General features: G+C 46.5%; 4 protein-coding genes and 1 long non-coding RNA gene across 9 annotated transcripts; 3 read left to right on the forward strand and 2 right to left on the reverse strand.

Annotated features, from left to right (window-relative positions):
- Positions 1-385: 385 nt before the first annotated feature.
- Positions 386-8,959, forward strand: HSBP1L1 (heat shock factor binding protein 1 like 1; the record flags this gene model as incomplete). The annotated part of the gene is made up of 4 exons (XM_084778753.1): positions 386-1,366; positions 2,449-2,515; positions 4,163-4,257; positions 8,855-8,959. Exons 1-4 carry the CDS (start codon positions 1,316-1,318, stop codon positions 8,957-8,959), a joined length of 318 nt encoding a protein of 105 aa, XP_084634879.1. The 5' UTR covers positions 386-1,315.
- Positions 8,960-11,794: 2,835 nt separating this feature from the next.
- TXNL4A (thioredoxin like 4A) lies at positions 11,795-26,330 on the reverse strand. 5 transcript variants are annotated; one of them, XM_084779719.1, is made up of 4 exons: positions 26,239-26,330; positions 25,793-25,982; positions 15,394-15,497; positions 11,795-12,122 (listed from the first exon to the last, which is right to left on the reverse strand). In XM_084779719.1, the coding sequence occupies exons 2-4, from the start codon at positions 25,943-25,945 to the stop codon at positions 11,951-11,953; spliced, it is 429 nt and encodes a 142-aa protein (XP_084635845.1). In that variant the 5' UTR covers positions 25,946-25,982; positions 26,239-26,330; the 3' UTR covers positions 11,795-11,950. The 5 variants fall into 5 exon arrangements, with proteins under 5 accessions (XP_084635845.1, XP_084635846.1, XP_084635847.1 ...); XM_084779720.1 differs by having other exon boundaries at positions 26,193-26,319; XM_084779723.1 differs by lacking the exon at positions 11,795-12,122 and adding an exon at positions 22,726-22,794.
- Positions 19,899-21,162, reverse strand: LOC311596378 (N-alpha-acetyltransferase 11-like; the record flags this gene model as incomplete). Its single annotated transcript, XM_084779718.1, has 1 exon — positions 19,899-21,162. One exon carries the CDS (start codon positions 21,160-21,162, stop codon positions 20,500-20,502), a length of 663 nt encoding a protein of 220 aa, XP_084635844.1. The 3' UTR covers positions 19,899-20,499.
- Positions 26,331-35,739: 9,409 nt separating the features above from the next.
- On the forward strand, positions 35,740-44,715 carry RBFA (ribosome binding factor A). The gene is made up of 6 exons (XM_084779389.1): positions 35,740-36,009; positions 38,764-38,983; positions 39,392-39,504; positions 42,070-42,154; positions 43,583-43,656; positions 43,919-44,715. The coding sequence occupies exons 1-6, from the start codon at positions 35,846-35,848 to the stop codon at positions 44,307-44,309; spliced, it is 1,047 nt and encodes a 348-aa protein (XP_084635515.1). The 5' UTR covers positions 35,740-35,845; the 3' UTR covers positions 44,310-44,715.
- On the forward strand, positions 36,017-37,435 carry LOC311596176. The gene is made up of 2 exons (XR_014778749.1): positions 36,017-37,124; positions 37,229-37,435. It is a non-coding gene; the product is annotated as an uncharacterized lncRNA (long non-coding RNA).
- Positions 44,716-70,301: the final 25,586 nt, after the last annotated feature.

Raw genomic sequence — 70,301 nt, forward strand, 5'->3', positions numbered from 1 at the left:
TTGATGTTTTGTGTGTGCCAGTATTTCACTCCTTTTGTTGTCCAATAGTGTTCATATTGCACATGCCTCATCTGTTTGTCCATCAGGCTGTTTCCTCCTTGACTGCTGTGATGAGTACTGCAGGCTTCTGTGTGGGTGTACGCTGCTGTTTCATGCACACACCTAGGACTGGAATGTAGTCATGTTGTGAACCCTGTTTACCTGTATTTTCCAAAGGGGCTTCAGGATTCCACATTCCTCCTGGGACTCCCCTGGGTGTGAGGCAGGGGTTTATCAAGGGCGCTGATGATTAGAGGTGTTGGGTGCCATTACCTGTGAGGCCGTGCTCTGTTTCAATATTTTACTTTTATTTATTTTTATTTAGTGTGTAGGAACGGTTTCCTGTTTGCAACCACACCTTGGAACTGGAGTTGTTAAGCAGCCCTTCCAGGTTTGGGGAACCAAACCCTAGTCCTCTGCAAAAGTAGCAAGTGCCCTTAACCAATGAGCTACGTCTTCAGCCTCCCTGCCTCCATCTATTTAATTAAACACACCTGCAGAACACTTGGCATCCATACGCCATTTCGGAACTAGGCTCTAGAGGTTTTGAGGTGGTCTAAATAGACAGAGCCCTCAGCCTTCAGCCCGAGGAGTGCAGATGTGTAAACAAAACAGGTAACGGATTAAAAACAAGGTCCTGAAAATTCAGCCACAAGCTGACCTATGAGCTACAACTAAGATCCCAAGTGGAACGGGGTCCTGAGATCTTGTTTCCCACAGAGAAACCAGACTTGGAGGTCTGAGCATCACTGAAGACAATTTTGAAGCTGACATCCTTAGGTCGTCAGAAATGACAGGTTTACGGTAACAGATTCAGTTTGCCGCTGGCCGCTATGGAGTCCCCAGTAAGAGGAGTCGCGTCACATGAAACTTTGAACCTAGACAAAAGCTAGAAGGCTGCGAGATCCAAAGAGCAAGAGGAGAGAGTCACTTGCTGTTTGATGGGCACTGAGTATCAGTGTGAGACCACGAGCGCTGGAGATGGAGGGGCAGAGTGAATGTACTTAAAGCATTCGCACTGTGCATTCAGGAGAAGCTAAAGTGCTCGCTATCCTGTCCGTGTTTATTGTGCCACAGTAACTAGAATGAAGACAGGGTTCCTCCCAGGTCACCTCCTCTGATGGATGAAAACACCCAGCAAAGCCGGATTGGCCAGCTGGTCTGGTCCCCACCTGCTCCCGTGCTCGCTCTCCAGCTTTGCCCGCGGCCAGTCTAAAGCGCGATACCTGCTGGGTCCACTCAAGTCCCAGGTCCCCAGGTCTCTAGGCCGGTGTAGATGGACACCCAGGCGCCGGAAGTCCCCTGCGGAGACGTGCTTCAGAACGCGGTGAGTGACGCGTGCCCTAGGGCGGGTGGACCAAGGTCGCCGTCTTTAGGGCTCTGAAAGGGAGCGAGGCCGCTGCCACGGGCAAGCTAGGGAACCAACGCTGCGAGCCAGAGGGGTGATGGAGGGCGCTGGGCGGTTGGAGATGAAACTTGTTCCTACAGAGCTTGGATCCTTGTCCCATACCTGGCTCATTAGCTTTCCCCTCCTCCCCACCCTTCAGTCCCGCCCCATGTCCCAGATCCCGCCCACCCCTCCTTTTCCTTCCAAAGGCTCCTCCTCAAGTCCAGGCCCCGCCCCATTCCCTCCCTGTCTGGTGCCTTCCCCGGCGCTTGCCAAAGCAAGTGTCCGCGGCTGTTGGTTTGTCCAATTTAAAAGAATCTGTCAGAATCCACGTCATCTACACTCTTCAGAAAGGCCGCCTGCTACCAGGAACCTGCACAGAAGAGTTCAGGGTCCGGGTTCGAGGACCTGCGCTTCCATATGGATGGGCTTTGTAGGTTTGGGGACAAGGATCACACGAGGTAGATTCACACAGGATGTGTGGACTATAAAGTATCAAGCAAGCCAATAGTTTAGCAGTCACCGCGGTGGCATTTGTGCCGTGCCCTAACCGGCCAAAGCGAAAACAAAGGGCCCGCTGGCCTTTGCTTCACCGTGGACTGTAGCGAAGGGCTGACTGTTTCCTGCGTTGACGATAAGATTTATAGCTCTGCTTTCATGCTTCATGTCCCACCATGGTGCGGTGCTCGCTCATGCTGGCACAGCCCTGTAATCCCAGTGCTGGAAAGCTGAGGGAAGAGGATCTGGGGTACATAAGCAGACCCTGCCTCAGAAAATAAAACAAGTGCCCTGCACCGTGGGGGAATACTTATATTTCCTACACTTCGAGGCAGCAGGAGGTCAGTGCAAGTTGGAGGCCTGCTGGGTCCATACACTGAGTTGGAGGCCAGTCAAGGCTACATAGCAAGCATTGTCCCAATAAACAACAACATCAATGGGTATGCGTGTGTAGGTATTCCATGATATAATATCCTACACCAATAATAAATACCTTCTTCAGTTACCAAAGCTTCATTTTTCAGGCAGAAAATCTACTTCAGGAGCTTGAAGAACATTTCCGAGCTCTGACTACAACATTAAACCTCAGAAATATCCTTTTCTGTTGATGCTGAACATTCTAATGCCCCTGGATTGTCAGATAGCCGTGGGGATAGCTTCTCGTTTTCTGCTATTAATTAATGTGTGGTTGTTTACACGCACAAGGTTTCTGTTGTTTACGCCCGTGCTTATTTGCGACATCAGGACACCCGAGCTATCATTTGCTTGTGGCAGGTTCTGCTTCGGGTTTGGCTGGCAGGGCGGGGCATTTGAATGGCCAGTACAGAGCTCCAGGAGCAGTTGCACCACCCTGTCACAGGGGCTGCCCTGCAAGCCAAACCGAACCAGTCGGGTTTGCACCACAAACTCCATCCACAGCAGGAGCCTTAGAGAGCAGAACTGATGGTCTCTGCTAGGAAGGACACAGTTCCTCGTACCCTCATTTTGAGCGGAACAAGCCTTTCAGTGTTTTGTCTCAGAAAAATGAAATCAAATAATTAGGATATAATGTTCAGTCCCAAAGTCTACATGTCAGTGAACTTCTAAATATTTAGAGTGACCAGGTAGGACTGACTGGGCAAGTGCCTGAGTGACTTAGTTGTGTGATGTTTTTACTGGTGAGTTTATTAGAATACAGTTATTTTATAAAATGTAAAAATAGAATGTTTAGAGTTTGTGTAAATCTAGGTTACTGCTGTCTTAACACTTGCCCAATCTAAGTTTTTTTTTTTTAACATGATTACATTCACTTTTTAAAAAATCATATTCAGGGGCTGGAGACATGGCTCAGCAGTTAAAGGCATTCACTGCTTGTGCAGAGGGCCCAGGTTTGGTTCCCAGCATCCACACAGTGGCTCACAACCATCTGTAATTCCAGTTCCTCTGGATCCTGTACCCTCTTCTGGTACAGGATTTAAATCTTAAATAATAAGTCAAGTGACCAGGCTGTTGAGATGACTAAGAGGTGCTTGCTGTAAAGCCTTAGCTCAGTCCACAGGATCCATCCTGAAAGGAGAGAGCTGCCTCCGAAATTTGTCTCCTACTTTCAAGCCTGTGTCATTGTATGCACACACACTCTCTCTCTCTCTCTCTCTCTCTCTCTCTCTCTCTCTCTCTCTCTCTCTCTCTCTCTTTCTCTCTCTCCCTCTTTTAAAAAAATAATAAACCACAAGGAATTTTGTTTTAAAAAGAGCTAATTTCCAGGCTGGAGAGATGGCTCAGAGGTTAAGAACTCTGTTTGTTCTTCCAAAAGTCCTGATTTCAATTCCCAGTAACCACATGCATAGTTGCTCGCAACCATCTAAATGAGATCTGGTGCCCTCTTCCGGTGCGCAGGGGTACGTGCAGGCAAAACACAGTATACTTAATACAATTTTTTAAAAGAGCTAATTTCCATCATATTTAAATTCAGAGGTTAGCTAAAACTTACCAAACTCAAATTTATACAAACTTGGCAGAGCTGTTTTCAAAACTTTGTTCACAGCTGAAGGTTAAAGGCAATGTGCTAAGATGGCTGACCGAAGGGTAATTACACTGATTCGGGCAACCTGACTCCCTCCCTCACTGTGAGAGCTGCTCCACCACAAAATGTCCGGGGGCCCATGCAGAGCAGGCTCAGCTTGAAGCAGGGCTTGAGCCAGCGTTCGTCCCTGATGCAGGCTAATTGGAGCACATATGCCATTGTCTTTGACCTTGTACTGGAAGAAATGGGAAATCGCATTGAGGACCTACAGAGAAATGTGGACAACCTAATGGTTCAAGCTGGAATTGAGAATTCGAGCAAAGAACAAACGGTAAGGCAAAGAAAGGTGTCTCCACTCGCTTCATCTCTAGTGAATTACTGTCCCTGAAGGTTAAATGAGTCTTTAGTACTAACGAGAGAGGCTACCAAGTGCTCCTTAAAAACCAAAACATGCCCGCGGTTCCTTAAAAGGTACATATTTCAAATGAAAACTCATTTAAAAATCAGATTTTATTGAAGTATTTTTCACCCTTACTCCTCAAGTCAGTTTTTAGTCACAAACTATATTAGAATGAATGCAAGCCTGGGGCTTTAGCCAGTCATTCCTGGTGTCACGCTTTCGTGATCCTGTAGAGACATCACACTCTACAGAACCCTTACCATACCCCAGCCTGGAGGACGACACTCGGCATCTGCCATGCAAGCGTTCCCTTTCTAAGGGAGCAAATAAATGCTGTTTCCGGCTTAGACTGTGCATATTATATGCCCATGTGACATACACGGATATGCACTTCGTGAAACACTCAGGCTTGTTCTGACATGGTCTGGATATGTGCATGGTTCCAGTGGGCTGGGTTGCACTATGGCATTTTCCTTATTTCTTTAGTTCTAGCATGTGTGTACGTGCATGTATGTGAGCAGACATGTGCCATGGCAAGCGTGGCGATCAGAGGATCAGAAGCTGCTTCTCTTCTACCATGTAGCTGCTAGGAATCGAGCTCAGGTCACCAAGCTTGGTGGCAGGTGCCTTCATCCCGATCCATCTCCCTGGCCCCATTATGGCATTGTTGTACACATAGTATGTTCTGCTTTCTCTTCATTAGCCCCTCCCCCACCCCTACCCTCCCACTGCTGTCCTCACGGAGGGCCCTGAATAAATTGTTAAAATTTGAACCTGGGTCCTTTGGAAGAGCAGATGGTGCTTTTTAACCACTGAGCCTTCTCTCTAGCACGGGACATTGAACAATTTAAATACCTTTGTTTGCTTCTGTGTCACAACCAATTTATGGCAAATTACTCCTATTTATCCAGTGAAATCAGAGCTAAGTCACCTATCAACGCTGTAGGAATATCCAAATCAGTAGTTTCAAAACACTGGAGAAACATGAAGGGATAACATAGGGAGATCCTGTTCCCAAAACTCAAAATGAGAAAATAAAAGTAAAATCTCTTACTGTAGGCAAAACAGGAAGCTGTACCCATAAAAGTATTATCAGACACACCCCACTCGCCTGGGTGCCACCAGGCACTGTGGATGCCAACCCTCTACCCTCCTACCACCAAATTCCCATCTTTTGAGACCCGGGAAATAGGGTGATGGAAGGAGCAGGCAGGCCTGGTCTTCCTGGGACCCTGGCACGGCTGCTGCTCTGGCAGTCCCTCAGCAGGTGAGCTCCTCACACTCTGCCTTCTGTGTCTTGTCGATTAAAAAACTGGCTAGACGTAGGCTTAGATGTCAAACTGAGGGTTTAACTGTCAAAATTTTGCTTCCTTAATATGTACAGTTACTAAAGACAACAGGGCTGAGGCCAGTTATTTAAAGGTTATTTAAGCACTATTAAAATCTTTCAAATTAAAGACCTATGTAATTAGAATACTTTCCCCACCTTGTGCTCTTGGCTTGGGGGTGGGGGCTGCACACAGATCTTCAGAAAGTATGCAACCCATACACTTGTCTGCCCATTGGGGGAGACAGCCCACACCCTTACTGAAAACTCTTACATTTGATAGGGTAGGATTTTATCTGCGCTTCTGAATTGTACAATCTTTTCTGGCACGCAGTAAATGCAGGATGCTGCCTGGAGAGCACCGTCCCCTACACACCAGAGGGCAGTGAGTGGTTGTCACTGTGACAGACACGGGCTCCACGCTGCAGCTCCAGTGCCTGCGCAGTGCATGCTGCTTCCTCAGTCTGAATTCTGGAGCCACAATGATGCTTATCTGAAGAAAAGGAAAATCTATCATTTAAGTATGTCTCTATACTGGATTTTGCCTATATAGAAATGTTTAATAGTTGCTGGTAATTATGGGATTTTATGGAAAAGTGTACTTGAATTTATTTAACTGAACATTAATTGGTATATAAATCATGTAAATAAACTATTCTCTTTCAAAAATCTCTTTCAAACCTGAAGGTGTTAAATGAGTCATGTGCAATTGCCAAAATGAAAACTGTACTGTTTGAGTAATAATAGTCTATGCTGTATGAACTTTGATGTTCAGTTTTTTATTTTAATTTCTTTTTTGGACATGAAATCAAACCCAGGACCTAAAGTATAGACACATGGCTACCACTGAGATACCTACTAACCCATTAAAAACTAAAGTTCATTTTAATAAATAAAAAATGGCAACAAAGCCTGGCAGTGTTGGCACTCACCTTTAATTTCAGCACTCAGGAGGCAGAGGCAGGAGGATCTCTGCGAGTTGGAGGCCAGCCTGGTCTGGTCTACAGCGTGAGTTCCAGGATAGCCAGGGCTACACAGAGAGATATTATCTCAAAAACAAACAGACAGACAAACAAGCAACAAAAACAATACAGAAACAAAAGCAATGAAATAATAACATAATTCAGAAGGTAACTATTTATCAAAGATGAGACTTGTTAAAAAGGACAAACTATTTTTTTCGGTGCATATTTGTAACTTATGGAAGAAAAACATATACTATATTAGTACACATATATTCCAAATTAAATTTCTCTATTGGTTTAAAAAGTCAATCTTCTGATGTAGCCACTTTTAGTTATTTTTATTCTTGTTAATTTTTTTATTTTTCACACATTTTGTCATATTTTCCCTTTCCCTAACTACTCTCATAGCCTCCCCTTCTTACTTTCTCAAATTCATGTTTTCTTATAGCTGCTTTTATTATTTTTATTTTTAATGCTTTTTTTTTCTTTTTGGTTTCTCTCTCTCTCTCTCTCTCTCTCTCTCTCTCTCTCTCTCTCTCTCTCTCTCTCTCTCCTAGGACAGGGTTTCTCTGTGTAGCCTTGGCTGTCCTAGACTCGCTTTGTAGACCAGGCTGCCCCCGAACTCTCAGATACCAGGCTGCCTCTGTGTTCCCCAGTGCTGGGATTACAGGCATGCACCACCATGCCCAGCTTTCTTTTTGGTTCTTCAAGCTAGCATTTTTCTGTGTAGCCTTAGCTGTCCTGGGACTAGCTCTGTAGACCAGAATGTCTTCAAACTCAGAGCTCTGCCTGTCTCTGCCTACAGAGTTCTGGAATTAAAGATGTGCACCGCCACCACCTGGCCAATATGATGCTCTTCTAAGCATATGAGCCTGTTAAGATTTTACTTTTTAATTTTCCTGAGATTTTTTTTCTATGTGTAAGGATGTATTGCTTGCATGAATGCCTATGCATCACACGTGTGCCGTATGTTCAAGACGCCAGAAGAGGGTGTTGGATTCCACAGAACTGGAATTAAGGATGGTTATTAGTGGTCATATGAGTGCTGGGATCTAATCCAGGCTGTCAGCAAGAGCAATCAATGCTCTTAGGACACTGAGTCATCTTTTTGGTCCCTTTGTATCCTCTCTTAAATAACTATTCTAGCCCCTCCTGCTAGTCACTCTTGCCTTCAAGCAGACTGCGACAACTCCGGGGCAGTGTTCTGCAACCTGAAGGCCTCAGAGCTCAGTGAAATCAGCACATGGGAACTAGAGAAGCAAACTGCTCCTCGGCAACCAGACTGCTTCATGTCTCACCTTGGGCGCAGATGCTCTTCTCCCAGAGAGCTTTCCTGTGCCTTGAGGTGAGCCTTACCCTACCTAGGAGTCACTGAAGAGTAGACTAAGGTCCAGATAATTTGATAGGCTATTCAACCTTCCAAATAGTTACTCAAACAATGTAAATAGCTATTGTCTTCTAAAGGGTCTCTTGTTTATAAAAAGGTATTCCTACATAATGCAAATTTAAAATCACCCCAGCCCTACCACCAGTTGGCCACTGATGATACTTGTCCTATGGAGTTTAATATATTCAATTATGTTACCTATAATCTAATGGCCTTTTCTATTTACCTGTCATAACATTGTCCCAATGCGAAAATTACACAATTTGCCCCCAGCTGGCTGTATAATACTCTAGTAATGGCAATTACCATCTAGGCAGCTAAAGGTTTACTAATTCTTGAGCACTGAGATCATTTCTTGATTTCATGATATTATTAATAATGCCATTGTGGAAAAACTACCCACAAACCCTCTGCACATTTCAGCAAGTCAGAAGTTTGACTAAATCCATAGCATTCAGCCAAACACACCTAAGAAAGGAAGTACCATCCCATGCCTCCAGTGGTGGTGGGCATCTTTTGATTTTTAAAGATTGTGCCTTAAATCAGATCATCCAAGCTTGATGGCTGGTAGTTTGAAATCATGTGGTGCTATTTGACAGTGTGCCAAATTTCAAATCATCTGAGTCATAATTGTAATTTTAGCAGAGTCACAGGGGATATTTGAAGTGAGTCAAACAGATCTGAGTGAGACCTCATCAGAATCATAAAAACCAAGATGCAATCCCTGCCTGCAATCCCTGCCATAGGGGCTGCCCACTGTTACGGCTCCTGACAGGACCAGTCTGAGTAGAACGCATTCAGGCGTCAGGTCTTTGTCTTGAGCCTTCTGCATCTTGCTGTTTGCTGTAGTGGGCTCACCAGTTGGTACTTGGCACTCAGGACCAACCACTCAGCGCAATGCAGCAGTCCCTGAACTATGTGTTTTCTCTTCTCCGTGCCTGGTGTGGCTTCTGAATACCACTGCGACACTGGCAAACGATTGCATCCTCCTGCTGACCCATCCGGGTTCACTCCCAAGCTTACCCTTCTCTATCTGGAGTGACTCCTGGATATTGCCCCAAGGGCATCCTGGAAAGCTTCGAGAAGAATCTTCAGGTGCTGAGAGAAGCAGCAGCTGGTCTCAGCTGGATCAGAGCTGGGATGCATGATCAAGACAAGTAACTGCTCTGCAGGCCAGGAGCACAGAGAAGATGGCGGCTGAGTGAGAGCCAACTGAATGTAACCTCTGTTTCCGGGGTGGTCTGAATGTTTACATACATTGGGGGTTTACATACCCCCAACTGGTATGTTTATATGCTAACCCCAGTGCAGCTGTGACTGGAGAGGAGGCCTCTAAGGAAGTAATTAAAGGTAAATGAGTTCACGAGGGCAGCAAGCATCGTGATCCAGTAGGTCTGGTGTCCTCATAAGAGACAGAAGTTTGTTCCTTCCTCTGTGTGCACAGATATTTATATTATGATTCATAACAGTAGCAAAGTTAGTTATGAAGTAGCAACCAAAATAGCTTTATGGTTGGGGCCACCACAACTTGAGGAACTGTATTAAAGAGTTGCAGCATTAGGAAGGTTGAGAACCACCACTCCGATCCTTAGCCATGGTCAACTGTGGACTAAAAAAAGGAACTCCTCACCCTCCTTCCCGGCCTCCACCTTTCTGAACTGTAGCCACCCCAGCTGGCAAGCACTATAGGCTCTGAGTCTTGCAGAGATGCCACTCTGAAGGGATTAGCCTCAAAAAAAAAAAAAAAAGACCGAGGTTTCACTGCAGTCACCTGTTCTCTCATCTGCTTCCCGCCTGTTGAGCTTTCAGTGCCCCATGGGTAGTTGCTGGAATCCTTCAGTGGCTGACCAGTAGGAGCTGCAGTCCAGTCCTTGGTGGCTGGCATTCCCGCCTTCAATAAGGAAGTGCTGGCCAGGCACACAGGGCGCCTGAATGCTCTCAGACCAGCCTGCCACCCCTGCCTGAGCAGCAGCGAACTCAGGCACTGGTACAGTCCGTTTACCCTGAAATTCCTCCTTGCTCACAGCCTTCTCAGCGGCGCCTTGCTCTTCCTTCTCCATCTCCTCAGGATCCCTGCTGACATCAGGCATGACTGTCCACGGTGTTCATCACCGGACAAGCTCCTTTGCTGCATGAAATGGCAGCCGTGCAGAGAACGTGGTTACACAGAGAGATGGTAGGCAGACATGAACCACTTTTGGAAAGAGGCTGGAGGTCAGTCCTGGTAGCTCCTGGTAGTTTCCAGAAGGCTCCTTGGAGCTAGTTAATGAAGGTCCCAGGAATGAAGTGCCTTCCGTGGTCACAATAGCACAGGCCACACTGACACCAGCAGTAACTTAAAGGTGACATGACTCTACCAACCAGCAACAGCTTTCCCCAAGACCTTCAACACTGATGATGTTCACATATCGCTTTTCCTTTTGGAGATGTGCAGTTCCACATGGAAAGCAAGGTTGTACCACCTAAGTGTTCCCCTGTCACATGGAATTTGAGGACATTCTCCTCCACCTGCAGGAAACCAAGGCCCTGATTCCTTTGTTGGGAATCAAGAACTGCACATGGGACCATCACGGGCATGAATTCTGCTTGTTGCAGTGCTAGGAACTGTGCACAGTACCTCCATCATGGAGCTGCTGCACAGTACCTCCATCACGGTGCTGCTGCACAGTACCTCCATCACGGAGCTGCTGCACAGTACCTCCATCATGGTGCTGCTGCACAGTACCTCCATCACAGAGCTGCGTCACAACCCCAAACTTCAGTCTGTTTGGCAAGTGCATTAATTTGCAAATGTAGGCAAGACATTTGCTCCACTCCTGAGTCTTAATAATGGATCAGCTTACTAACAGAAGAAGCTGTCAACTTACCAGGTGCCTGGAGAGTGGCCACCACTACATACCATGGAAACATGAGACAGAGGTGCAGAGGCCTGCCTCAGTCCGTGAACAGCTTATCCAAGGTGGGCTTTTCCGTGTTGACCATCCACCTCTGAGTCTGTGTTCAGGGAGATGATGGGGAAGACCCAGATCCCTCCACGCCACCAGGTAAGATAAGAAACAAGAGGAAACTGAGGTAGACGGGTCCCCACCTCCCTAGGAAGCATGCTGCGGAAGTCTGAGCAAGAGTGGAAGGCTACTCGCTGAAGGGAAGCCTTGACATTTTGTGGTTGTGTCTGGGATGAGCTCAGCAGATGGCCTCAGCCGGAAATAGGAGGGTATCACACCTGACCCACTGTGCTGTTTTACACACTGAGGAAGAGTAGGACTGGGTCCCCTTGTGGGTTATTCACCCCAAAATTCAGATACAGATGTTTTCAACCCAGCATCTCAGGCCATGACCTTATTTCGAGGGGTTACCATATGTAATCCGTCAAGATGGGGTTGTACAGAAGTGAGGAGGGCCCCTCAGGCAGCGTGACTGGTGTTCTTATAACTAGGGGATATTTGAGACAGACATACACATGAGGAGACAACCTGTAATGAAAATGGAAAAGATAGGGTTAAGGGGCCTCAATGCAAGGATCACCAAAGACTGCCAGTAACCTCCAGAGCCAGGGGTGCAGGACAGACAGCCCACAGCCACAGATGGGACCCCAGAACCGTCACCTCAGGTTCACACCTCGAGAACGGTGCAGCCGAAAAGCCTCTGTTGCAGGCACCCGGTCTGTGGTAGTTTGCCCCAACAGCTCTAGCCACCACTTAAGGATGCAGAACTTGACAGCCTCGTGGGCCCAACACCTTGATTTCCCTTGAGGAGTGAAGACCTATACAATCAGTAAGGCAGAGCAGATTCCACTGTTCCTTCACCATGTTTATTTGCTTAGGCTAGTTAAGGCCCTGGAACCCTCAGCTCAAGGACCCTCCAGCCCTACAGCCATGTCCCACTGCAGGCTCTTTCAAATGCTGGGCAGATCTGAGTATTTCTACATGGAGAGGCTCCCAGGGCTCAGTATCTGTACTTTGTAGAGTAGTCCTTGGGAGACACCACCAGCCCCCGGCCTTTGCGGGCACCACGGTACACGGTCTCTATGATGTCCACCATCTCTTGCTTGTCCTCCATGGCCCAGTTGATCTTGTTGTTGTTGCCAGTGCCCAAGTCAATCATGATGTGTTTGTTTCTGAAAGAGAAAAGAGCAGTGGCGCTCAGAGAGAACTCCACAGGCCTGCTCGTCCCCCCGCTGCTCTGAGCACCTGGAATGCCGTTTAAAGGCACAGACTGTGCGTGGAAAGAGACCACAGTTCAAAACAAGATAAAAACAAACACTAAATGTCATTTTCTACAAGTGCAATGCAACAGTCACACACTCTTTCTGCCCTCCTCTGTATTTTCTGTGCATTCCTACTTTTTTTTTTTTTTTTTAATTTTTTGAGACAGGGTCTCTCAGCATGGCTCTGATTGTCCTGGAACTCACGCTATAGACCTGCCTGCCTCTACCTCCCGAGTGCTGGGCTGAGAGTATGCACCACTGTGCCCGGCAACTGCATATTCATATCTTAGACTATCCAGGCCAAAGACAGCTGTATCACTTGGAAAGACAAGCAGCTTTCCAGGGAGGTGCACTAATTTTCCTGAAAAAGCAACGTGTAACTCTATCATGCTTTGCTGACAGGGCTTTACCACAGGCTTTGTAACTGAGGTGAGACTGGTGACCCTCATGTCCTGCATGCTGTGACTGGGAAGCACAAACCCTTAGTCATGTGTCTTCCAGAGGACAGGCTTTTCCCTTAGGAACCTGTACTTGTACTTTTCTGAATACAGATATTAACCCTTGAATGCATGCATGAATTTTTCCAAATTTGCTAAGGCTCTATTTTTATTAGTTTAACTTTTCATTTCTACAGGATCACACATTTGGCTTCAACTATAGTCCAGGACCATGCTCTCCTGGTTCTGAGAACAGAGAAAAGGTGACTTTGACAAAATTCCCGCATCAAACATTTGCACTCTGGGCAGCATTCCATGGCCTCACTTAGCCCAGGAATGGGATGGGTACCCACTCTCCCCACCCACACCCACAGCAGTGATGCCGAGCACTGTGCCTTGCTCTGTGTACACTGGTGTTGAGTACACTGAAAATGGCTAGTGCTTTACACACCTGCCTGGTAGCGCTGTGTGGCTTAGACAGGTTTCAGTTGTGTCTCTACAAAGATTCTATAAAAACAGGAGCCTGGCTCCTCTTACTCTGTCCCAGTGTGCACTAGGGCATAAGTTGACTACTTTTGACCCTGGTTCTAGAACGTTGGCTCCCAGAAGAGAGAAATGTGTCTTCTTTCCTGAGTACATTATCTGTCTAGTGACCTCAAAGATGCCAACTGCGTCCTATCTACGCACCAACATTGTTTCCTGCAACCTCCTCCTTCCTTGCCCATCACTGCCTCTCTAAGTGACCCTCCTGTCCCACCTGAAGTGAGGACCTTGTTGCACGAAGAGGAAAAGGGACTTTGGTTGTACACAGGGAACACTGTGTCCCACAGCTGTACGAAAAGGAGAACTTGTCAGCAATGAACTTGTATATTTAGCAGAAGAGACTTTCAAAAAGGAAGCGCTGTCTGCTTTCTCACTGTCAGTAAAAGGAGCAGAGATGAATGCGCACAGGACTGTTAATGAGAAGATTAAATTCCCAGCTCTCCAGGTAATGAGATGCTGAAGGCCTGGACTGATCACAGGTCAGCGCACTCAGACACAGGAGACAGCAGAGGGTGTGTCTCCCAAGGGTGGCCCTCCCAACCTCTAGGAGGCATCCGAAGCAGGAACACCATTTCCTCTTGCTCATAGGAAGTCACCCAGCAGAGAATACCTCCTTTGTTCAACTTATGCCCTCAAATTGTAAAGGACAGAGAGGGCTGTGGAGAGCAGAGAATGTCCCCATTGTGGCTCCAAGAGGTAGGTTGACTTGTTCAGTTACAAACACCAATCGTGAAAGGGACTTGGTCAGATCCCTTCCCAGAGGGAGCACCCAGCTAGGGGGCGGTACCAGGCCGTACTACCTCTAGATTGCAGGGGTGGGGGCAGGGGTTGTGGGTGGGTGGGGTTGGAGATGGAGAAGAGGAGGACCTCTGTTTCTGGCTAATCGCTCTGAGCCAGGACTGCTGCAGGTGTCACTTAAGTCTCAGCTACACAGGTAACGGAGCTGATCCTGGAGCTGTGGGGGTCACTCTGCAGACCTCAGACCACGCTGACTTGGATGATCTGGACCATAAGGACTGCTGGTTCCTGGAGTGGGATCTCAAAGGTCCTTGGAAACCTTGGAGAGGGTCCTGCTTTGTTTATGGGAAGGACAGTCTCAAGGAGTAATAGGCAAAATCCTAAGTAAAAAACTCCCTGTGCCCCACGACTGCAGCCGAGACACTCACAGAACATCAGACATGAACCAAGCTCCTCAGCAGCTGGATTCAAACAGATTATCCTGGATTACCAACCCCCACACGGTCAGCCTAACCCTCCTCCCTCTAAGAGACAGAACAGGGAGTCAGAGGATTGTGTAAAAGGATTCACTGGGACAGACGGCTGCGGCCTTATTCAGGTAGAGGAGCCTTTGAGAGCAGAGTAGCTCCCACTCAGACACCCAGAAGGGACGCAGCAATTATGCAGCCCACAGGTCACCTGAGACCCTGGCAGGAAGCCAGCTAGCTGCGTGGACACTGTACCTGCAGGGCTGGGAGTTCATAAATGAGAGCTGATTTACCCTAAGTCTGTGTATAGGATAAAACACAAGACCCTGCTTATGAATTTGGATACAACTTGTGGAGTTCTATGACTACACAGCCACTTCTTTAGCAATCACAGGAAAACTTCTGCTGAGCCAATGCCAAGTGCAGGTGTCTTTCCAGATCTCCAGCGGGATGTTTGAGCTGATGAAGCAATCTTGACTTGTACAAAGTAAAGTACTTACTTTCAGGTTTTCTTCTTGGTTTTTAATCAAAGGACACTACAAATAAAGTCAATGATAATTTTTAACAAGTGAAGTTGTATTCTAAATGGTTTGTTCATCGGATGATTTTATAAAGGTCGGAAAGGATATTTTCCATTTAATTATACTTCACACCAGTTTCTGGACAGTGTTTCAGATGGGTAGTTTGTTACTCAGTGAATGTTAAAACTGGAATTGCTACTTTAAAATAACCATTTAAAAGACTCACATTGACTGTCTTGTGGTAAAACTGCACAGCTGCCGTCCTTCCTAACAAAAGAGTCTGTCCCATCAAGCTTCCAAACCAGTAATACCCCATTGACAGAACAACCCTAAGAGAGCATACCCCATTGACGGACAACCCTAAGAGAGCATATCCCATTTAGGGAACAACCCTAAGAGAGCGTACCTGAAGAAGAACATGACAGTGCACAAACCAGTAATATCCCATTTAGGGAACAACCCTAAGAGAGCGTACCTGAAGAAGAACATGACAGTGCAGGGGTCGTACAACTCATACATCTTGTTGAAGTCGGGGACTTCTGTAATATCCACAAGATAAATAACTGCGAAGTTCTTAACCTAGAAAGAGATTTTAAAAACTAAGATAAAAGATCAGACTGGCTTTCATCTTATACAAGTAAAGAAAAAAAGAAAAAGAAAAAAGACTGTGTAACTGAGCATTTTTAAAAACCAGTTGTTATTAAGTATTTGCTCCACAGAGGTGACAGAAGAAAACCACACAGTGTTGCCACAGTTCTGACAGCTCCAAGTCCCTTACAAACCAAACTTGTCTCAGTCGCCAAGTTAATGAAGTCCTGCAGAAAATGTCCGCAGCCCTCTCACTCCCCTACCAGTAAGCCAGACATTTTGTAAGCTCATACTCTGACAAACACTCACTGCATGCGCTGACTATGTGCGTCAAGCCCCGCCACCCGTTCTCCGTTGCTTTGCTTCAATGCGTGCAAACGCTGTTACTATCCCATGTGGCAAACTTTATCATTTAGAATTTTTTCTATAATTTTCAAGTCCAAATTCATCAGTTTAGGAAAAAAAATTTTTTAATGAGACTAAAATCACCTTACGTCCCAGTCAGTGGCAACTGCTACATGACAGCCACTGGGAGCACAGGGACTGGAGATGTGTATACCAACTGAAGACACCAGTGACAGCTCACCAGTACCAGGAGTGGCACCAACCGATGTACTTTCCTGTTTTCCGTTCTTCCTTGAAAAAGGATTAAATTTATTACCCGGGTAAGTGTGCAGATGCGGGGTGTGCACAGCATGCATGAGGTCAGAGGACAACTTTAGAGTCCCTCACTCTCCTTTCAGCTGAGGTGTGGTGAGGATTGAACTCGGGTCAGCAGGCTTATGTGGCAGTTGTTTTTACCTGCTACCGAGCCATCTTGCCGTACACGCACCCTGCTTATTCCTTGACATATTAAGTTCACAAGAACCTCAGCAGGTTGTCCTCAGAGAGGAAGTCACTAGCTGGCACAAGGTCACACAAGACTGTATCTCCAAGGACTCCATCTTCTTTCCTAATTTATTTCAATATCCCTGAGGTGTCAAGACTGTTGACTCATCAGTTTCCTTGACTGAAGAGTAGAGATTGCTCAACAGGTAAGAGCTCTTGCCATCAAGCCTGACAACCTCGGGACAAGGTTACATCACACACACACACACACACACACACACACACACACACACGGCCTGTTCATGTTGGGTTTGTATGAGATAGGATCTTATTATACAGGCCAGGATGACGTCACATTTGCTGTGGCCCAGGGCGACCTTGAAGTTGTGCTCCTTCCGCTTCAGCCTCTTAGCATGGGGACTACAGGTGTGTACCAATCTCACCTCGCCTCAATACCTCGCTGCTTTTTTTTCCTTTTGTGGCACCGAACCCAGGGCCTCATACCTACTAGGCAAGCATACTACCACTGAATTTTCTCTCTAGTCTTTTGTATTTTGAAAGAGGGATTCACTATTATGCCATGCCCTTTATTTCTTAAAGGGCTGGGCATATAACCTAGTGATAGTGTTTGCTACATGCGCAAAGCCCTAGTTTCAATCCCGTGTCCTCCCCCCACGCCACCTGAAAAACAAATAGAACAAACTCTCACCATATCGGCTGAGGCATGTAGGCCAACGACACACTTGCAGAGCACACGCAACACCCTGGAGTGGATTCCCATAGGACAACAACAACAAACCCAAGAAATTCAGTTTAGAAAACTTATAGTGAATTACATGGGATCTGGGATCTGCTTGCAATGATACAGTATGAAGGCAAGCTAGAGCGCCACACTGACAGTGTGACAGGCATTCGCTGAACTCTATTGTATTGTTTTGGAAATTAGCAAGGAAATTAAACCTACCACCATAAAGTGAGTTTATGCTTAACAAGGACTCTACTTGTCTTCAGCTTTAGTGGAAATCTTAAAAACATGGCTCATGGTGCACTGTGCATGTGTGTGCTCTGTTACATGTCTTGGCACGTAAGCAATATATGCCATGTACATGTCATGATGCATGACAGATGTGTGTACATTATGGTGCACAAGGGATGTTTTTGTTTATATTAATCAATATCAACATTGCACCCTTACACATCATGCACATCTTAGTTGGATCTCACTCACTAAACACATATTTCTGAAACTCTGCTTTCCCACCGAATCCATATTGAAACCTTTAGCCAGGTCACCAGGTAGTAGCTTTCATAGTAAACACATTCTAGTTTGATTTTATTTAAATATAAAATAGCTCACTACAGAAGTTGAGCCCAAGGAATCATCATCAGACTAGGGATGGAGGCTATGTTCCGTTTTCCTTACAACTTGCTCAGGATCTAACACACGCAGTTAAGTATCAACCACCAAACCATTTAAATACGGGGCATTTAGTTAGAGGCCAGGGAGATGGCACCTGACTAAACACCAACCTGTTTGAAGACACAAATTTTTCCTCTGGCTTCGAACGTAGTCTGGCCCATCATCATCAGATGAAGACTGCAGGTCACACACAGAATGCAAGGACTTGTATCAACGTATCAGGGCAGACTGGCTCACAGTGCTCTCAGTGGCTAAGAACCACCACCCGCAAGGAACTCCTTCCTCATGAATTCTAATTCTCTCAGCAGTCCTGGAGATCTTGTGTTTCACAAAGAATCTAAGGCTCAAAATGATTCTGTGGCACCAGACCCCATGGAAAACAGCAGAACTGAAAGAGAACCCAGACCTGTCCCAAATGCCTCTGGATGAGATTTCCTGAGCTGAGTCATGAAGAAACTCTTCCACCTGAAGAGGTAAAGAGAACTCTACCTATAAAGACAAAGCCACAGCCAGGTAGTGGTGGTGCAGGTAGTGGTGATGGTGCATGCCTTCAACCTCAGCATACAGGTGGCAGAGGCAGGTAGATCTCTTGAGTACAAGACCAGCCTGGTCTACACAGTGAGTGCCAGGACAGCCAGGGCTGTTACAAAGAGAAACCCTTTCTCAAAAACAAAACAAAAAAGACACTAGAGAGCAGCCAAATCCCATTATCTCCTGGATGTGAAAGCCAAATAGAATCTCTCCCTAGCCGGCCAATCTGCAAGGGTCGTATACACAGGGTCATATAACAGGCAAGGCTTGGGAGGTACCTAAGCGCTCAGCGAGGACAAAAGAGCCCTGAATAAACTAAGCACGCGGACAGCAGGGCTCTAAGGTAGTGCATGGCATGAACCGGAGGCTGGGCTGGGGAAGACCACATCCGTTTGCCCCCAGCTGGTGCTGATACTGGGGCTTCAGTGTCAGTGTAGAAGCTCTGTCCAGGAGACTGCATGAAAGAGCTGGTCACAGCACAACAGGAAATGCAGGCTCGGCAATCAACCACAGTGAGGGAGCCAACGCTTAGCCGGTGTGAGGCTGGCATTGGAATCTCTAACACCAAAACCCAACTAATAAAGAGGCAATTGTATTGCGGTCACTGAAAACTGAATTCAGACACCCTAAAAAGCTGTGACTGACTCCCGGGCAGTGACAGACAACAGTGCAGGACAGGGGAAAGCTGCATACAAAACTCTTGAGGGAGAGCATTAACAAGGCAATGAAGTCCTTGGGGCACAAGAGAGGAAGGGAGAAAAGTGTGATAGGGAACTGTCTCTTCAGCCTAACAGCCAACCCGGATCTGCTGTTTTCCCCATGGACCAGAGGGCACTGAGATGAGGTGAGATGAGGGGCTGAAGTAAAATCATTCACAAATCAAAGCTCTAGTTTCCTGGCAAGAGGTTTTGGGTTTTGGTTTTTTTCTTTTCTTTAAGACAAGGTCTTATTGTGTAGTCCCAGATCTTGGTAGGTAGATCAGATTTGCTTAGAAATCTGCCTAGGTCTAGCTCCAGGGTGCTGGGGTCAAAGGGCTATGTCACCACACCGCTTAATCTACCCAATTTTAATGGCCTGTCAACATCTTTAGTGAAGTAAGCAGAAATACTCTACATTTCATATGCTACAGCAAAGCTAAAATTAGAGCATATTATCAATAATGAAAAGACTAACTTGTGTTCTACAAAATTAACTGCCAATCCAATGACTGGTCAGAGCCGCTGTCAAGAGTGGGGATTAGATTATTTAGAGCCAACAAGACTCTCCAGTCCCCCAAATATGGAAACTGGTAAGAGGAACCATGTCCTCTCAAAACTGAAAACCTCACCTGTTTTATAAATAAGCAAACATATGGTCTAATCCAACAACCTCACACACTAGATGCTGGTCTACAGTAACTTTAAAAAGGCCTTCTTCCCTGCTCTCCACTGAATAAGGAAATGGCAGGTCACCCAGAAGTGGACATGTATACTAAGTGACATCGCAATTCCTTATATCTCCCTTCGCATCTTCAGATCAACCCAAAGGCCCCAAGAGTGGAGCCCGCCCCCTCTGCTGAGACCAAACGACACACCAGGTAAGGACTAACCAGTGAATTCTCACATCAACGTGTCTTCCTTTTTTAGTATTTTTATTTTTCCAGGTTAGAGACAGCCAATTTAGTTTCTGCTTGTGTAGAAGTCCAATACCCATCACGTTCTCCCACTGGGAAAGGGAGCATTCTTCTTCAGCAAGAGACAGGGAGGGAAAGGGCAGTTTCCAGAGAAAGCAAAAGGAAGTAGCTTCCACCAGCTAAGGACAGAGGGCATGAAGACTAACTTGCTAGTCCTGCCTACTCCAAGAAAAAAACTCCAGAAAAACAACGGCAACCGCTAAAAGCTGGGGTGTCTTCTCCAGGTGTACCCACTTCGTGCTTGGCATTCTAGGCAGAAACTTGCAAGATACACACATCGGTGCAGTACAAAACAGAGTATAATGGCAGCATGGAAGAAGCCAAGAAAGGTGCTGCCGTGGCAGTCAGCTTCCATGGCTCCTGCACAGCAGGTCCTGTGAGTGGATGTGCCTTCATGACCACACAGGGAAGTTATGTGGAGGGGTGCTGCCATTGGGGTCACTGTGAGAGGACCCCAGAGCAGGCACTGCAAAGCACAGCCAGAGTTTCCAAGAAAAAATGAGGCTAAAAGAGGACAAGGAGCCGTAATGTTCAAGCAGACTCTAGGAGGTAGACTCCAAATCCTGCAAGCTGTCGTGGACATCAGTGCTGTCTTTGTCATCACCGCTACTGTCATCTTCGTCCAGGTTCTCCTGCTGACAGGTCTCCTCAGAACCAGGAAGTGTGCTGCCCTGACTCTCCTTGGAACCCAGAACCACGTATCTGCCCTTCTTCAGCACCATCTGCCGTCTCAGCTCATCTGCCATCTGTGAGAGATCCCGCTTCATGGCGTACGCATCTTCTCCATCTGCATAGTACTTGGGCTCCACCTCACTAACCTGGAAGTTCAGGGTGTTGGAATACAGGTGCAAGGCTGCCCGGTTGCTCTTCCTGACATGCAGGGACACATACTTAGCACTGAAATTCTCAATCATGGCCCGAGAGGCCTGGTCCATCAGCTTCTGGGCCAGGCCAAGGCGCCGGTGGGAGCGCTTCACAGCCAGTGAGGTGATGTGCCCATGAGGGGCATCATCAGGATCCTCCTCCATCTTGGCCAGGACATACCCCACAATCTTCCCATCCTCATCCTCAGCAATGTAGGAGAGCTGGGGCCAAGAGAGGCCATGATAGAAATAGTACTTCATCTGGTAGTTCTCAGGAAGGCAAAGGAGGTTGCAGTGTTGCATGTTCATCAGGTCATCTGGCCGAGCACGGCGGATGTTCATATTGGCAGCAGATAGGCCTGTCAGACTCCAGAGAACCAGAGAGGATGCCACGGAGCACAGGCGACACCAACACTGTTTGCCTCGAGGAATTGACACAAAGGTGTATTTCAAAACTCAAGAAACACAGCACTGTCAATCACAATGTATCTCTGAAGAATCTGGATTAACAGTCCTGGTTATAGAGCCTCAATGTGACCACATAATCTTTACTTTATGCTCGTACTTTGAGAGGCTCTTATCCAACCAGATCTTGGGAGCAGGGTCTGGGCAAAGACTGAAATCCTTCTCATGGGACTGGGCTCTCTGCAGACTATGTGTGTGGCAGTTAGGTGAGAAAGCACTGGCACAGCATTAGGTGTCCCTGGCCCTGCTAACTCCCAAGCCTCTGGGGTGCTATCTGCAGATGCTGTGTGTACAAAGGATCTAAGGCAGGGGCTGCCTGGACTCCGGCTCATGCTTGCATGTGGGCTAAAATATAAGTCAGCAGCTCGGCTACCCCTGCTATTATCCACCTGCCTGGTGTATTTGTTTCCCACAAGTTATGAACTTTAAAAAGCATGGGCAACATTTGTATGTGCTTCCCAGCAAGCATGTTATCTGTCTGAGCCAGGGAACTCTCACATCCCGACACTTGCCAACTACACTTTTCCGACTTGTAGAAACCTTTACATTAGCCTGTCCAGTCCCACAACAGCTTTACTACTCCCTTGTCACCAAGAAGCACCAGCTGGAAGAGGTTGCCCAACCAGTTCGTTGAAGTGCCTGGTTGGAGCCTGCATACTGTTAGCACCAGGCCCACACCCACTGTCAGCTACAGGGCCATTCCTAACCCACAAGCTTGTGTCTGGGACTCCTCACCAAGCTGAGCGCTGACTTCCAAAGACCAAACTCAATCCCTGCTGTCATATACAAGACAGCCTCCCTATTACTCTTTAACTATTGTCTTGTGTAGTTTTCTAAAATCTTATCATGTGCGCATCTGTATGCATAATCTGTGTACATATAGTACATACATGACATGGCATATGTGTGGTGGCCAAAGAACAACTGTGGACTTGGTTCTTTCCTTGACCTTGACGTGGGTTCCCGTGTAATGCCGCCGTCAGCTAAGCCATCTCAGCAGCCACAATACAGGAGTTTCTTTCAGAACATACCATCACATGTCAATATATCTCTGAAGACATTAAATTCCATCTGTATGGGCTTTTTAATACATAAAAACTGTCACTATTCTTACATGCCACAGTATGAACAGAATACTGGTCCCTAAAGTTCCTTTGTGACTAAGTATATTACCCCCTAATGGGAAAAGATCACAGGTACATGAAATAGGCTCTCTTCAAAGCTGCATGAAACGATTTTACAGAGAATGTGCCCCGTAAGCCCCAGAGCCTTAAGTGTATCTGCTCCCTACCACTCTCTTTCTTAAATATTTAACTCAGAACACTCCAGCGTCAGGTGGAGCGTGCACTGCAAGAGGCAGCAGCACACTGGCTAATGCAACACAGTCCAGGAGAAACGGGGCACTCATGTCCAGCCTCAACACACACAACTTTTACTCACTTTAAAACAGCTGCGATATCCAAACAGGACTCATACAAGAAGAGGAAGATCTCCCATTATCTTCCATTTCTGCGAAGGGAGATTTTTAAATAGTTATACTGTTCTTTATACTAAAATCTTTAAAATTTTTCTGTTTCCCCAGTTTCCAGAATTATGAATGTATATTTTGCCATTATACTTAGAAAGCAAAACTTTAAGTCTTTCTAATGCATTTCAAATTTACATGTTTAATAACTATGTTAAAACATAGTATTAAAGTTTATTAAGGGCATGGAAGAGATTGCTCAGTGGTTAAAGAGCTTGCAGGGCCCAAGTTCAGACCCAAGAACCCACATAAATACCAAGAAGGCATGCTGCCTGCCTGTAACGCGAGTCTTGGAAGATGGAAAGACAGGAGAGCCTTAGGGCAAGCTGGCGGGCAAGACGAGCCTTATTGGTGACCCTGCCTCAAGGAATAACAAGGCAGAAGAGGGACAGAGGATGACTGCTACAGGGCACCTGCCTAGCATGCCACACCACAAAGTTTTATATAGGAAGTGAGGAGGTTATTGAGAATGCCATCAAGGGCTGGAGAGATGGCTCAGAGGTTAAGAGCACTGGCTGCTCTTCCAAGGATCCTGAGTTCAATTCCTAGCAACCACATGATGGCTCACAACCATCTGTAATGAGATCTGGTACCCTCTGCTGGTATACAGGTGTTACATGCAGACAGAGCACTGTATACATAATAAATAAATAAATCTTTATTTTTAAAAAAAGGATGCAATCAAACTTTTGGACGAAAGAAAGAACAATTTAAAAGATTTAAGAAAATATTTTTAAAGGAGACTAATTAATGGGCCCAATACCAAAACAGAATGTATGCCTAGTAAGATGACAGGCACCAATTGCACCTGACACAAGACAACGAGAAAAGAGGGCAAGCGTGGCAACATCTTAACTTCTACTTAGGTGGGAAAAGCCAAGGGGCTCACACCTAGCCATCCTGACAGGAAACGGAACCTGACAACACTCATGCCACCTTCAGGTTAGGACAGAGAAAACCAGCTGTCCCCATCCAACGCAGACTCAGCAGAGTGAACTCACTTCAGTTGAGTTTCAGCATCTGCCTTTGTCTAAGGGACCCAATACCACTTCATTCTTACCTCTTTCCCCTGACTGGCATGGGAGAAAAATGCTGCCCATCTTACTGCTAGCCACACATTCAGGGCTTCATAGTCCCAGAGTGCAAACTGAGAAGTAGGCCCTGAGCCTCATCCCGAGGGGTTCCTTAACTCCCTGGGGGCCTCTTTAACAAGGCTTTCTGGGCCTCAGCCTAGACCAACAGGACTCTTGAGTCACTTAGAAGCACCCTCAAACGCACCTGTGATAACTGCGTGTTGGAACTCCCTCCAACTGTTCTCTCCTAAATATGAAACCAGAAAGCAACCAACCGACAGAAAGGCTTTGCTAAGCATACACATTCCTATGTTTTACTCCAGACAACTTCTTTGGTGTGGTGACAGTGGTCCAGCGGTAGGGCACCTGCCTGCCATGCCCAAGGCCCTGGTTTCAATTACAGCAGAAGTAAACAAAGTGATAATCCTATAGGAGTCATTTGAAAGAGAATTACTTTAAGCCAGCTTCCATTAGCATCTATGAGAGAAAAATAGTTTCAGCACTTTTTTTCTTTTCTTGTTTTTCAAGACAGGGTTTCTCTGTGTACCCCTGGCTGTCCTGGAATTCACTCTATAGACTAGGTTGGCCTCAAACTTAAGAGATCCGCCTGCCTCTGCCTCCTGAGTGCTGGGACTAAAGGCCGTTACCATGGCAGGCCTAGTGTTTATTCTTCTTTAAAACAAACTTTCAGGCTAGGCACAGAGGCAAACATCTTTAATCCTAGCACCTGGGAGGTGGAGGCCAAAGCAGGTAGATGTCTGTGAGGTCTACACAGGTTCCAGAGCTACATAGGGAGGTCCTGTCTGAAACAAACAAATAAGACAGTCAGGTGGTGCACACATTTAATCCCAGAACTTAGGAGACAGAAGCAAGCAGATCTCTGTGAGTTTGAGGCCAGCCTGGACTACAGATTGAGTTCCAGGACAGCCAAGGCTACACAGAGAAACACTATCTAGAGAAGAAAAAAAGAAAAGGGGGAAAAAAAAAGAGGAAAGAGAAAAGAATATTCAAATTACTTATGGAATAGTAACATTCAGTATTTTATTACTTTACTGTCTTTGCCATTTGCCTTGTTATAATTACGGAAACTTAGTAAGTTTTCCTAACACTGCCAAAAGGAATTCACAGAAAGAGAATAACCTCTTGATCATGTAATAGTGCCTGATAATTGCACTTCTATTGTCAATAAATAGGCACTGCCACCCATAAATAAGAAAATTAGGAACATCAATTCTACCCAAACATAGCTATAAGTTTTCTCCTAACACCTTTTTTATTGAATAACTGCAAGCTATAAATGAAATAATTTACAAAGTGCTTTGAGGTTAAGGCACGGAGAAACAAAGAAAAATCAAGGCCAGCCTGGGCTACCTAATAAGTTCCCTTTCCCTCTTCTCAAAAGAAAAAAAAAAAAAAAAGAAACGCCAACACTCCCAACAGAACTTGCAAATTCTGTTCACTGTACACACAATACAATAACTTTTTTTTTTTGGACTGGGTCTTACATAGTCCTGCCTGGCTTGGAACTCAGCTACCAGAGTGGGGAGATTAAATTCGTGTGCCACCGCATCTGGCTCTCGTAAATTCTTTTAAATAACACTTATCAGGGTCCACAATGGTGCTCACCTGTAATCGCAGCGCTCTGCCGGGCTGAGGCGGAAAGATAACGAGTTCAAGGTCCGTCTCCATTACATACCAGACCTGTCCCAGCAAAATCCTCTTCCCCAATCATCACAGCAGCAAAATTCATCATCCCAATTAGTCACTTATTTTAGGAGGCAGATCATAGGTCTCTTAAATCTTTAAGAAACTTTGACCCGTACGAGTACATGAACTCTGTCTCTGTCTCTCATCCCACATCAAAACTGAACTGCAGAGCCCAGCAGGGCGAGCAGTGCACACGCGTTACCTTTTCTGCGATGTTGTACAGAACCTCATCCATCTTCATGCAAGTGGGGTCCCAATCGTGTCCGAAACGAATGACGACCACGCGGTCCTCCTCGGAAAGGATGGCCTGGTCTACTTGCCAGCCATTGTGCAGATGCGGAAGCATGTACGACATCCTGAGCAGACCTGCGCGGCCGGACGCCGCGAGCTGCCTGTGGGTGCAAAGAGCTGTGAGGTCGCTTCCCCACCCGGACCCGAGACCCCGACCCGCACCCCCAGAGTCTCTGCCCAGGGCGCCACTGCAAGCCGCGCAGGCCACCGCCGCCGCCACCCCTCCACGGTAGCCCAGGGCCGAAGTCCACGCAGGGCCTCGGCTCGCACCAGGACCACATCCCGTACCCCCATCTCCACGGGAACCATACCCCGGCGGCCCCAGCCCCCACGGGGCCACACCGGGCGACCTCTAACCTCGTGTGAGCCCACGCGGCCCGACCACCGCGTCCGTCTCGCAGTCCCAGCGTCTGCCGCGCCCAGACGCGCCGACGTCTCCCGCCCCGCCCCGCCCCAGCGCTGCTGCGCAGGCGCACGCACGCCCTACACGCATGCGCGAAGGAGACGCGGTCGGGCCTGAGTCTCCTAGTCGCCACCAGGCGGTCTGTGCTTGAGCGTCCCCTGCGGGTTACACTGGGACCAAGCGAGTAGTCAGCTAATGCATCACGGCAGCCTTCTTGGCGGCCGGTTCCTCTGCAGAGGAATGCCCGAGCCTAATCTCGGTCCAGGTCTCGTTAGAAAGTGCTCCAAAGCAACGCTGAGATCCAAACGCATCTAGCATTGTGTGTGTTTGGGTTGGGGGTCGGGGGGATGGGGAGGTGGGAGGTTACTTCTATTTTTTTTTAAATTTATTTATTTATTATTATGTATACAATGCTCTGCCCGCATGTGCACCTGCAGGCCAGAAGAGGGCATCAAATCACATCATAGATGGTTGTGAGCCACCATGTGGTTGCTGGGAATTGAACTCAGGACCTCTGGAAGAGCAGACAGTGCTCTTAACCGCTGAGACATCTCTCCAGCCCTACTTCTATTTTTATTGTGCTGAGAAATGCGACAAGTCTTTGGCCACACTTCAGCCATGCTCCTCATCTCTTCCATAGGCCTATCTGCGTTCTTGTGTAAAAACCTTTTCAGCGCCATCAGACACTCCTGAATATGACCAAATGTTTGCTCCTCCGCCTTACCCTGGAGGTCAGATCTCTTCAGCCATTAACTGCCTTCTAATTTCTCTTTCACAGATCTTTCTCTCTTCCCCCATAGTATACCGCAGATGGTAGCTGAACTCATGTTCCTCCCACAAGACCGTGTCACGGTGTTCCCAAACTGTCATCTTAAGCTTTTCCAAGTAGGCTTGCTTTCCTTTTCCTTCACCTCTATCTATGTGTGTGTATAAGTTTGCCACTTTAGCCATCTAATGGCATTAAGTACAAACACACGTGTGTTATATACATATCCACTAGCCATCTGTGAAAGTACGTGTTATTCTTCTGTGTCAGTTGTTATCTGTGACGGTTACCGCCTCTTTCTGCTGACCTAGGCCTAGTCCTGGAAGCGTTCAGCGTCTGTGACTTACTGCTTAATAAGCTCACCCTTATTCTTTCTGAGCTCTAGGCTGGCTGGTTCAATTCAGCTGTTCTCGCTCAAACTCTTCTCCCAGCTGACTTACTCAATCTGGCCTCTCCTTCGCCCAGAATTGCTCTGCTTGGCCTCCAACTAACTCAGCAATGTGCTCTAATCTTCTGGCTTCTTACTTTCCAGTTTGTTCCATCTTCACCTGAGTTCTGTCTCTGAAACCTATCTCTCTATTACTGTCCTGGTAAAATTGCCTCTTAAGTAGCTTCCCTTTCCTCTCACTTCTCCTGAGAGTTGGGAGTATCCTATTCTGTCAAATCTTCTCTGATTTTGTTGCTTTCTTTTGCCACTCAATTAGACATGACTTTCAAACATGGGTACATACTTCTACAAATTAACTTTACCTTAATTGTTTGGGATTAAAGGTGTGTACCACCATGCCTGGATTTAAACTTTTCTTTACCAGAAACTTGCTCTATACCAGGCTGGCCTTGAGCTCAGATCCGCTTCCCTGTCTCCTGAATTAAAGGCGTGTTTGTGTTCCAGCTGGTTCACATGGACCTAGACAGTCTTTGGATGTGATCTCTTGCCAGAGCAGCCACGTTCTGAATTAACATTCCTCTAGACCCATCTCCTGATAAAATTTAGAAACTGAAAAAAGGGGCTAGAGAGATGGCTCTGAGAGGAAAGCACTTTTTGCTTGTAGGCATAAGGTTATTGTGCAATTCAAATGTTGGTTTCTGTATCCCCCCATATCTAGTTGCAAGCCTTGTGAGAATCTCCTGTCTCATTGTTGTATGAACTCTGCTCCCCAATTGTCCCCTGATATGCCAATAAAGCAGCTTATATGTAGTTGCTGAGCAGGGGGAGAATAGGGCTGGACTTCCTGTCAGCCAGTGTGGAGGAGTTAGAGGAGGAAGTAGGGGATTCAGTGAGGGAATTGAGCCAGGGGCAGATATCCAGGAGGGACCAGGAGAGAGAGCTCAGCAAGGAAAGCTACAAAGTGCAAGTATTGCTGTGATGCATGCTAGGAGGAAGCCAAGTTAGCCTAGAGAGTAATAGCTGCTCAGCTATTATGTGGTGAAGCTTATTTTAAAAAAAAAAAGTAGGCTGGGTGGTGGTGGCTCACGACTTTAATCCCAGCACTTGGGAGGCAGAGGCAGGCAGATCGCTGTGAGTTCAAGGCCAGCCTGGTCTACAAAGTTAGTCTAGGACAGGCTACACAGAGAACAACAACAGCAAAAAAGTATAAAAAGAGTCTCAATGATTTGTGTGATAACTAGATTAAAAGAGAAACTAAGAAACAAACACAATTTATAAACCTAATCTTAACATTCTGGTACCAAGCATGGGGCCCAAACCCACAACCCTTAGATTCAGAGACCCATGCTCTACCAACTGAGCTAGCTGGACATTTTCATGTCAGAGGCTTCTAACTGCAGCTTATCCTATGACATTGGCATGATGCTCGAGCCAATACCACCTGTCTCTCATATCCATTCATCTATCTATTGGGGCTTCTCATGCTTTTAATGGTTTAATTGCTCCCTTAAATTAAGTATTTGCATTTTCTTTCTTTTGTTGTTGTTTTGTTTTGTTTTTCTGAGACAGGGTTTCTCTGTGTAGCCCTCGCTGTCCTGGACACGCTTTGTAGATGAGGCTGGCCTTGAACTCACAGAGACCACCTATCTCTGCCTCCTGAGTGCTGCCTCCCATGTGATAGCATGGCCTGGCCAGTATTTTGCATTTTCAAATGCCAAGATCTCTATCAACACCTGTCTGGTTTACAGCCGAAGCCAATCTCAGAAATGATTCAGTAAAGACTTCTAGATGGCCTTGTATGACCTTACTGACTGAAGTGGATTTTATCCTCTAGTCCTCTACCATATCTCAAGCTTGTTCAATTATGACATTATCAGATTGGATTTGTTCTTATAGGTCAGCATAACGCCCTTTACCAAGCAGTTGGTCTTTAGCAACATTTATCCCCCTGGCTATATATATTGCATTGGTCTGTTTTCATGGCTTTGTGCCTCCACCATGACAACCATTGTAATGGTTGACCAGTTTCTAGCACAGCTGACACCAATCCCTTCCAATCTTGGAGAATAACTCTATGCAGTGTAGCCCAGTTCCTTAGTATTTCTTTAATGAATGGAGAGTGCAACATACAACACAACACAACACAACAGCCTCTTTAAAACTCTTTAGGTCCAGCCTTTCTATTGGATGCCACATCAAAACTCATTGTAAGCACGACCACCACGTGTCTGTTTCCAGCTAGCAAGTATCACGTGCCTCTCATAAGTCTGTTTTCAGCTGAGGATGAACTAAAAACATTTCCACATCCCACATTTCAGATCAAAACAAAAGAATACAAAGAAGAAACCAAAAGTTTCCTTACAGTTGCTCTTCAAGAAGACCCAGGTTAGGGGCTGGAGAGACGGCTCAGTGGTTTAAGAGCACTGACTGTTCTTCCACAGGACCTAGGTTCACTTTCAAGCAACCACATGGCACCGCACAACTGTCTGTAATTCCAAGATCTGACACCCTCACACAGACACACATGCAGGCAGCACACCAATGGGCAGACAATAAAACTAAGTAATTATTTGAAAAACAAAATGAAGTTTGACTTCCAGCATCCATGTCAGCTAACAAGCTTCTGTAGCTCCTGTTCCAGCGGATCCAGCACCCGCTTCTGGTTTCGTTTTGTTTGTTTGTTTTTAATTATTAATTTATTCAGATTACAACTAAATTGTTATCCCATCACTTGTATCCTCCCATTCCTCCCTCCCTCCCACTTTCACCCTATTCCCCTCCCCTAGGTCTATGACCCAGGGGGACCTCCTCCCCCACTATATGGTCATAGGCTATCAAGTCTCATCTTGGCAGCCTGCTTATTCTTTCTTTGAGTGCCACCAGGCCTCCCCACCAAGGGGAGGTGGTCAAATATGGAGCACCAGAGTTCATGTCAGAGTCAGTCCCCACACTCCACATAAGTGTGGAGAATGTCCTGTCCGTTGGGTAGATCAGAGTAGGGGTTCAATCCACCCACCAATCTACCCACAAACAGTGCACTTATGCATGCGGGTAGGCAAAACACTCATACACACAAATTAAAAATCTTTATTTTATTTATTTTTTATTTTTTATTTTTTTACCACTTTTTAAAAAATTAATTTATTTTTGTTACATCTCAATGGTTATCCCATCCCTTGTATCCTCCCATTCTTCCCTCCCTCCCATTTTCCCCTTACTCCCCTCCCCTATGACTGTGCCTGAGGGGGACTTCCTCCCCCTGTATATGATCATAGGGTATCAAGTCTCTTCTTGGTAGCCTGCTATCCTTCCTCTGAGTGCCACCAGGCCTCCCCATCCAGGGGACATGGTCAAATATGAGGCACCAGAGTTCATGTGAAAGTCAGACCCCACTCTCCACTCAACTGTGGAGAATGTCCTGTCCATTGGCTAGATCTGGGTAGGGGTTTAAAGTTTATGGCCTGTATTGTCCTTGGCTGGTGCCATAGTTGGAAAATCTTTATTTTTTTTATTAAGTTCAAGTTCATCCTGTGCTACATAGGATGTTCGAGGCCAGTCAGAGATACAAAAGATCCTGTCTCAAAAATAAATAACAACAATTTTTAAAGATACGAAAACCACTGTTGCTGTCTACTGTACATGTACTCCAAATACCACCCAGGCAAGGTCCGAGACATATAGAACTGAGACCACAATCAAATTTTAGGGAAAAAGTCATTGGGGGGGGTGTGCAATTGTTTCCCATTTCCTAATCCCTGCAGCTTCTGGCAGCCATTAACCTATATCCTGCTTGCAGGCTGACCTCCTTTAGACATTTCATCAAGTGGGATATTATATGGTCCTGCCTAACTCGCTTCTCAAGTCTAGGTAGCATCATGGTCTAAAGTTTCATACGTCAGTGCTTCCTCTTATTTTTGTGCTTTAGTCTTGAAGAAGGATGGCAGGCTAAGTTTTATTTATATTTGTATTTTAGATAGATAGTCTTTGAGTGACTGATGTGCTTCCTTACATACAGAGTCAGGCAGGAGCCTAGCCCAGAGTTTTAAGACAAAAGGGAAATGTGAAATGCAGGCCTGGACGCCAGGCTTTCATCCTGCTTTTTGTTACCTTGTGGGCCCAAGAGTTGTTAGTGCTTTTTAGGAAAAGCAGTGTCTTCATGCCAGTTATAAGGCAAGCTCTCAGCCCCCCCCCCTTCCCAAGAGGACCACAGGTGTGTGTCATCAGGCCCTGAGTTGATTTTTATGTTTTTGAGCAAGTTTGATGACCATAACTTTTAATCTCCTAGTATTTATACTAGATGGTGAGTTCAGATAGAACCATTTAGTGTAGAAATTAGCTAAATCCATTTTTACATTAATTTTTCCACTAATATAATGTAAAGGAATGTTAATTCAGAATATGACTCTGTGTGTGTGTGTGTGTGTGTGTGTGTGTGTGTGTGTGTGTGTGTGTTTCAAGACAGGGTTTCTCTGTGTAGCCTTGACTGTCCTGGACTCACTTTGTAGACCAGGCTGGCTTCGAACTCACAGTGATCTGCCTGCCCCTGCCTCCAGAGTGCTGGGATTAAAGGTGTGTGCCACCACACCCAGCACAACATGACTGTTCTGACAAGGGATCTTATCCAAAGATCTTCTAGGTCTTTGTGATCCAGCTGGAATACAAACACACCTTTAATCCAGGAGACAGGCAAGCAGATCTGGTGGGGGGAAAAGCTTAGATCCAGACATGAGGGTACATGCCTTTAATCCCAAACAATTAAAGTAAAGTGGGTTTGTAGAAGAAAGTACCCATGTTTGAAAGTGATGTCTAATTGAGTGGCAGAAAAAAGTGACGAATCAGAGAAGACTTTACAGAATAGGATACTCCCAACTCTCAGGAGAAGAGAGAGGAAAGGGAAGCTACTTAAAAGGCAATGCAGAGAAAGTTTTACTGGGACAGTGATAAAGAGACAGGGTGCAGAGAGAGAACTCAAGTAAAGACTCAAACAAGCCAGAGGATGAGGAGCCAGACAATTAGAGCAGATTATTGCAGTTAGTTTGAGGCCAAACAGAGCAATTCAGGGGCAGAGAGAAAAGCCAGATTGAATAAGTCAGATGGGAGAAGAGTTTGAGGCAGAACAGCTGATTTGAACCAGCCAGCTTATGTTAGGGTCCGGGTGATCTGCTGAAGACCCCAAGGCAGGATGCAAAAAGTGTTTTTATTCTAGAATGCTAGGATCTCCTCTCTCCTCTAGAGGGCGATCCTGAAATGAGCACATAAGCTCAATTGATAGACTGTGGGCTTGACAAGCTTTAATTGATTGGTTAGAATTGAGTCAGAGTGTATTTGGGAATTCAGGACTGGCTGTTTGTTTGGTTACAGGGACGTGTTTGAGTTACTGAGGTTTTGGCTTTTACTCAGGAGTTGGCCTTTAATTTGATTGGATGGAGCCAGCTTTGTTCTTTACCAAGGCCATGAAGTAATAAAAACATGTTATTTAGTCATTTTGTTCTATAAGCTGATTATCTGTCCATGGATTTTCCATAATTTGTGTTTTTTCTAGGAATTGTTAGAAACTTGGCATAGTTAGGCAGAGTGAAAACCTGCCAGAGTTGGTCTAGTCAAGCAAACTCGGGTCTTTGTGGGGCTTGGGGTCGCTGTGGAAGGGTCCCTTCACTCAGAACTCAGAAAGGTCAAGAATGGGTGAGCTTATTAAGCAGTAAGTCTCAGGAGGTTGAAAAGGTTCTAGGCCTAGGTTAGATTGTACAGAGGCTAGAAGCTTCCAGAGCTAGGCCTACGTTAGCAAAAGGAGGCAGTGTGCCTCCATGACAACAATTGAAACAGGAGAATAAAGTTATCATTTACAATATAATATGCTGAGACTAAAGCTGTATCTCAAATTCCTACTACAGTTGAGTTGATCACACCATCCATAAGGTCTACTTTTAGAAGAGTTGTATCATATGCCAACATGCCCACAGCACAACCCAGTTGTACCACAGAGTAAGTCATTAAGAATTACAAAGGAGCCAGGAGCAGTGCAGCATGCCTTTAGTGGCAACACTCTTTTTCTTTCCTTTTTTTTTTTTTTTGAGATCTATGTCTGTAGCTCTGGCTCACCTCCAGTGGCTACAGGCATGTACTCTACCTCTCCCACGTAACCAGCACTTGCCTAGCAACCTTATGTTACTATGGACAAATGTCCACCTAGCTATGATGTTGTGTGGGGGAGGTGCTCCAAGTTTGTTTGGCCTGTGGGTACATGACCTCTGCCCTAACCTGATGGCTCTGTTCCCACCTGCCCAGAAATGAAGTGTTCCCTCCCAGTCATTGGAACACTCAGGTCTGAGTAACAATTTACAGGGGTCCCCAGGATGGCTGGGAAAAAACCTTAATATGGAGCCAGGCATTCCTTAAGGACTGTTGACCCTTTGCTCTGCAATGCCTGGGAGCTCCTGCTGGCCTGCAGGTGAGGTAAGGGCAGGATAATGGGCTGTGAGGTATCAACAGCTGCCTCTGCTTCTGTACAGCCTGTTTACTGCTATGGGAACACGACCTGTTTGTTTGTTTTGAGACAGGGTTTCTCTGCGTAGCCCCGGCTATGCTGGAACTTGTTCTGTAGACCAGGCTGGCCTCAGACTCAGAGATCTGCCTGCCTCTGCTTCCTGTGTGTTAGGATTAGGGGCATGAGCACTACCCAGAGAAATGGGCTTTTTATTAATATATAGCAGGAGAGAAAAAAAAAACTAAGGAAAGTGAGGCAGTTTTCCTGCCCAGCTGTGGATCCCACGGACAACTGTACAGCACACCTTTCTGATGTCCAACTTGAGAAACCCACCTCAGCCGGGTGCACACACCTGTAATCCCAGCACTCAGGGAAGGAGAGGCAGGCAGATCGAGGTGAGTTCGAGGCTAGCCTGGCCTACAAAGTGAGTCCAGGGCAGCCAAGTCTAACACAGAGAAACCCTGTCTTAAAAAGCCAAACACCAAAACCAAACAAAACAAACCTACCTTAACCCAACCTTCACACAGCATGCTGTTGGCCAGCGTTACTCCGAATTGCTCCAACCCTACTGAAATAGAATAAGTCAGAAAAGACCAATTATTAGATCCCGGTTCCTTGATTTTTCAGTGATTCGCTTAAAGCGCTGCTTGTCCTGACTACTGCTGAGCATGGCTTCCCTTGCTACCTGGAGCAGCATGGCCTGGAGAAACAGCTGAAAGAAAAGGCCACTGCCCTTAGCAACTGACTACAAAACCTCAGCCTGCAGACAGCAGGTTTAAGTGCAAACACCAGGCTTGTTTTTTATTTGAGTTTGGGTGAAAACTCTCGACTAGATCTACTGATTTCTTGGTGGACCAGGTTGCCTTCCATCTTGTTAAAAACCAGTTATGTCCCTGTACTCAATTTTCTCCCCAATGATGAAATGACTGCTTATTTTAGTTGAGTGGAAAAAACACCACAGGGAAAAAGGAGAGTGGGAAAACTAACGACAGCAATGAAGAGAACTGAGTCCTCCCTCAGGAGACTGCAGCGGAGTTAGGCTTGCCCAGCTCCAGCTCCTCATCCACAGCACCTGGATGCAGAGATGGTCTGTTGGGTTTTGGGTTTTCAAGTATGTGCAGCCTTGGCTGTCCTAGACTCACTTTATAGACTAGGTAGGCCTGGAACTCACTGAGATCTGCTTGCCTCTGCATCCCTGAATGCTGTGCCTGGGTACAAGGGTTCTTAATTCTTCGTCTGCTTTTTACCCTGGTTTTTCACTTTTAAAATAATCTTAAAACTAATACATCAAGCCATAGATAGTCTTATATTGATGACCGTCATATACTGGTTCCATACACGGTGCATTGTATGTTTGAGTTATGTTAAACTTAACTGTCTCCTCTAACATTTGTTGCTTGTTTAGTGGTAAAATGATTTTTTAAAAAATCTTCTAGCTTTTTGACATGCACACTACAGTAATGTCACCATGGTTTAAATAAGCTGGGTGGGGCTGAAAAGATGGCTAAAGTGTTACAGGCACTTGGCTGAGTTTCCAGAGAGCAGTGCTGGGTTTCTAGCAACCCGTTAGGCAGTTTTCAACTCTCTAACTCCGGCTCCAAGGGATACCACGCCTTCCTCCGGCTTCCGAGGGCACCTGAATTTACGTGCATATGCCACATACACGCAGTCAAGTAAGTAAATAATAAAATAACTTGCACGGCTGGAAAAAAAAACCGCTGGGTCATTTGGACCGCTAGCCACACTGCCCACTGTGGCGCCCCGCCCACAAGGCTGTCATAACTCCGCGCCGTAGCCACGCCCACACGACGCTTAGCCACGCCCACCGCGCGGAGGTCTTCCTGTTGCCGGGTCAGAGGCCAGGTCTTTGGTCTTCTAAGGTTCACACGCCCACTCGTGGTTGTGGGCCGCGCGCTCCGAGGAATGTGGGCGGGGATCGCGGGTCTGAGGTGCTCCTGCGCGCCGCTGCAGGCCCTGCGGGGCGGCCACGGGGTCGCGCTTCTTCCCGGCCACGCGCGGGCCCTGCAAACCTCGGTGGCCTCCTGCGGCAGCAAGAATTTGCTCAAGAAATTTGCCTCCAAAACCAGGTATGCCCGGCAAGGGCCTGCTGCGGGCCTGGTCGCCTGGTGCACGGTTAAACGGAGGCAGTTTCTGCAGGGAGCGGATGCCCACAGGACCTGGGCTGGTACCGTGGGAACAGATGTCTGTGGGGAGGGAGGCAATGCTATCTATATTCGTGTTAAATGGTGATTATTGGCAGATCACCTGCAGTTTCACCTGCTCTTTTTGTACAGCTTCCTGAAACCTCATACTACACAAAATTTGTTTTAATTATATATTTTTAATAATAAAGATTGATAAAATACTTTAATTTCACCAGGCGGTTGTCGTGTACACTAATCCCAGCACTCTCGAGGCAGAGGTGGGTGGATCTGAGTTCAAGGCCAGCCTTGTCTGCAGCATGAGTTAAGGATAGTCAGGGCTAAGCAGAGAAACCCTGTCTCTTAAAAAAAAAAAAAAAAAAAAAACCAACAAGAACAAAAGAAAAATATTTTTTATTTCCACACCTTCTTAGAATCTGCTAAGTGTGGTAAGCCAGTTTATATTTGGGGAGGGGGTTGTTTTAACAAATGATTTTACAGGTGGTTTTAGGTTTATGAAGAAGTGCATAGAATTGGCCTCAGATTCTCTATTAGAACTTAAGTTAATGTGATGTCCTTAATGTCTTTTCCTATTCAGACATGGTAACTAGACTGGTGAGTTCAGTCATCTTCTGTTTGACAGCTTTTTTTTTTGTTGTTGTTTTTCAAGATAGGGTTTCTCTGTGTAGCCTTGGCTATCCTGGACTACTTTGTAGACCAGGCTGTCCTCAAACTCACAGCAATCCACCTGCCTCTGCCTCACTAGTGCTGGGATTAAAGGTGTGCGCCACCACGCCCAGGTTCTGTTTGACAGCTTTAATAGTTTTTGAGAATCCTGCTTGGAAGTTATGTGGTTGTCCACCACTGGAATTTGATATTTTCTTTGTGATTCTATGTGGATTGTAGACTTGGGGAAAAGTAACAGGGAAAGCACCATTTTGTCCTGTCTTATGAAGGACGCAGATAGCCAGTGTGCTTCCCGGTGTTCGGCGGTGTCAGGAGTCTCTTAGGTCGTTTTTGGTATGAAGTTGCTATGTAGCCCCTGACCGTAAGAGTAAGAGGTGAGGGAGTGCGATCATGGATGTGGGCGATCATGTGCCCCTTCATTTATTAACTCATTCGTCACCTGGGCTTGTGGTTATCCACGAAGGTTTTGTTTTCCCAGAAGTGTTCCATCTTTGGCCATCAGCAGCCCTCTCACCCTCTTTGTTCCCTTTGACATACTCCATACGGTTAGCAGTTTCTTACTTTCTGGCACTTCAAGATGTCTTAAGCTCACCTTACGTATGCCTCCTTCAACCCTGAGAGACATTTTTGAGAAGTCCAGAGAAGTTCCTGGAAGGGGCTGGAAAACATGGTCCAGGAGCCACGTGTGTGTAGCCTTTGGTCTCTCTGCTCGTAAGCATTTTGTACTTACCTGGAGCATTTGTCCTCCTTCCCCACACTGCTGGAGCTCCCTCCTGTTCCAACAGGGACCCTTGAGGCTTCCTCAGTATTCAGTGGAACACACAGAACCGTCAACCTTGATCAACAAGGCGTAGTGCTTTTCGTGAAATTTGGAGATAAAACCTAAAGCCCTGTCTGCCCTTCCACCTTAGATAGACACAAGTCAAAGTTACAGGGTTGTGGTAAATGTCACTCCCACAGCCATGTTGTTGTCCATTAACCTGCAGTGGTTGTTAGCTTCCCATTAACATACCCGTGTCCAGTAAAAGCACCTACACTTGAAGTGTCATAGCCTTTTGATGTAGTTCAGCCAACTCCTTATTCTTAACTTTTCTCTTTAAGAGCCTCCCTTTTTAAAAAATTATTTATTATGTATACAATGTTCTGTCTGCATTTGTGCCTGCTCAACAGAAGAGGGTGCCAGATCTCATTATAGATGGTTGTGAGCCACCATGTGGTTGCTAGGAATTGAACTCAGGACCTCTCAAAGAGCAGCCAGTGCTCTTAACCTCTAAGTCATCTCTCCAGCCCCAAGCCCTCCCCTTTAAAGATTTATTAATGTTTATGAGTTTGTGTGTGGGTGTATGTGTGATTTCTTGAGACAGGGTTTCTCTGTATAACAGCCCTGGCTGTCCTGGAACTCACCCTGTAGACCAGGCTGGCCTCTAACTCACAGAAGTCCATACCTGCCTTTCCCTCTTGATTTCTGGGCCCACAGGTGTGTGTTGCCACCACTCAGCCTGTGTGTGTGTGATTTTTAAAGCTGTGGTAGCACATTCGAGGCCTGAACACCCCCTCTCATTTATTTTATGTGTATGAGTATTTTTTTTAAAGATGTATTTATTTATTATGTATACAGTGTTCTACCTGCATGTACACGTCCATGCCAGAAGAGGGCACCAGATCTCATTATAGATGGTTATGAGCCTCCATGTGGTTGCTAGGAATTGAACTCAGGACCTTTGGAAGAGCAGCCAGTGCTCTTAACCTCTGAGCCATCTTTCCAGCCCATGTATGAGTATTTTGCCTGCATGCATGTCCAGTCACCATGTGCATGCCTGGTATCTGTGGTGGTCTAAAGAGTGTGTCAGATTCCTGGAACAGTGATTGTGACACACCACATGGGTGCTGGGAACCGAACCCAGGTCCCCTGAAAGGGTAGAGTATGCTGTTAACTACTGAGTCATTTCTCCAGCGCCCCCTCCCCCAATCTAGTTTTTTTGTTTGTTTGTTTATTTGTTTGTTTTGATATAGAAAGAAGTTTTGGTATGAAGGTCCATCTCTGGGGCCTCACTTGACTCACAAGCCATCCAAGTATGAGTTCCTCACGAAGAGCACTGCCAAGAAGGCTAGGAAGGAAGACAGTATACGCCTGAGAGCCCTCAATGGCCTTCTCTACAAAGCACTGACAGAATTGCTGTGCACTCCTGAAGTGAGCCAGGAGCTCTATGACCTGAACGTGGAGCTCTCCAAGGTGAGCACAGGTCGGGGCTGGGAGCAGCAGGGCACACACCTGAGGTCTTGGTTTGGGAGTGCAGAGGTGCTGCCAAATCTGATTTAAGTTGTGGGTCAAAGTGCAGAGGCAGAACCTTTTCTTTACCTGGGTGAGGGGCCTGTGACTACACGGTGCCAGCCAGTGTGATGAGACAAAACATTAGAAGTAGTTGAGGAATGTGGTGAGGTAGCCACCCTGCCTTTGTCTTGATAAAGATAGTGAGGGTCCTTTCCAGCATCTGGAGAGATCGCTATGAGCAGTGCTGTGGGGTACCAGACTAATTTTCTGGGTATAAGAGGCCAAGGGAGCTGTAGTCTGTATCTCCAGCATACTGTGTGAACTGTGAAGACTAAACTTAAAGTAACTTGCAGTTGGGGCGCACCTCAGGTCTCGGTGACTTCAGACTTCTCCGCCTGCCGAGCATACTGGAAGACAGGTGTTTCTGCAGACCAGAACAGGCACACGGAGGCTGTCCTGCAGAGGAGCGCTGCCTACATGAGGTGATGGTGTTTGCTTTCTATGAGTACTGCCTTCTGCCTGCACCTTAGGTGGCTTGGCCGTTTGTCTGTGGGTAAACTTCTAAGAGTTCTCACTGAGGAGTTTTGCTTTTAAGGAAAATCTTGGAAGCATCTCCTTGATTCTTAGAGTCTAAGTTGCATTTTTCTGTAAGACTTAATTTAATCAGATTTCTTAAAAGCTTGGTAGGGCTCCACAGGTCCCTTCAAGGCGCTGTGAGGCAAGAACTGTCTTGGCAATGCTAGGATGTGCTGTCTGCCTCACCGTGCTGGGGCTTCCTTATTCCACCCCTGCCCACACTTAATGAACACACAGTGCCTCATTCACCTAAAGGCATCCTGAATGAACAAGTAAAAAAAAAATTAAAATATGAGCCGGCATGGTGGCGCATGCCTTTAACACCAGCACTTGGGAGGCAGAGGCGGGCAGATCTGTGTGAGTTCAAGGCTAGCCTGGTCTACAAAGTGAGTTCCAGGATAGCCAGGTCTACAAAAAGAAACCCTGTCTTGAAAAACCCAAAAAAAAAAAAGTAAAAATATGGTATTTTAAATATTGGCCTTTGATGGGAAACACAGGCAGATCTCTGGGTGCTGAGTGAGGCCCAGTGTATTCTACAGCTGCTCAAGTGTAGGTTTTTGGCAGACTTTTCTAAGAATGCACAGTGAACCACTAAAGAGCAGACAGCTGCTCATACCCAGTGCTGGGCCAGAACTGAGCTGTCTGTGAGCTTGACGGCCAGAAGAACTTTAGTTCTTATGGGATCATGAGTGAGCAAGACACGGGTTTACAAGTGCCACACGGGACTGTGCAGGGTTGACCTAGTGTCAACCGCTCGACCAGCGTACAAGGCTGTGAAACCACACGTGGTTTAGCCTGCCGCACTTTACCGTGATGCTTAATTGGGTCAGGTTTTGTGGGTGGCCAAAGATGATCCGGGCTTTCCTAAGAACTATTAATACATTTCCCCTTCCTCAGGTTCTTATCTGTGTGAAGCCAGTTTCATGTGTATCAGCAAAAATAGCCGCAGGAAGTAGGTTCAGAGCGTTGCCCTCCACTGAACTTGGCCTCAGAAATGTGCACACACACAACCAAGGCAATTGTCTCAATACTTCTTTAAAAAGTTTTTTTTTTTCACTAAAAACGTTTGTGCTAGCAGTTAGTAGGCCTTCAACGGCTTGCTTTAAATGACTTTTACAATGTGTCAATTTTAAGTTTCTCAGATTTAATTTTCAGTGTAGTAAACATCAGTAGAGCAACATAAACAAAAGTCGTTGGCCATTCTCAGTAAGACTGCAAAGAATCCTGAGACCCAAGGTCTTGAAACTGATGAGCTGCTTGGATACCATGACGTTACTCAGTGTCTTAGTTAGGGTTTCCGTTGCTGTGACGAAACACCATGACAGGGAGGGAAAGGCTTGTTTGGCTCACACTTCCACATTGCTGTTCATAATTGAAGGACGTCAGGACAGGAGCTCAAGCAGGACAGGACCCTGGAAGCAGGAGCTGATGCAGAGGCCATGGAGGGTGCTGCTTACTGCCTCGCTCCCTCTGACTTGCTCAGCTTGCTCTTTTAAAGAGCCCAGGACCACCAGCCCAGGGATGGCACCACCCACATGGACTGCGCTCTCCTCCATCAATTACTGCTTGAAAAAATGTCTGACAGTGCATCTCATGGAGGGATTTCCTAAACTGAGCCTCTTTCCTCTCTGATAACTCTAGCTTATCTCAAGTTGACACAAAACTAGCCAGTACACTCAGCTTATTCAGTTTAAAAAAAAAAGAAAGGCAGAAGTCCAGGTGGCCACGCATCTCAGCATCTCAGAGTGAGGTGTCTCCCACACACATGCAGCTCCTCCTGTGACTCTTGTCCCTTCCTTCACAGACTGCTCCTTCTCAGGAAGAAGGCTGTGCTGGGAAGCCATGTGTGGGGTCCGTCCAGCATGTCTGTCTGTCCTGCTCTCTCACATTCCCTGCCAGGGTCAGTGGCCATCCACTCCCACAGAGAGTGTCTGAAACCATCAGAGAAGGATCATTTCCTCTTTCACTGTTAAACAAGTGGGGTTTGGGTTGGAGGCAGTCAGAAACTTAGCTGAGTAATGGCTCTTTGAGGCTATTGTGATCGGCCAGAATTTGGTGTCAAAGGTCAAGGGGTTGCAGGGCTGAGACCTTATTTTGCTGGTCTGCATCGCATGACTGAGCTGTACAGAAACGCTTCATCTCTAGGGTGCAGGCATGTCAGGCTGGAGTCCTTTCAGGGACTGTCCACCGAGGACAGGATGCTGTAAGTCCAACAAACAGCTTGTTCACTGGGGCCCAGCCACCCTGGAGGAGTGAAGAGCAACTCTGCTATAGTGCGTCTTGTATTCTTCTGTGATGCAGCAGTTTGGAAAAGGCTTCACCAGAGCTTTGCTTCTCTCTCCGGCCATTTGCCTTCCCTCCTCTTCCTGCCTCCATAGTGAGCAAGTCTCCCTCACAGCCTGGTAAATGTGTGGGTTTGACGTAGTTACTGTTTTGTCCTCACCACTAAATGTCATGTGCTCTCTCCTTAGGCATCTTTTGATGTCTCAACAGACCCTGAGAAATGTTCCACCCATAGTGTTTGTTCAAGACAAAAAAGACGTAGTCCTGGCTGAGGTGAGCTTTTTAAAGAAATAGCCTTTCCCCCTCCCCCCAAATCCCATGAACTCCAGAACAAACATCCATCATCATCTATCTGTCTATCAATCTATCTATTTATTAATTAGATTTTCAAAATGTGTATGAATGTTTTACCTGTATGTCTGTCTGCACCACATGCATTTATTGCCCTCTGAGGCCAGAAAAGGACATTTGATTCCAGGAACTAGTATGTGGGTGCTGGGAATTGAACCCAGAGCCTCTGGAAGAGCAGCCAGTGTTCCCAACCACCAACTCATTTCTCCATCCCTATTTATTCACGTTTATATGTGTGGGTTCCATAGAGTTTCCATGGCTATGATCAAGCAACATGACCAAAAGCAACTTGGGGAGGAGAGAGCTTATTTCAGTTACAGTTCCACATCACAGTCCATCCCTGAGGGAAGTCAGAGCAGGAACTGGAACTGGACAGTAGCTGGAGACAGGGACCAGGTAGCAGTTTTGCTTATCCGCTTGCTCCTGGTGGTGCTTCCTTACACACCTGAGGACCACCTGCCCAGGGGCGGTGCCACCACAGTGGGCCGGGCACGCCCACATCAATCCCTAATTAAGAAAGTGTCCTATAGGCCAAAAAATACTCTTCAGGCTTGCCCACAGGCCAGAAAATGTCTACAGGGGCATTTTCTCAGTTGCAGTTTCCTCTTCCCAGATGACTCTAGCTTATGGCAAATTGGTATAAAACTAGCCAGCGCAGTACGTGAGGAGGTCAGAGGTCATAGGACAAGCTTCTTCAGTGTCTGTCCTGAGGATCCTACTCAGGTCACCAGGCTTGCCTTCATCAAGTGCCTTTACCCAGTGAGCCATTTAATAAGTAGCTTTTTTTACTTCATACTTTTTTTTTAATACACATATTTTTATACTCATTTATATTCATTAATGAGTAAAATTTTAAGTTTTCAGTTAATTTACTTTATATTTTTTAAGAGATAGTCTCATTTTGTAGCCTTGGCTGTCCTCAAACTTGCTATGTAGACCAGGCTGACTTTAAGCTCACAGACATCCCCCTGCCTCTGCCTCTCAGAGTCCTGCTGCTTTTGATTCAGGCCTGTTGATCCCTCAGAGTGGGCTCCTGTGGCTGTGACTGTCTGTGACCTTCTCACATCTGTTCTTGCCATGCTAAAGGCTTCTCAAACACTCAAATTCTGTGGCAAAACAGAATCATTTTGCAAAACTGCTTTAGAAAGCAGTGCATTTTAGTTACACAATTCAACCAGTGTCTAGTTTCCTCATAGACTTGCCTAGTGTTACCAGTTCTAGAAAGCTTAGTCATTGTCAGGGACAGGTTGACGGAGCAGAGAGGGTGTGAATCACCACACTGAGAAGGCATCTGCCCTGGAAGCAGAGGGCAAGAGCTGTGGCCCTCCATCAGCCATGCTTGCCTTTCAGGTAGATCGGTTACTCGCAGTGGCTGACTTTGGACCCCCAGATGAAAGGGATGACTCGGCACAAGATGGTTTGAGGTGAGACATGTGGACATTTTTATGTTACCTGTGACAGATGCCACCTAGTCTGTGCCTCTAGCAGCCTACATTGCCCCTTGGTGCCTGCCCCTGGGTCCAGCCCATGTCTGCATAGTTCTGGGTGACTGCCCGAGCACCACCATACTCAGACGCAGAAAGCTGAGGATGCGCACACTGCCATCCCAGCCGCTGTCTCTGGTTTTTACACCCTGGTTTGGAGCTTGGTTTAGGCTCTGTGTGAAGGCTTCTTTCCTCCCCACAGGAACCCCGATGTCTTGTCACCACATGACTCCCCAGAACCAACTACACACCCAAACCTGTGTGGGATTGACCACAAGGCGCTGAATAAACAAATAATGGAGTACAAACGCAAGAAGGAGAAGGGGCTCCTGAGCGTGCGCCTGGCCCCACCCTCAGGGCGGGGGCTGCTGCCGGAGCTGCCTCCTTTGCCCAGGAGGAGGAAGGCACCGTCCCGCCGGTACCAGGACACTTCCCCCAAAAGCTTCCTTTTGGGTGAGGAGGATGAGGACGAAGATGAGGGCAGCACCACGGACTATGAATGTCAAGCCCACGAGGCAGAGGAAGGGTGGCAAACAGAAGCTGGATATGACCGGGGACAGCAGGGGCTCTCTGGCCAAAGAGAACAGGGGTAGGGGTGAGGCCTCAGTGCTGCCTGCCCCGTCCTGAGCGTCGGACGGACTGCTGGACGACACGTTGGAGCGGAGTGTAGAGTGTGCTTTAGAGACAGTCGATGCAGGCGGAGCTCTTGGTGGAGGCATCCTTATGCTGTTTGTTGTTCAGCAGCTTTTTCCAGCTCTTTATACAGTTAATTACCTATCCTAACTCACTAGAATTTCCTCCAGTGTTCATGTGACATCTTATCAGTGAGAGACTCGCCTCACAGTCACTAGCACAGGCAGCCTGGCCTCAGGGGCCAGAGAGTTGAGCGTAGAACCCATGGGCCTACCTCTGCAGACCTCCACAGCTGGTTCTCGGGGCTTGCTCCCTGGTCCCTGGGTGACTTCTTTTTAAATAAAATGGTTTGTATTTCTTCTTTGAGACTTTCATATTACACAGTGGGTCTTGCTCACGTCTACTTTTCTCAGCTCCCTGCTAACTATTCCAGGGTTTCACTCCCTAAGTCTCCCCCCCACTTCCTGTCTCACTGGATCTAGTTAGTGCCGCCCATGTGTAACATCCTACCAGGGGCTACACTGCTGCCCCTAAGGAAAACTGACCCTTTGCCCCCTAGGAACCATCAGCTGCCAGTAGCTCCTTATCTGGGGGTGAGGCCTTAAGACCTCCTCCGCCATCCATGCTGACGTGGTGACTAGCTTGATATTGTGCAGATGAGTGTGATGATCTGTCATGTCTGGAAGATGTTGTTCCGCAGAAGTTCTTTTTTTTAATTTTTTTATTATTATAATTATTAGTTTAGTTTTTTAAAACAGGGTTTCTCTGTGTAGCCTTGATTGTCCTGGACTCGCTTTGTAGACCAGGCTGGCCTCCAAAGATTGTCCTGCCTCTGCCTACCGAGTGCTGGGATTAAAGGCGTGCGCCACCACTGCCCGGCCAGAAGTTCTTCCTGAGGTCTGGCTATTAGAGTCTTTCCACCTCTCTTGAAAATTATCCCCTGAGATTTGAGGGAGAGAGGGTGTGCTGTAGGTAAGCCCATTCAGGGTTATAGTTAACTTGTGTCCTTCTATGCACTTTGACCGGCTGTGGATCTCTGGGAGTCCTCTGATGAAGAAAACGACTATACTAATCTGTATTTGGAAGGCAGTTTGATACTGGGTCCATGTAGGTTCTGGAGGGCATATGGCCTCCCAGCTACAGGTGCTCTACCACGTTTACAGTACCAGGCATGAGTTCCCTTCTGAGAGTGGGCCTTAAATCCAACCAGAAGGGAATTGGTTACTACTGTAACATTCATGCCTCTGTTATGTTGATGGGCCCGTCTTGCCAGAATGGTCACTATTATAGCTCACAGGTTCATAGCCAGGTAAGGCGTTGGGTGACTTTTCTCTTGCAGCAGCCTGCATAGCGTCTTCTAGTACTATGAAAGCTAGCCAGCAAGGGAGAAAGTTTTTAGGTCAGCACCCGCTTGAATACTCCATGTCTTATGACCAGCATGTGTGACATCTCCAGCAGTAAGGGGTTACCATTAAGATCTAATTAAGACCCAGCACTCGGGAGGCAGAGGCAGGCGGATCGCTGTGAGTTCGAGGCCAGCCTGGTCTACAAAGCGAGTCCAGCACAGCCAAGGCTACACAGAGAAACCCTGTCTCAAAAAACAAAACAAACAAACAAAACAAAAGATCTAATTAAGAGCAATGGTAATAGCGTGTATTTTTTGCCGGGAAGTGTTGGGGTTTGGGGGGAGGGGGCTTGACCAACAATTTGGAGGGAGATTCTGTATGGCAGCTTCCCCTCCTCCTCCCCCCTCCCCTTCCTCTTCTTCCTCCCCTTCTCCCTCCTCCTCCTCTTCTTTCTCATTCTGTAATTTATTCCCTCATATAATACACCCCAACAGCCTCCTTCCTCTCCCTCCTACACACTTCCTCTCTGCCCCAGATCCACCCCTCCTCCATTTCCTTTCAGAAAAGGGCAGGCCTCCCAGGGACATCAGCCAAACATGGCACATCAAGTTGTAAAGGCTGGATGAGGCAACACAGTAGGAGGAAAAGGGTCCCCAAAACAGGCAAAACAGGTTTGTATGGAGGCTGTGATGGAGCAAAAAGAGTGTGTCACAGGTCGGAGGGCTGCCCATGGGACCCTGCCTGTGATCTAGATATGATTGTCCTATGGTGGCAGACGATGTTTGTGTGTTTTGCACTTCTGGCTTCCCTCCAATGTGTATTTCCTAAAATGCATCCTTGTGCCAGACGATCCCCAAGGGACGCAATGCACGCTCTGTTGTGCTGAGTGGTTTGTATGAGCGCCAATGTAAAGGCTCATTGGGCTGTTTACGCTTCACCTTGTAAATTATCATATCCTGTTTTAAACGGGAAAAGAGCATCAGAAAGCTCAAAAAAGTGAAAGACATGGCACTTAGACTGCGGAAAGGATACTAGCTTCCTGTGAGCTGAAACAAGATTGCAGGCCACGCATGGGAGCGTTGTTGAGTGTGACTCAGACTGCTCACTCTGCTTTCGCTCAGATGTCAACGGGTGCCATAGTGACATCTGATCACACCCAATAATAGCCAGTGACATGCAGCCACCAGCAGTCATAGCCAGCAGTCAGCTGTCTTTCCAGGACAAGTGTCTTTTCCAAGTTTTATCAAGACAGCATCTTTAAGCTGACAGTAGAACAGTGGCCCTGTTACTTAAATGACTGTGTGCTTGAGAAGTCAGCTGCTCTGTCATTAGACTTTCAGCAATTCTAGGACTCACACAGAGAACAATTTGAATACTCACTCAGCATATACTCCAAGCTGAGATGGAGTAAGCCGGCATTCTGCATTCCTTTGCGGCTAACCCTAATTAAGTGTCCTTTTCATGGACTTTTACCTTAGTCACATCTTGGTGGTAGTTTTCCTGTTTCAAACAGCTCCAGGCTGGTCATGGCCCATTATCTTAGCATGAAGGAGGCAGCAGCAGCAGGATAATTTGAGCTGCCAGCCCGGGTTGTATAGCAAGACCCTGTCTTAAAAACAAAACAAGAAGAAGACAACAGAAAAGCTTTAGGCTGTGGGGAGGATGTATCTGCAGTCCCTGCCCGGGCCCGTAATAGTCTCCCCTAAATTCTACTTATATACAGCAATACAGTCCGCACTGATAGGTGCAGCCGCAGGAATACACCCTAAGGAGAACATGCACACATGAGTCTGAGGCATTCACAGTTTGTCTCATGCATATATGTGGGTATGTGTGTGTCTAGAAGTCTATGTATAAGTGTCTGCGTGTACAATTATGCATGGACATGCCTGAGAGTACCCACCTGTGCTAATGCAGGATTGAATGCCCGTGTATGCAGGTATCCGTGTGTGAATGTTCATATGTCCACATGTGAATGTGAGGGTGTGGAAGGATGTGTGCATGTTAGGCATATGCATGCCTTCTGCATGGTTATGTGAATGCCAGTGTGTGGGGACCTGTGTGTACTGTATGTGCATAGACTGTAAGCGCTGGGAGTTCTGTGGCCTAACAGTGCTGAGATCCACAGGGCTTGCACATGTACTGTTGCTGGAAACCTTGTCCTGGGATGTGGGTGTCTTAGGAAGCCTTGGCTCCATAGGAGGAGAGAAAAGTGGAGTTGGAAAGATTGGAATCCCATGGAGGCCTTTTGCCTCCTCTCATCTGGGGATTGGAAGATTTAGAGAATGTTCTACTGTGTTCTGTGGTCACAGCAGGTCCCCCTGGCTTGCAGCTCCTCCCTCTAGTAGGACCTTGGTCTCTCACCTGTGACAGGAATTCTGAGAGGGTTAGAGTCAGGGGAACAGGTCTTACCAACCCCAAAATGCAGTGGAAGGACTCCCAAGAGATGATTTATGAATACATGTCATTAACCATTCAGGAAGATGAGTCAAGGGAATCACAAGCAAAAACCAGCCCCAAAAGACCCTGTTCAAAACCAACCCAACAAAAGCCCGCAGCATTTCTCCTCTAGTGCGGTGATTTCAGGTTACAACGCTTTCATACTTGACCATGTTGACTCTGCAGGAAATATTTAAAGGGATACCAGTTTTGCAGACATAATGCATAATTGGGCTGGAAATAAGATTGGTTTGGTTTGTGGGCCACTATAAAGTGAAGATGTAATGTGCCATGTCAAACACTTGAGATTTTCAGTGGTGTCAGCAGAGTGGAAGCCCCTCCCCCTCAGACTCAAGACAGCCTGTTGCTGGTTAGATGTCACCCATTTAGATTGTCCCCTGTACCAGTGGTGCCCTTTACCCCCTCATCCTTCCTTCCTACCCTGAAGAAGTGCAGCTCAGCTATTGTGACAAGCCCCTGTTGCATCTGAGGAGGAGTCTACTCAAAGCTTGCCTCTATGGCAAGAATGTCACATCAGCCAGGCGTGTTCTCAGCTTGGGCTGTCACCAGTGACATCCATGCTGCTGCGTCCACAATGGTGACATCTGACAACCTGTCCACTGTGAAGTCACTTTCTCCTGTGCCTGGCCAGAGGAGTTACTCAGCATGAGCTCAGAGTTCCTGTTTGCTCAGTAGTTATATTACTCTATCATGCTCATATGCCTTAGGGCCACATTGTCCCCAGCTGAACTTCGGGAATTTATGTTAATGTCTTGTGGCTGTCCTAATGAGGTACCACTAACTTGCTGAAAACAACAGGAAATTAGTCTTGGTTCTGAGGCTCCACTGTAGGTATGCCTTTTTTTTTTTAGTTCTTGTATCTACCACCTTTCTCCACCTCAATCCCTTCCAACCACCCAACACTATGTAGGTGAGAGTGAAAGTTAGAGGGGAAAGTGGGGCATAGACTTCTTTAGACTACTTCTTGCTGATCAGGGACATCAGGGGCCTAAGGACAAGTCCAATCTTCATCATCAGAATACCTAGCAATCCAGCAAATGCGACAGCCAACACAGCAGCAGGGGGAGCAGCAGCCACAACAAGCCCTCGCAGGACTTACCATTTGTACACTCTCCAGAGTGCCCAGAATTAAGCTATATGCAGCTGGCAAAATTCACACCCCTCCTAGAACACAAGACAGAATTATCAGCTGTGGACAATCTGAAGCAGCCCCATATCTCACACCTGGGATTAAAACAAAAACGTATTTACATAAGATAAACTGGGTTTTTTAATAAACCAAAATTCTTACTACACTCTAGGGAGGGACCTTCTGTTTCTCCAGCTCAAAGTCCTAGAGCTTCTGCTAGATTCTTCTAGGTCCCCACCTGCACTGGCCTCCCACCTTCCCATACCCAAATCTCCTCAACAGTTGCCTCGTGAAGATACTTGTTTAAGAGCTCACTGGCTCCAGGGTGACAGTGGTTTGCGATCTTTAGCTAATTCACCTGTGAGGACTATTCCCAAATGAGATCATTTCTGGAACCCCATGGATGCTCATGAGAATGGCAGCTGTGCCTTTGGGCCACTGTCCTGTGAGCACTGCCCACCTTTCCACTCTGTTTCTTTCCTGCCCCACCCTACAGTGTGCCACTATTTGACTCGCTTCAGAGGTGAGGGAAGGGTAGTAACTGGGACATGGACACCAGGGGTGCCCAGTGCTGCTGGTGCTAGGGCAGAGCTGGGCAGCACTGGGCACACTGTGCATAACTTGGTGGCTGTATTTGGCTCTGTGGAATGCAGGTGGAGCCACACATTCCTTGGAAGCAGATGCTGGAAGAATTTTGAGCAGGGTACAAGGTGGGTACCAGCATCTAGGCAGTGAGTGAGAAAGACAGTGGGCACAGGGGTCTTGGGCTGCCTAACTGTGTGGGCATATGTCTGGGCAGAAAATTCAGTTTAACTTGTGTTTTGTGTCTTCTGAATATGGCTCCCCTATAAGTGATGGTGTCTTAGTCAGTGTTTATTGCTATGAAAAGACACCATGACCACAGCAACTTATAAAGCAAAACATTTAAGTGGGGCTGGCTTATAGTTTCAGAGGTTTATCAACTATTGTTTTGGTGGGGAGCTTGGCAGCATACAGGTGGACATGGTGCTGGAAAAGGAGCTGAGAGTTCTGCATCCTGATCTTCAGGCAGTAGGCAGAGACAGAGAGATACTGAGGATGGCTTAGGCCTTTTATTTTTTTCTTTGTAGTTATGGCTGTCCTGGAACTCACTCTGTAGACCAGGCTTGCCTCAAACTCAAAGATCCTCCTGCCTCTGCCTCTGCCTCCAGAATGCTCGGATTAAAGGCATGTGCTACCACCACAGGGCTGGCTTAAGCCCACCCCCAGTAGTACACTTTCTCCAAGGTCACACCCACTCCAAGTCGGCCACACCTACTCCAACAAGGCCACACCTCCTAACCCCTCAAGTAGCACCACTCCCTGATGACCAAACATTCAAATAGATGAGCCTATAGGCACCATTCTTATTTAAACCACTAACTATGGGTACCTGTTGACCATGCCTCTGCAATAGAATAGGAGGAAGTCTTCTCTAGGGGAGCCGGGGTGGCAAGCCATATCAAATCCTGTCACACCCGTGTTGTCTTCCTCCTGCTGCAAATCTGTCACCTCCTTCATTCCCTAGCATAGATATAGACTGTTTCTCTTCGAGAAACAGGCATCTGTGGACAGCCGCACCACTGTACTCTTCCCAGTGTGCCTGACCAAAGTGGCCCCACTTTACCCCAGTAGTTCTGACTCCAGAAATGTTCAATTAGCTCTCTAGGTGGTTTCCAGTCTAGTGAACCAACACTTAAAGTCGTCCCAGGTCTTCTGTGGGCACGGTGTAGATTGTGCATATGCATGTTTTATAAGATGTGTGTGTGTGTGTGTAAGCCAGAGGTTGACATCAGGTATCCTTCTCAATCACTTTCTACGTTATTTGAGACAGGGTCTCCCACTGAGTCTGCAGCCTGCCATCTCATACTAGCCCCCACCACTAAGGTTACATATGTATGGCACTGCACCTAGCTTTACATGTATGCTGGAAATGCAATCTCAGGCCTTAATGCTTTCGCAGGAAGCACTTTACCCTTTGAGTCATGCCCCCAGAACTGCAATACCTAACTTAGTTCTTTTTAAAAAACATTTATTTATTTATTTATTTATTTATTTATTTATTTATTATGTATACAGTGTTTTGCCTGCAGATCCTCCTGCACGCCAGAAGAGGGCACCAGATCTCATTATAGATGATTGAGAGCCACCATATGGTTGCTGGGAATTGAGCTCAGGACCTTTGGAAGAGCAGCCAGTGCTCTTAACCTCTGAGCCACCTCTCCAGCCCCTTAACCCACTTCTTAAGTCAAGAATCCAGTGTTACAAAGATGGCTTAAAACTCATGACTTTGAGCAAGTGTCTGTGGGAACCGGTTGCTTCCACTTGTATCCTGTTTAACTGTGAATATCTAGGAAATACGATGACGCTGTTTGCCATATTATTTTACCTTAAACTGTTAGACTTTGATTGTCAGAGTCTATTCCTGGAAGCCCAATTGAGAGCCAAAGTCCAGAGTCGATGCAAAAGCAAAGGAATTTATTAAGCTGATATATCAGGGTCCATCAAACTCCGGGGAGATGGAAAGACCCCGTTCTGTAATGGTGGAGGGTTTAAATACCCTTACAGAGTACAAACATGATTGGTTAGTTGACCTTTAAAATGATTGGCTAAGTAATGGCGTGGGCAGGAGAAAAGGTGTGGGCGGGAGAAAAGAAGGAAGCTAGTGTCCAGGGATTATCCCAATTGGGAGGAGTAAGTACATTCCTGAGGTAGTGGAAAACTTTAAACACAAGCTGGCCATCCTGCCACACACAGTGATCTGACACTGCTGTCCCCAGTTCAGGCTGGACTCTTCATTACTAGACTCTTCCAAACAAGTAATTGATGTGTGTTTCCATAGCCTTACTTCCGTATTGGACTTTCTACTCCCGTGGCGGAACACTTAAATGGTGTTTTTATACTCAGACTGTTAGAACCTGTCCCAGACTGGGGGACTCCATTGTCACTCCTCCTTCTTCCCTCAGGGCGTAGGTGTAGGGAGCACACTGACACTGGATTGCCCTGAGGGGAGAAATGCTTCTCCTGTACAGCCCTTCTCGTGACGCAGCTCTCCTTTACTGTGGGGAGTAAGGGCTATATAAACCTTAGGGAAGAGGGTAGGGGCTTTCCAGGCAAGTTGTGCCCCTTTGGCTGGGGCTGAGGTGCTGGGAATGCTTCATTTGTATGGAGAGGAATTCCATGTGTCCCAGTCACCGGGCTACGTGACTGCTTCAAGAATGTCAGAGGTGAGGGTCAAAAGACTACGTGCACTGGAACACGAAGGCACAGAGCCGCACAGTCCCTGGAGCACCTTCCCATGTTTATTCTGCGCCTTCTGTGATCCCAGGCCACAGGTTGAAAGGGGGTCAGGGTTTCAGGACGGCCAGAGCTACATAAGAGAAAGACCCTCTCTCAACCAAACCACACGCAAACAGTACAAAACCAAACCTCCTCTTTCAGAGATCTATTAAACGGTGTTTGCAATGTTTGTCACTTTCCCATTTCAGAAGTGTGATTTCCGTGTGTAGCTTCCTGTGGTGTAAACCTGCCCTCTGCTGGCTCCAGGTCTGATGATGAGCAGGAAGCGTGAGGGGCAGGGGCTCCTGTGCTGCACATGTGAGGGAAGAGGAGCTAACCCGAGATGACTAATTTGCCTTTATTTGCGTTTTAGTCCAGTTGATTAATCTATATTAGTTGATACCCAGTATGATAGATGCTCAACTCTCCCCTCCAAGGTGGCCTCAAACTCTCCGTAGCCAAGGATGGCTTTGAACTCCTGATACTACGTCTCCACCTCTTGGGTGGAGATTGCAGATGTGCAGCACGACATGACACCAGGCCTCAGTGTTTTATTTTCAGTGAACAGAAAGAACTTGGAAGGCGCAGGCATGTGCTCTCTTGCTTAGGAAGTGATGGCTGGCGTTTCTTTCAGTTATATGTTAGCTTCAGAAATACTGACTCCAGCAAAGATATGCCTGTTAGAAAAGCACAGAGCCCTCGCCAGTTACCCACCAGTGTAGTTTTTCTTCAGCTCCTGCTTATGGTCTCTCTGGAGGGTGCTGGATGGCTCTCACATATTAGTTATGCCTCAGCATCTGATGGTCAGCCAGCAGCTTGACCTTGGCCTTATCCGTGCTTCAGGGATTTCTGACGGGCATTCAGAGGCTGTGGTGCAGTGCTATGACGTATGCAGGTGGAAGACTCAGATAGATCATGCTGCTGGCTTTCATAGTCCTCTTCTGAGTGCCTGTCTCTGATATCACAAGACCCAAACCCTCCTCATCTGAATAAAGAAGTCATGCTGGAAATCATTAAATACTATTTAACATTCTGCAGATTCTAGACAGTCCACAGTTATACCTGCTGGTATTTCTGCAGTACAACGTGACCCAGGACTGTCCTTTATATATGAAGCACATGCGAAAATATCAACTCAGTTTTTTAAAAAAAATGTCACCATGACAATTAACTAAGAGAAACAAAGGAAGAAGGATGATTCTGATAGGTTTTCAAGATGTCAGGCTATGGGCAGCTGGCTCTGTTGCCATGGTAAAGCACATGAGCTTGAGTCTTGTCTGTGGGTCAGAGTTTAGGTCTGACTCCGTTGTCAAATGGACACTAGAGTGTGACACAGAAACAGAAGTAGGAATGTGCAGTTGACTGTGGCTGCCCCTCATGGCCATACATTTGTGCCTGGACACTAGCCTGTAAGCAGCTGCCACTGAGTCGCAGATGGCTGAGAACACAAAGCCAGTCAGGGTCAAAGGACCGGTGTTTGTTATTTCTAAGACCTACAGTGTGCCAAGGCAAGGCCAGAAATATGCTTGCTTCTAACTTTCTAACTTGGAATTATACAAAGGACAGTAAAATCAAAAGAGAAGAACTAAAGAAAAAAAATCACTGAGGAAGCGGAAATAGGCAGACCAACCAAAGAAATGTTAATTATAAGGTTTGGAGTGAGGGAATATATTGTTATTATTTTAAAATTTATTTTAAGATTTATTTATTTTTATTTGTGTGTATGAATGTTTTGCCTGCATGTATGTCTGTGCCCTGTGTGTGTGCATTGTCCATACAGGCTAGAAGAGGGCATTGTATCCCTTGGAACGGGAGTTACAGCCAGTACAATCTGCAGGGTAGATTCTGGGAGTTGAACCATGGTCCTCCACAAGAACAAGGTCTCTTAACCACTAAGCCATCTCCCTAGCACTTTACTTGTTATTTTTTGGAATATGCCTTACTATGTCGTCCTAGCTGACCTACAGTTCACTATGTATAACTACCAATCTTTAGACTCAAGAGATAGACCTGCCTCTGCCTCTTGAATTCTGGAATTAAAAGTATATACCACCATGTTTGGCCAATTTATTTTTATTTTATTTTATTTATTTATTTTTTTTTATTTATTTATTTTATTTATTTATTTTATTTTATTTTATTTTATTTATTTTTATTTTAAATCCTAGGCTCTAAGTTGTACTTGCTTCAAAAATGTAAGTATTTTGATTTTTGTGAAAAAACCAGAATATATTTAAGTGACTATTATGGGAAAGGACAGAGTCTGAATTAGGAATCATATAGTTTTGTCTTGTTTTCTATACAAAATGTATAGTTTATACTTTTGTGAATGACTAATTTCTGAGGTTTTCACAGTCTTTCAGTGGTACACTCTGTACAGGCAACAAAGAGCATAAATATGTCTGTGGTTCATACTGGCCTGTTTGCCAGACAACCTTGGCACGGAGAGAAACTCTCACACATCTCAGGACCAAAGTCTGAGTCCTCAGGGCAAGAAACACCCTGAGTTTATCTTCAAATACATCGTAAGAATGTCCCTACCATCTGCGAGGCCCAGAGCTGAGGATGTCGCTTGGTGAAAGAGCGCTTGCCTAACATGCTCTAGGAGCTAAGGTCTATCACCAGTACTGCAATAAACAAATAAGCTTATAATAAAAACCAAGCTCAAGCTGAAGCATGCCCCGATTCATAAATGAAGAAAAGCCGCTGTGCGTGTGTGCTTCCTGGGACAGAACTCTGTAGAAGGCAGCAGGTAGGAGCATCAGGTGCTGGACATGGGAGCTGGAGGTTAGACAAACCACAGCAAGCAAGTTTGGAAGTTGGCGTTGTGTCAGGAAGATCGTACCATGGTAGGAGAAAGGGCATCTTGAAAGGGGAATAGGGAAATAGTGTTTGGGAGACCACATCCCAGTGTCATTTTCTAACAACTTACAATTCTGCTCAAAAGCCAGAAAGTGAAGATAAGTTAGAGAGGAAGGAGACAGTTGAAGATGAGCCTAGGAAATTGTCTTGGTCATGCTTTCTGTTGCTGCAGTGAAACACCATGATTAAAGTCAAGTTGGGGAGCAAATCATTTATTGGGCTCACGCTTTTACATTATGGTCCATCACTGAAGGAAGTCAGGACAGAAACTCAAACAGGGAAGGAACCTGGAGGCAGGAGCTGATGCAGAGGCCATGGCCGGGTGCTGCTTACTGGCTTGCTCCCCATGGCCTGCTAAACCAGCTTTCTTATAGAACCCAGGACACTAGCCCAGGCATGGCCCCACCCACAATGAGCTGGGCCCTCCCCCCCATCAATCATTAATTACGAAAATGCCCCGCAGGCGTTCCTACAGCCTGTATTCATAGTTTGTAGAAGCCACACTGCTATATTGAAGGTCTGTTTTCTCATCTGTGGGACATCTAGACTGCCTGAAGCCACCACCATCTTTCTGAGCTACATTTCATTGGCAAAGGAACATGACGCCATCTCTATGCGTTGTTGTGGGGATTAAACGTGAACTCATTCTCCTTCTTTACCTTTTTAGTCTTGGGAACCTGGGTTAGTATGTGGTAGAAGCTAGCTTCTTTCTTTCTTTATTCCTTCCTTTCTTTTATGATGACTCTTTAATTTTTTTTTTTTTTAGTTAATTTTGATAATGACTTTCAAAGTTTATTTATCTGTTTGTTTAGTTAGTTAGTTTTTCAAGACAGGGTTTCTCTGTGTAGCCTTGGCTGTCCTGGAACTTTCTCTGTAGACTAGGCTGCCTCTGATTCTGGAGTGCTGGGAATAAAGTTGTGTGCCACCACCACCTGGCCTACTTAGTTATTTTTATTTTATGTGTATATTTGTGATCCTGAGTGTATGTATGTGCACCATGTGTGTGTAGGTGCATGCAGAGGCCAGAAGAGGGGGTTGAATCCCATGGACCTGGAGTTAGAGGCAGTTGTACATTTTCTGATCTGGCTGTGAAGTGAACCCAGGTCCACTGCAAGCACAGCAAGTGCTTTTAGCTGCTAAGCCATCCTTCTAGCTCTCCAATGCTAACTTTTTAAAATAGCTACAAATATTGTGGATTCGCCTTCTAATTAAAGCTTAGCAAAGCCCGGCATGGTGGTGCACACCTTTAATCCCAGCACTCGGGAGGCAGAGGCAGGTGGATTGCTGTGAGTTCGAGGCCAGCCTGGTCTACAAAGTGAGTCCAGGATAGCCAAGGCTACACAGAGAAACCCTGTCTTGAAAAAACAAAAAGCAAACAAACAAAAAACAAACAAAAAAGACTTTAGATGGCAGAATGTGCAGAGCAACCCCTTGGGCTGGAGAGATGGCTCAGCAGTTAAGAGCACTGACTGCTCTTCCAGAGGTCCTGAGTTCAATTCCCAGCAACCAAATGGTGGCTCATAACCATCTCTAATGTGATCTGTGACCTCCTCTGGCCTGCAGATGTACATGTAGGCAGAGCACTGTATGCATAATAATAAATAAATCTTTTTTTTTTTTAAAAAAGCTTAGCAATGTTGTCAAGAGATCAGCAGCCACAAATGTTCCTTTGGTTTCTTTTAAGGCAGGATGAATCCTGTTAAAACAGCTCATGAGAGTGCTCTGGAGAGCCTGGGAAAGTAGAAAGCATGCTTGGAGGGAATGAAGGCACCCAGTGAGGAGCTCTAGCCAACAGCTCTCTCTAGGGCCAGTCTGTGCTGTGATTGGATGTCATCTGCCATCTTCTGTGTGCTGTTCCTCTCAAGATACCCTTTCTCCTACCATGTACAATCTTCCTGTCACAAAGCCATTGTGGAGAGCTGCGAGGTGCCGCGCCCTAACAAGGCGCAGGTTTCCGCCATCCCGACGGCGAGCTCTCTCTAAGATAAACAAGTCCTTATATGGCAAAAAGTCCTTATATGCAAGGGTAACTGGTGATCTGATGACGAGCAGTCCTGCTCTGACGCGGACCTATGAGGAGGTGGCACCTGGCATGAGCTGATTGGCCCTTGAGTTGTACTTAAGCTTGGCCCTTCCCTTCTTCGGGGCTATTCCCACTGAGCTTAATCCTGAGTAAAGATCTGGAGAAGAAGTCTGGTTGTTGGTGTCTTATTTCCGCTGGATGGTGCGGCGCCGACACGCCATCTTCCAAACTTGCCTGCTGTGGTTTGTCCAACCTCTAGTTCCTAAGTCCAGCTCCCGATGCTCCTCCCTGCTGCCGTCTATAGAGTCCTGTCCCAGGAAGCACACATGCACAGCGGCTTTTCCTCACTTATGAATCAGGACAGGCTTCAGCCTGAGCTTGGTTTTTATAGTTTGTTTGTATGTTAGAAATCATTTTTGTTCTCCACGAGGCAGATGCAGTCGATTCTCGTGATTTGCAGTGGTTCCGTTTCATAGGGTCGCGTAGACACTGGATTGTTTAAAAAAACCTTATTTCACATGTATGTGGAATCATTAAGACTAAACCCACAGCCCATTGGAGGCCCCTGCTGTTTGAGGTTGCAGTCCTCCCAGTCCGGATAGCCTTTCTGAGCTTGGCCCTAGATGGACAACTCCCTCTCCCCTGCAGGGCTTCCTGCTCTCTGCCTGACCTCATCTGGAGAGGGTCTTTAGGCATAGATGTCTAACCATATCTAGTATGTGGCCTTTTGCACAGTTTCCTGCTAGCTCTGCCTTCCTTTCACCTATAGGATAATTAGGTATATGTTCCTGTTCGTATGATAGGAGCATGCTGCCGCATGAAAACCAAGCATCCTTGGAATTCCTAGCTCCGAGTATGCACACCTATCCTGGGAACTCTTTCTCTCCCCGCTCCCTAAAGACCACAAGTCTTTGTTCATCTGGAGTAAAGTTGAGCTATCTGGCTGACGTGGTTCCTGGAGGCTGTTCTGTCATGCTCATGGCCTTCCGCACCCTGCACTCCTCCTGCCCTTGTGTGCTGATGACCAACAGTCCCCCAGGGAAGACCCACAATAGTCAGCCACACATGTGCTTGAATGAAGCGTCTTACACACATGCCTCTTCTCCATGAGGCATGCTACAGCCACCTGTGCTAAGGACCTTAGGCAGCACTTCCCTCCTACACTCGTGACAACTTAAAATCGCAGAACCAACCGGAAGCACACAAAACATGAGCTTGTGATATGAAAGAGACCGCGCTAAGGCCACTTGTCTCTCAGGCAATCTGAGACAAGAAGGTAGAACATGGCTGAGGCTGTAGCTGACAGAGAGATTGGTACCTTCTAGCCCTAGCGGGGCTTTGGGAGCTGGAGGGATGCTGCTCTTGGCACAGCCCAGGCAACTGTGGGAAGATGAGCACTCACTACCTTGTTGATAGAAAGTTTGTGTTGATGACATATTTCACTTTATAGTCCAGCTACTGGGTCAAACATGACCAGGTTCTGCTTTTCCAGGTTTTCTGCTTCTTGCAATCTGGAGCTTATGAGGACTGCGTTTCCACCTGTTCCTTGGATGCAGGGTGGCTTGCTTTGTCATGACCCCAAGCTGCCACTGCCTGCCCTCCTTAGCTTCTGTCTCTGAGTCTTGCTTCCTGTCTCTGAAGCACCAGGCACTGGGAACCCGAGTGACTTTGTACTTCCGTGTAAAAGGGAAAACACTCTGTGACTGTCATTCCCACCTCTCTCTTGTTCACGCAGGGTCTTTTGTTTTACCATCGTACTTCCTAAGAATCAGACCTTTATCCTGATTTTATTTTTCTTGAGACAGAGTTTCTCTGGGTAGTCTTGGCTATCCTGGACTCTCTTGTTAAACCAACCTGGTCTTGAACTCAGAGAGACCCACCTGTCTCTGTCTCCCTGAGTGCTGGGACTACGGGGTGCGCCACTGTGCCCGGCTTTTATCCTGATTTTTGTAGGCTCCCAGTCAAGCATGCATGACGTGACAAGACAGGAAGAACTGCAGTGCTGTCCTGGAAGACGGGGCCCTGGGAGGGCTCTTAGCACAGGACTCGGCGCCTGTTCCTTCTCCGAAAGGCTCACAGTCCTCCGTATACATCTGTTTCAGTTAAGTTTTCTTAAACGCTGACGACTTTAGTGAAAAACAGGTCGAAAAGAGCCCATTCTGTTCCTGGCTCTCTTGATCACTTCCCCATCCTCATGATGGCTGAAGAACAGAGAGCCGAGCCCTTCTCCCTGCTGGGGCCTGAGAGTCAGAGCAGGGCTGCTTGGGTGGATTCTGGTGATGTTCCTAACTCTTGGGAATTTAGAGTCCAGTTCTATTCCCCCACTGAGGACATCAACCTCACTCACTGTGTTCAAAACAATGCAGTGCAATGCAGTGCAGTACAGAAATTCAGTATATATGCATGTGTTATTCTGTTTTATTATTGTTGTTGTTGTTTTGAGAAAGGTCTCACTATGCAGTCTTCACTGGCTGAAAGAGCTGCTTGCTCCTGTCTCCTGAATGTTTGAATTAAAGGCATGCACCACCATACCCAGCTTGTTTTTTATTTTTTTTACTGAGAATATTTTTATTTATTTGTTTTTTATTTTTATTTTATTAATTTATTCAGATTACAACTAAATTGTTTTCCAATCACTTGTATCCTCTCATTCTTTCCTCCCTCCTGCTTTCACCCTATTCCCCTCCCCTAGGTCTAAGACTGAGGGGGACCTCCTCCCCCACTATATGGTCATAGGCTATCAAGTCTCATCTTGGCAGCCTGCTTATTCTTTCTTTGAGTGCCATCAGGCCTCCCCACCAAGGGGAGGTGGTCAAATATGGAGTACCAGAGTTCATGTCAGAGTGAGTCCCTGCTCTCCACATATCTGTGGAGAATGTCCTGTCCATTGGGTAGATCAGAATAGGGGCTCAATGTTTACACTTATATTGTCCTTGGTTAGCACAATAGTTTGAGCAGACCCTCCTGGGCTCCGATCCACCCATTATGATGTTCTTCTTGTAGGTTTCTAGGACCCTCTGGGTCCTTCTATTTCCCCATCTCCTATATTTCTCTTATCTAGAGTCTCAGTAGGATGTCCTCACATCTATCCCAATCTCCTGGTAAGTGAAGACTTTTGTGGGACGTGCCTTTTGGGCTAGTGCCCAATTATAAGTGAGTATATACCACTTCTGGGTTAATTCACTCATTATGATCATTTCTAGTCCCATCTATTTGTCCACAAATTTCTGGATTTCCTTGTTTTTAATAGCTGAGTAGTATTCCATAGTGTAAATGTACCATAGTTTTATATTTACTTGTTTTTGAAGTGGTCTTTTTTTTTTTTTTCGAGACAGGGTCTCTCTGTGTAGCCTTGGCTGTCCTGGACTCACTTTGTAGACCAGGCTGGCCTCAAACTCACAGTGATCCACCTGCCTCTGCCTCCTGAGTGCTGGGACTAAAGGTATGAGCCACCACGCCCGGCTCTGAAGCAGTCTTATAGTTGTCATTTTGGTATCCATGTAACATTGAAAAATGATAAAAGCGTCTTTACCACTTGGGTGAAATGTTCAGACATGAGATTGCATAGTTGGGGCTGAGGCTATAGCTCAGTGACTTACTTAGATGCACAAAGCCCAGGGATTCACTGAAAAAAAAAAAAGCCTAACTAGGTTGTTATGAAAAAACATACAGGATGATTTGCAAAGAAGAGAAAAAGGAAGAAAAGGAAAGATCTACTTTGCTCTGTGTTAGTAAGAAGTCTTGGCATAAAGATAAGCATAGAGACTTTTTAATTTTCTCTTGTAGAAAAGAAGATATTTTATGGGCAATAGAAAAGCTGTTTAGGTTCCTTCCTATGGTAGTGATTAAATTCCATGACAAGGCTCACCATCATCCTTAGACAGTGAGCTGCCGAGGGCTGACTTCTGTAGGGAGCTGCTGGGGGGGGGGATGCGGAGGGGGTGCGGGGGGCAGGGGGGCTGGCTTCTGCAGTGAGCTGCTGAGGGCTGGCTTCTGCAGGGAGCTGCTGGGGGCTGGCTTCTGTAGGGAGCTGCTGAGGGCTGGCTTCTGCAGTGAGTTGCTGAGGGCTGGCTTCTGCAGTGAGTTGCTGAGGGCTGGCTTCTGCAGTGAGTTGCTGAGGGCTGGCTTCTGCAGTGAGTTGCTGAGGGCTGGCTTCTGTAGGGAGCTGCTGAAGGCTGGCTTCTGTAGGGAGCTGCTGGGGGCTGGCTTCTGCAGGGAGCTGCTGGGGGCTGGCTTCTGTAGTGAGCTGCTGAAGGCTGGCTTCTGCAGTGAGCTGCTGAGGGCTGGCTTCTGCAGTGAGCTGCCGAGGGCTGGCTTCTGCAGTGAGCTGCCGAGGGCTGGCTTCTGTAGGGAGCTGCTGAAGGCTGGCTTCTGCAGTAAGCTGCCGAGGGCTGGCTTCTGCAGTGAGCTGCCGGGGGCTGGCTTCTGCAGTGAGCTGCCGGGGGCTGGCTTCTGCAGTGAGCTGCTGGGGGCTGGCTTCTGCAGTGAGCTGGTGAGGGCTGGCTTCTGCAGTAAGCTGCTGAGGGCTGGCTTCTGCAGTGAGCTGCTGGGGGCTGGCTTCTGCAGTGAGCTGCTGGGGGCTGGCTTCTGTAGTGAGCTGCTGGGGGCTGGCTTCTGCAGTGAGTTGCTGAGGGCTGGCTTCTGTAGGGAGCTGCTGAAGGCTGGCTTCTGCAGTGAGCTGCTGAGGGCTGGCTTCTGCAGTGAGCTGCTGGGGGCTGGCTTCTGTAGTGAGCTGCTGGGGGCTGGCTTCTGCAGTGAGTTGCTGAGGGCTGGCTTCTGTAGGGAGCTGCTGAAGGCTGGCTTCTGCAGTGAGCTGCTGAGGGCTGGCTTCTGCAGTGAGCTGCTGGGGGCTGGCTTCTGCAGTGAGTTGCTGAGGGCTGGCTTCTGCAGGGAGCTGCTGAGGGCTGGCTTCTGTAGGGAGCTGCTGAAGGCTGGCTTCTGCAGTGAGCTGCTGAGGGCTGGCTTCTGCAGTGAGCTGCTGGGGGCTGGCTTCTGCAGTGAGTTGCTGAGGGCTGGCTTCTGTAGGGAGCTGCTGAAGGCTGGCTTCTGTAGGGAGCTGCTGGGGGCTGGCTTCTGTAGTGAGCTGCTGAAGGCTGGCTTCTGTAGGGAGCTGCTGGGGGCTGGCTTCTGCAGGGAGCTGCTGGGGGCTGGCTTCTGTAGTGAGCTGCTGAAGGCTGGCTTCTGTAGTGAGCTGCTGAGGGCTGGCTTCTGTAGTGAGCTGCCGGGGGCTGGCTTCTGCAGTGAGCTGCCGGGGGCTGGCTTCTGCAGTGAGCTGCCGAGGGCTGGCTTCTGTAGGGAGCTGCTGAAGGCTGGCTTCTGTAGGGAGCTGCTGAGGGCTGGCTTCTGCAGTGAGTTGCTGAGGGCTGGCTTCTGTAGGGAGCTGCTGAAGGCTGGCTTCTGTAGGGAGCTGCTGGGGGCTGGCTTCTGCAGGGAGCTGCTGAGGGCTGGCTTCTGTAGGGAGCTGCTGAGGGCTGGCTTCTGCAGTGAGCTGCTGGAGGCTGGCTTCTGTAGGGAGCTGCTGAGGGCTGGCTTCTGCAGGGAGCTGCTGGGGGCTGGCTTCTGTAGTGAGCTGCTGAAGGCTGGCTTCTGTAGTGAGCTGCTGAGGGCTGGCTTCTGCAGTGAGCTGCTGGGGGCTGGCTTCTGCAGTGAGCTGCTTGGGGCTGGCTTCTGCAGTGAGCTGCTGGGGGCTGGCTTCTGTAGTGAGCTGCTGAAGGCTGGCTTCTGCAGTGAGCTGCTGAGGGCTGGCTTCTGCAGTGAGCTGCTGAGGGCTGGCTTCTGCAGGGAGCTGCTTGGGGCTGGCTTCTGCAGTGAGCTGCTGGGGGCTGGCTTCTGTAGTGAGCTGCTGAAGGCTGGCTTCTGCAGTGAGCTGCTGGGGGCTGGCTTCTGTAGTGAGCTGCTGAAGGCTGGCTTCTGTAGGGAGCTGCTGAGGGCTGGCTTCTGCAGTGAGCTGCTGGGGGCTGGCTTCTGTAGTGAGCTGCTGGGGGCTGGCTTCTGTAGCGAGCTGCTGGAGGCTGGCTTCTGCAGTGAGCTACTGAGGGCTGGCTTCTGCAGTGAGCTGCCGGGGGCTGGCTTCTGCAGTGAGCTGCCGGGGGCTGGCTTCTGTAGTGAGCTGCCGGGGGCTGGCTTCTGCAGTGAGCTGCTGGGGGCTGGCTTCTGCAGTGAGCTGCTGGGGACTGGCTTCTGTAGTGAGCTGCTGGGGGCTGGCTTCTGCAGTGAGCTGCTGGGGGCTGGCTTCTGCAGTGAGCTGCTGGGGGCTGGCTTCTGCAGTGAGCTGCTGGGGGCTGGCTTCTGCAGTGAGCTGCTGGGGGCTGGCTTCTGTAGAGAGCTGCTGGGGGCTGGCTTCTGTAGAGAGCTGCTGGGGGCTGGCTTCTGTAGTGAGCTGCTAAGGTCTGGCTTCTATAGTCCTTCATGTGTGCCTTCCTCCTGGAGCAGTTGGTGAAGCAATTGCATACTTTAAGTTCAGTTATACCATTTTATTTATTGACAGTCACTCTATGTGGGCCTCGTTACATATTAAGAAACCGTAGCTTTAAGGAAACGCTGGTTTGTACTTCACACACTGATGAGTTCTCAGTATGCAAAGTGCACTAGAAAGACTAGAAATAGAGACAGCGCATAGCTCTAGAGGCCCAAATTTATATCTCTTGTCTTATCAGCAGTCAACGGATGTAAAAGACAGACATTTGTTGATTCAAAAACTTGTGGTCTGTGCGCTCTTCAGAATGTGCGGTCTGCTGCTAAGGAGAGGACTCCACACATCTCTTCAAGGTCCCCTTTCATTATAGTGCTCACATTTTCTACGTCCTCACTGATCTTCTGTCCAGACGATCTACCCTACCAAACAAGGCTTTGAAATCTCTAAACTGCTATTGTACAACCGCTTTCCCCCATAAAGTGTATTTCTCTTTGGAGTTCCATTATTCAGTGGATATATGCTTGTGTTTGCTCTATCTTGTTGATTAGTGGAGTTTCAATATGTAATGTGCTTTTTTCCCCCCTTGCATGTCATATTATAAAAAAAAGTCATTGCAAATTTTTACTATTCACATTGTTATTTGTTTATTTATTTATTTTATTTATTTTGGTTTTTTTTTGAGGCAGGGTTTCTCTGTGTTAACTTGGCTGTCCTAGACTCTCTTTGTAGACCAGGCTGGCCTCCAACCCACAGCGATCCGCCTGCCTCTGCCTCCACGTTCATGTGCGCCACCGTGTCCAGCCTTACATTGTTATGTTAGTCCACCTGCAATATATGTTTATATATTGTAGTGGTTTGAGTGAGGAATGTCCCCCGTGGGCTCAGGTATTTGAACATATGGCTTCCTTTGTAGACCAGGCTGGCCTCAAACTCTGCGTAACCTTGGCTGCCCTGGACTTGCTTTTAGGTCAGGCTGAATATACGGCTTTCTGTTGATGGCGCTGTTTTGTGAGGTGGTGGAACCTGAAAGCCACGGAGCGTGGCTGAAGGAAGCAGGCTTTGGGGGCTTGTGGCCTTGTCCCACTTCCAGTTCAGTCTGTCCACTTCATTCTTAGGGCTGAAGATGTGACCTTTCAGTCACCCGCTGCCAAGGCTCCCACCATTACCGTCTCCCCCCTCTGAAACTGTATACCAAGTAAACTCTTCTGTAAGTTGCTTTAGTTATGGCATCTTATCTATGCTCATTCAAAGTTTTTTATTTATGATTTGATAGTCCGCATTTCTTGATTTTTAGGTTAAACAATCAAATCGCACACATATTGAGCCATTAATGAATATGGTTATAGCTAACATTTGTTCATCATTATATGGGACACATGGACCTTACAACTCGGCGGGAGAGGGGGGGGGCGGATCAGCCTGGAGCAAGAATCAGGTTGAGATGCGTCCAAACCCTGAAGATATCATCTTAAGACTGGCAGGAGTAATGGTCGCTCCCTCCCTATTCTGTGCCTGCATGTCCCGATGCACACAGTTTTGCGACCCCCACCTCTGCCACCCTTGAGGTAGTCACGTAGCTTGGTGGCCAGGTTTCAAGTTTCCTCACATGGACATGTCCAGCAAGCACCCGGAATTCCTCTCCATGCAAATGAAGCATTCCCCCCACCTCAGTCTCAGCCAATGATGTACACTCACCCCCAAAACTCCAACCCATTCCCCAAGGTTTATATAGTCTGTATTCCTCCCAATAAAGAGAGCTATATCACTGAATAGGCTCTATTGAGAACTAGAGAAACCCCCGGCCCCCACCCTGGGCACTCACTGCTGGACCAAGATCCTGCTAAGCCATCTGCTGGGCTAAGCGTCATTCCTTCTAGCCCAGCTTGCCAACACGTGTACTCATCTGCTGCCTGAAAGCCCCAAAGGGAAGAAGCAGGACCCAGGCTCCAGAAGAACACATCACCATGTTTATTTATCCTTGGAACAAATTCCGAAAGGAAAAGTTATTGGGCCACAGAGTAAACACAATATACAGACGCTTATTTTTCCCTTAAGTTTTATTGGCATGTACATAGTAATACATTTTATCAACATTTACGAACACAAAGACTATATATAGCGGTGTCCACAGCCTAGAGGACTGTCATCAAATGTAAGGGTTCACTGTTAGTCCCAGCTACATAAAGCTAATTGTACTAACAATATGCTGCTCTGAGGAGCCTGTAGTTACCTCCTGCTGTCATTCTAGTGAACTCACACTTTGCAAGTGTGTCCTCATCATTACTTGTACCAGCACACTGGTAAAAAAAAAAAAACGCAGTATTTCAGGGCTCACTGTATAACACACACACACACACACACACACAAATATATGTTGGTCAAATGTTTGTTTTCTCCAAATGTCTCTGGTCAATAATGGAGGGTTAGTCCTAAGTTTGGGGAAGTTAAACGTGACAAGGATTTCAATGTGGACTAGAAATAGAAAGTAGAAGACAAGAAACTCTGAGTAGCTGCCCTGAGATTTCCAGCCACCACCACAGCAGCGCCATTGTGCTGCCTGTACCCTACGTATCACCACCACACCCCAGGAAGTCACCATCATACACACACACCACCACATTGTGAACATAGTCATATATTCACCGACTTCACACCTTGCATACTACTATTGCATGCCATAGGGTCCCCATCACGGACCCCATCACCTCTGCACTCCGTCACCACTGAATGCCTGGGCAGTCATCATGGCAACTTGCTTGTCCCTAGGTGCGCAGAAGCTGAGATCCCACAGCCCTTGGTGCTCAGTGCTGCCCATTCCTGTAGCACAGGTGTTGTGGCCAGGTGGCTTAACATTAGCAGCACCTGCTGCAGAGACACGATCATTACAGGAACCAATTTTCTGTCTCTAAAATGAAATAAGCCTGGCCATGGAGAATGATCTTCCTAATGTGTTTGATTTACAAGTTTTCCTTTCCTCTCTTCTCCTCCTCCTTTTCCTCCTCTTCTCCTCTTTTTGAGACTTGGTTTCTCTACACAGCCTTGGGCCTGGAACGTGCTACATGGACCAGGCAGGTCTTGAACACACAGAGATCTGCCTGCCTCTGCTTCCTGAGTGCTGGACATAAACACCTGGCTGCTACTAGATCTTGATTGAATGTTTAGTAGAATTCATCATTGACTCCTTTGGTTCTGGGCTTTTCTTTGGTGAAAGACCTTTAATTACTGATTTAAATGCATTGTTTATTATTATTTATATGCTTGCAGTTTAAGAATAGGTCTTGGTTCAACTTTGCTAGACCAGATGTATCTTGAAATTTATCCATTTCTAGGTGTTCCAGTTTACTGAAATACAGGATTTTAAAAGTATTTCCCAGTGATCCTCTGGATTTTGATGCTTTCCGTTATATATTTCCCCCTTTGACTCTAAAATTCCTAGTTTGAGTCTTCCAATTCTTTTGATTAATCTGATTAAGGGCTTATCATTTTGTTCATCTTAAAGCCAACTTTTTGCCCCATTGATTCTCTGTATTGTTTCTATGTCACTAATTTGCGCCTTGGCCTTTATTATTTCTACCTTGTAATTTTGAATTTGGCTTATTTTCACTATTGGTAAACCTTGAGATACACCATTAGGTTGTTGATCTGAGATTTTTTTCATTTTTCAACGTAGGTACTCACAATGTCCTTCTTACAGATTTCTTCAGTCCATCCCAAAGGTTCTTGTATGTTGTGTTTTCATTTGCATTTCAACTTACGAACTAAGCTTTTCCCTAACTTCTTCAATGACCTCCTGATCCTTCAGCGATACATTACTCTGGCGAGGGTTGCAGCTCAGCGGTAGATCGCTTGTATAACATGAATAGAGATATGGGTTCAATCATCAGAACCACACGCAAAAATGTATTGTTCAATCCCCATGTATTTGTTTACTGGTTTTTCTTGTTCTTTTTAAAAATAATGATTAAAATTTTTTATTTATGTCTATGTGTATATCTATCTTTCCCTGTTTGCCAGCTGTATGCAGGTGCCTGCAGAGGCTAAAAGGGTGCCAGATCTCTTGGAGCTGGAGTTACAACCACCTGACACTAAAGTCTGATCCTCTGGAAGAACACAAAGCACAGTTAACCAATGAGCCAGCTCTCCAGCCCCTCTTCCTCTGGACTTCTAGTGTTATTGCATAGTGGTCAGAGAAGACACGAGAATTTATTTGAATTTTTTATTTGTATTTGATACAAATTGCCTTATGGCCTAAAATGTGTTCCATTTTGGAGAAAGTTCCTTGGGATAATCAAGAGACTTTGTATTCCACTGGGTCTCTTCTGTAGATATCTTTAGATACATTTGATCTATGATGTAGCATAATTGTGACATTTCTTTTTTCCTTTTCTTTTTTTTGTCTTTTGTTTAGATGATGTATCCATTGATGAGAATGGACTATTGTAACCAATTGCTTTGTATTTTGACCTTTCTGTTTCTCTTTATCAAGTCATGAGGTGGAAGTTTTCGTTTCTTTAAAAAATCAGTTATTTCTTGTCAACAGGTTTTTGTTTTAATCCCAAGTGTGGGGTATGGAGTTGTTTTCAGTTTGCCCACAGCTGATAATTGCCTGGGATGGCTCAGAGGTCAGCATGGTTTGCCAGCTGGAGTTAGTGGAACTCTGAGGATTCTGGGAGAGTATAAATACGAGAGTGCAGAGAGAGGAAGGGGTTCGGAGGAGACCTATGGAGAAAGAAGGGTGCTGGTTTGCCCTGCTGTGTTTGCTGTTTGCTGTTGCTGCACTGATATCGATCCTGAGGGCTGAGGCTGGTATTTTCCTAAAGAACTTGGCGGCCCTAACCATCCAGAACGAAGTCTAAAGAGAACTCCACCCCCTTTCCCCTCAAACCTTCTTTCTCTCCTACCTAAGGTCGAAGGGTTGGAAGGGAGGTAGAGGCTTAAGGGACTCCAAAGAAAACAGAGTTAAAAATAGCACATACAAAGTAGTATTTGTTTGCATCATCAAGTTGATGAATGAAATTGCACACATTCACAACCATTGTATCTTCTTAGTGGATTATTCTTTTTAATAATATGTCACAACCTTTATTTTTCCTGATTAATTTAGAGAATCTGCTTTGTCAGATAGGCATTTAGTAACTTCTTGCTTTCTAATCACTTTGCGTGAAATATCACTTTCCACTCATTGAGTCTATGCAAAGCTTTGTCAGTGAGCTGAACTTCTTGTATAAGATATGATTGTAGCTATTATTCTTTGCCATTTTTGTATTTTCTCATTCTACATGTATTTTTGCTGCTGGGATCATTTTCTTGCATATGGCAAATATTTTTTCCATTTTATCATCCTTTAATTGGAGAATTAAGGCCATTTACAATTAGAGTTCTTTTTAAAAAGGCATCTATTAATTTTTGCTCATCTTTTTGAATTTTCTTATTCATATTTGCTGGTTTACTGTGTTCATAATGTCTGAAACTTTTCTAATTCTCAATTATGTATATATATATATGTATTTTTTCCCTAGGTAAATTTATTCTTCCCCAAGCTCTCACAATTGTGTCTCTCTTCCTTTTCTGTTTATAGTATTTAAGTGTCTTCAGCAATGCTGGCTTAGTGATCATGGATTGCTTTAGCTTATGCTCATCTTGGATAATCCTTATTTCTCCTTTGATTGTAAAGAATAACTTTGCTAAGCAGAGAAATGCTGCCTGGCAGGTTCTGTTCGGCGTGAGATACATCCAACCTTGCTTTCTTGACTGTCGGGAGTTTCTCATGTTGATAGTTCTGCTGTTTCTATGGTAGGAATTGACTTTATAAGTAGCTTGGTGTTTTTCTTTCAGCTCTTAGGATTTCCTTACTCTGCAGTGTTGTCACTATACACATAATATAAAGTGGAAAGGCTCCTTTCTGGTCCTGCCTATTTGTGGTTAGAAATATCTCATATATCAGGATGCTAAATTCTTTCCTAGATTTGGGAAACTTTCTGCTATAGTATAATTCTATAGGTTTTCTATAACTTTAGTTTATCCCTTTTTATTATCGAGTTATTTTTTTATTAGTTTATTGTAGTTATTTGGTTTCATTGTCTTTCACTGTTAAATTTTTCATCCAGTTACTGGTCTTTCATCCAAATCTCAAATTGAGTTCTTTTTTCATCATCTGTTTATTTGAATCCTCTTTGGTGCACTTCACAGTTTTCTTATTCCTTTTCCTCCTCTTCTCCTCCTCTTCCTCCTTCTCTTCCTTCCTTGTCCTCCACCACCTCTTCCTCCAGTGCCAGAGCTTCAGTCCAGGGCCTTGCACATGCTAGGTGTGTATCCACACGCCAACCATTGGTGATTTTTAAAAACTAAACTTTTGAGTTCTTTGAATTTACGTTGTAGACACTTCAGTATCTTCCAGCCACTTAAGAGTTACTGACTTTT

Source organism: Acomys minous (genome assembly GCF_964271855.1).
Source record: "Acomys minous genome assembly, chromosome: 4".
Taxonomy (NCBI): domain Eukaryota; kingdom Metazoa; phylum Chordata; class Mammalia; order Rodentia; family Muridae; genus Acomys; species Acomys minous.

Excerpts from the sequence above, each read along its gene's own strand:
- TXNL4A (XM_084779719.1), bottom strand. The coding sequence starts at position 25,945 with ATGTCGTACATGCTTCCGCATCTGCACAATGGCTGGCAAGTAGACCAG. Across the intron at positions 15,498-25,792 it reads TGTACAACATCGCAGAAAAG|GTTAAGAACTTCGCAGTTAT; the intron begins GTAACGCGTGTG and ends ATCTCTTTCTAG. Across the intron at positions 12,123-15,393 it reads ACTGTCATGTTCTTCTTCAG|AAACAAACACATCATGATTG; the intron begins GTACGCTCTCTT and ends TTTCTCTTTCAG.
- RBFA (XM_084779389.1), top strand. The coding sequence starts at position 35,846 with ATGTGGGCGGGGATCGCGGGTCTGAGGTGCTCCTGCGCGCCGCTGCAG. Across the intron at positions 38,984-39,391 it reads TGAACGTGGAGCTCTCCAAG|GTCTCGGTGACTTCAGACTT; the intron begins GTGAGCACAGGT and ends GGCGCACCTCAG. Across the intron at positions 42,155-43,582 it reads AAGACGTAGTCCTGGCTGAG|GTAGATCGGTTACTCGCAGT; the intron begins GTGAGCTTTTTA and ends CTTGCCTTTCAG.